The sequence below is a fragment of the Pseudonaja textilis genome, chromosome Z (assembly GCF_049901715.1).
Source record: "Pseudonaja textilis isolate UNSWEBS1 chromosome Z, rPseTex1.2, whole genome shotgun sequence".
In the NCBI taxonomy this organism is placed as follows: Eukaryota; Metazoa; Chordata; class Lepidosauria; order Squamata; family Elapidae; genus Pseudonaja; species Pseudonaja textilis.
In genome coordinates this window covers 104,224,955-104,297,043 of record NC_142008.1, presented here as the reverse complement: position 1 = coordinate 104,297,043, position 72,089 = coordinate 104,224,955, and the positions used below count along the sequence as shown (strand labels likewise).

The following is a 72,089-nucleotide window of genomic DNA, read 5'->3' as shown; positions in this document are numbered from 1 at the left end:
TGCCAAGGCCTCCTCGATGGCTTGCGCTAGGTTGAGGTCCTTTTTAGCGAGAAGGCGCCTCCGAAGGTGGAGGTCCTTGACCCCGCAGACTAGTTGATCGAGGAGCATGTCCTCCAGGTAGGTTCCAAACCCACAATGCAGTGCTGCTGTTCTGAGGCGGCCATGTACTGATTGATGGTCTCTTTGTCCGATTGCTTCCTCATACAGAAGGTGAATCTCCTGGCAATCTGTGAGGGCCTGGGAGAATAGTGGTTAGTGAGGATTTCAAGTAGTTCAGACCAAGGGACATTTTTCAACTCACGTGGAGCCACAAGGGCTGTGGCAGTATCAAAAATGATGGCTCCACAGTAGATCAGGAAATACGATTTTTTCCGATGCTCCCCAGCATCAGCCAGCCCGATTGCATCGATATAATGGTTGAAGCGGTTCTTGTATGATTCCCACTTCTCCTCATCCGGTTTGAACGCTGGGAAGACTGGATTGGAATTCATGGTGATGGGACCAGTGGAACAACCTGTGGACAAAATCTCTCTGGGGCAGCGGCAAAAGTTTCTAGTGCCTGTGGTAGGCAAGTGATTTCAGCTCTGGAGAGGCTTTTCGCAATCCTCTCTCTCTCTCTGGGTTAGCACACGGTTTGGCTATCAGCCGTTGGCAGCATTTGAATTCGTGCCTGTGTGGGCGTCAGTGACTTGACTACAGCACCGCGCTGTACCTTTTAGGTTTGAAATTCAAATGACAGCCGTTTGAATTTCGCGCCTAAACAAACGAGCGGCTGCGGCTCGCAGCGCTTCACTTTCCCTGTAGCTGGGCTAACAAGCGGCTACAGACGCTTCTAACTTTCGATTCTGACCGCTCTCTCTGGCTGCGGATCAGCGTTCGCTTCTCAGTGCTTGCTGATCGCTTTCTCTCTCAGGGGATCAGCGTTCGCTCTTTTTGCTTGCTGACCGCTCTATCTGGCTGCGGATCAGCGTTTGCTCTTATCGCCGGCCGATCGCTCTCTCTCTGGCAGCGAATTGGCAGCTAGTGACTCAGCGGTTGCATGGTGCTTCTGGTAGCCATCCCACCCTCGTCGCCAGTGTTAAGTTTGGGAAAAGAGAGGCTGAACCAGAGCATGAGTACAACAATACTTTATTATAACAATAAAGGGCTGACCGTGCTTGCCAAGCTGGGAACTGGCTCGCAACGATCAGCAACCGGTTGGACCCCGCAGCCTGCTTTTATAGCTGGCTGCTGGGGAGAACCAACCAATGAGTGAAGGGGAAGAACGCCCCCGCAAAGTGAATGGACCTGAGTGAGAACTCCTAGGGTTCTCAGAACATAACAGTAACAACAGCAACAATAGCAGGAGGCGTATAGAATCATTTATGTTCATTTATTTAAGAATTATCTAGAAAAAATGCCATGGGGTATAGAGCCCCCAACAAATTATCACAGCCTGGGTGCTCTCTAGGACTGATTTATTATGTGACAAACAATTATTTTAAGTGGCAATAATACTAGTCAGAAAAAAATCTACCATATTTTCTATTTCTGTTCCTGCAGTCTTCAGCTTCTCCAGCTTTTCATATTTCACCTGAATGGCAAGCAACTAGTCCTATATCATTTTTCTATTTGGGAGACATGATAAAAGGTAAGCAATGAAAAGTAACAACACCAACAATGTTGGCATTAATGTGGCCACTTTCATTATACAGCAAACTCAAAAATACCCCAACACTTTAAAAGAGATTATGAAGCACTGTGAAAATAGTGATAGAAAAATGGAAAATAGTTTTTTTGAATGTTTTGAAAAATTGTCAGATAGATTTTGCTCTAACATTAGGTGTCAAGGCAAAACATGGTGTTAAGTTATCCAAATCTAGCAGGCCAGCTTGTTTGTCCTGCAAACCTAATCAGATTTGAATTTTTTTGCTTTTCTGTTTCTCATAACACTGGAAGATGCAATCTCATAAAAAAGGCTTTTTTTTCCTTTCCAGTCTTTATAGCTTTGGTATGTGAGACATACCAAAGGGTTGGGGGTGGGTGGGGGGGAGGTGCTCCTTTCTTCTGACATCCTAGACCAGAATGGTGTGTTCATCCCACAAGTCGGAAGGAAATAGAAATGTGATATTCTTTGGCCATAAAGTAAGAATTGGTGATTTGAAGGGATTTTGTTCACCTAAATACTAAACTGTGTACATCAAGAAAGAAAGGTAACTACAAATCACTCATTTCCAGCTGCATAGATAAGAATTGTTTTTCCATCTCCACAAAATCTGCTATCTGCAGAAAATTCATTCTACTGGAACTAAAATTGTTACATTTTCATTTATTTTATTACCCCTTTTGTTTTTGCTGACCCTAATTCCCTAATTATTTCCGGCTCTCATATAAAAGAATATGGCTATCCTAATTCTGGAAGATTTATATCATCATATCACTATGAAAGAATGGTGTGAGTGAAGAAAAAAAAATAGTGCAGTATTTTTTCTATGTCAGTGAAGTAGACTTTTCAGAAGCTTTGAGGACCTTGATATATTTTAATAAAACATTATTTGAATTCCTCTTAACATTGAGATCACACTCTCTAATTAAAGTAAAAGCACTTTCAAAAATTAAATATTTAGAGATTTGGAATCAGTCATCTAATCTTAATTAAATTTGTGCTTTCATGAATCTGATATATGTGGATATGAATTCCTCGAATATCAGAGATTATGAATAGGATCCAGATTCAGAATTTATCAGTTATTCATGTTTTAAACATCAAAGCAAACTGAACTATCATCACATTTAGCAGTTTAGGCATAAGGAATTAGATTAGAAATGAGAAAGTGAGTAGCATTAATATTTTGCAAACTACAACATAATTTTTATTACTTTACTCACTGGCCTTGCACTACATTTTCAAACTGCCTTTTCCCATTTTTAACTCATCAATCTTCATTTTTGTACATAACAGCCATATATGTTTTGAAAAGTACTTGGAGAAAGGGGAATAGTGTGTTTTTCACCCACAAAGTGTTGGAAATACATCCAGTGTACTTTTAGGGCTTGGAAATGAGAAATAAAATTCAGTGTGGTTACTTATAAGCAGCTAAAAGAGTGGAGTGGGAGGTTAATCCAACAAACCTCATTAAAATGATTACAAGAGAATTGTTAGTATATGTAGTGTATTTTTTTCCTGTTTCAAATTATGTTTTATGCAAGCAATAAAACCCTTGGATCTCCAAAATGTGATGACATAATAAACATATCAATTCCCTCACATTTCTTTGTTGGCTTATATTTGCATTTTCCATGCAAAACTTGAATTCTTCAGATTCAGGGTTATTGCAGTATAACGGAGATCTGTGTCGAAAATCATAAATCTAATTTTAGAGTTGCAAATCCAGCTCTAACATATCCTTAACTTTCTACCATGCTACTAAAGAACTGAATGAAGTCCAAAACACATAAGGTAACAGACTGGGAAATTTAGCAAACCTTTATAATTTTCACTTCTTCTGTAAGTATCTTGTCTCTGAAACTACTTGTGTTTTGGGGAATAAGAATACTAAGGAAATTTTGACATAATGTACTGTGCCAGACTTACTGAGACTTTTCATTAAAAATGCTTTTCTGTATCTTTATTAAGTTAAAAGGTAAGATATGAAAATGAAACAAACAAAATGTTAAAAAGTTATGGTATTTATGTAGTTATTTACCAGGCACTTCTAAATTATATTAAGGTAACCAAAGCATCTTTACAAAGTAGATACAATTCAGAAAAACAAAAACAAAAACAAGTAGGTTGGTGGTGGAGAGCAAAGGAGACAGAGAGAAGAGGATAATTCTTTATTTCCCCCACACATGCACATTAGAGACAACTCATTTAGGCTGTCCATGAGCAGCCCAACTCCTCTAAAAGAAGAAGCACTAACACTGAACAATTAAATTTAAAAAACTGTCAAAAATTTCTTGGTAACAAAGAATGAAAACATACATTTCTGATTCATATGGCTCTGCAGACTTAATTAGTTATACTTCTAAAGTAAAATAAAAATTTAAAAACAGAAAACTTCTATTCTACTAGAATATCTCCATTATTTAGATGCATATTTGCACAGACATGTATAAAAACATGTTGAGAAATAATATGGTCATCAATGAAGGATAGATGTGGATCAGATTATTTTATTTAGAAAGCAAAAAAAAAAAAATTCAGAATATCCTGATCAGAAGAACCGCTTCTGGATTTCTGTGGTGGATTATAAATATTCCTGGCTGATGGATGGAAAACAGTGGTGGGATTCAAAAAACTTTACTACCAGTTCTGTAGGCATGGCTTGGTGGTCATGACTTAGAGGTCCTGTGACTGGGTGGGTATAGCATGAGAAGGATACTGCAAAATCCCCATTCCCTCCCCACTCCTGGGGGAAAGATACTGCAAAATATCCACTCTCGCCCCACTCCAGGGGAAGGATACTGCAAAATCTCCATTCCCTCCCCATCAGTGGTAGGATTCAAAAAATTTTTACTACTGGTTCTGTGGCTGTGGCTTGTTTGGTGGCGATGGCTTGGTGGTAATGTGACTTGGTGGGCATGGCCAACTCAGCAAGATGGTGTGGCACCTTGCTGCAAATGACGTCGAGTTGGCCACGCCCAATCAGTCACATGGCTGATGTTGCAGAGACAGGGTGATTTCTGATTTACCTTCCCCCCCTTCCTCCGTCCTTGGTCTGACAAAAAAAAGCCCAACTAAAGACCCTAACTACCTGCAGAGCCAGCCTGACAAATGGGTTTTGTTTTGGGGTGGTTTTTGTTTTGTTTTTTGCCAGAAGCCCCTCGGAGGTAAGTGTGCACCACCAAATTGTACCTCATTGTTGCGGCACTGCCTGTTGCTGCTGCAGGTGCTGCTGTGGCTGTCTGCGAAAGCAAAAGTAGCAGTGGTGGGGAAACAGGGGCTTGTGATGGGTCTCTCCACAGTCCCCTCCGGGGTGATAGCCAGGGCTTCGGCACCTCCTCTTTTCCTCAGAGGCACAGTGTCTGCCTCCCTTCACACTTCTTGTGGAGGGACACACATGCCCGTCACCCCCACCCCCACTATGTTTGCTCTTGGTTCTTGGCTTTATCCATGGGGCAATCTTAAAGTCAACCTTTAAGTGGTCCTAAGGCATCCACACGCCTGCCTGGCACCCACCCTCCCAGAGCATGCTTTCTTCCTTCTCCTGGTAGATGCGCCTCTTCCAGCCCAGCCCAGCCAGCCAGCAGATGACCACATGTCCTAGAGCTTCTTGCTCCCCTTGTTGTGAGATGCCTGCAGCTGCTGCATGCTTTTTCGGTGTGGCTGCATTCCAGCAGCCGCACCAAAAAAAGCCATGCTCTGTTCTATGTGCTGGGCCCAGCAAGGTCTGAGCAGCTGGCACATAGAAGAGGGCAGCACTGGACCATTGGAGAAGCAGAAAGAAGCTGGAGATCAGTAGCCACCTCTTTTGCAGCACAAAAATCCTCTTTGAATCGGCCGGCAGGTCTCCTCTTTCTCTGCCTGTTTGTTTTGTATGGCTGAGTGGACGGAGACAAGCCAGCCAAAAGGGCCGCTGCTGGAGGCAACTCTTTTTCATTCTCCAGCTGCCTCTTTCAGGCATAAATCCTCCCCAAATTATCTCCTCTTTCTCTGCCTGTTTGTTTTGTATGGCTGAGCAGAAGGAGACCAGCTGGCCAAAGGAACCGCTGCTGGAGGTGACTCTTTTGATGTCTCCAGCTACCTCTTTCAGGCAGCAATCCTCCCCCAGCTGGCCAGCTGGTCTCCTCCTCCTTGATCATAGGCAGCGAAGGAGGAAACTAGCCAGCCAATTCGAGGAGGATTTCTGCACTGTGAAAGAGACAGCTACAGATCTCCAGCTTTGCTCCACTTCTCCAATGGTCCGATGCCACCCTGTTCTATGCGCCATCTGTTCAGACCTTGCTGGACTGCAGTTGCACCAAAAAAAGCACGCAGGCAGGCATGTCGCAACAAGGGGGGTGAGAAGCCCTGGGACAGGTAGTCACCTGCTGGCTGGCCAGGCCGGTCTGGAAGAGGCACGTCTGCCAGGAGAAGGAAGATGCTCCAGGAGGGCAGGAAGGTAGGCAGATGTCCCAGGGCTGCTGCACATGCACACTGCATGTGTAGTGGCTGCATATGCAATGTGCATATGCAGCAGCCCTGGGACATCTTCCCAAGCTGTGCCATAGCTACCATGTGGTAGGGAAAGCTAGGATAGCGACTGGGGCAAGTGAATGTTTGGGCAACTAGGCGACTGGGTCAGGGGCATGGCCAGCCAGGGGTCAGCACCAGTTCAGTGACCCATGCCAAATCACCACTACTGGTTCTCCCAAACCAGTGCGAACTGGTTGAATACCATCCCTACTCCCCATTCTCGGGGAAGGTTATTGCAAAATCCCCAATCCCTCCCCACCCCAGTAACCCGCTTTCCAGCTCCATTCTCCTGTGCAGGGCAAGAAAAAAAAACCCAGCCAATCAGCTGGGATTTGATCAGGTGGGACGCAGGAGCAAATAGATGAGGGCAGGCTCAGCCAGTTCTCCAAACTTCTCAAAATTTCATCTACCAGTTTGCAAGAACCAGTCAGAACTGCCTGAATACCACCTCTGAAGGAAAAGACAAATACTTATTTGCAGGCATGAGAAGATAACTTTGGGTTCAGCTTGATTACCTCTTTTCTTTTTCTTCTTTTTTCTTTTTGAACATTGGACCATTAAGGACTACAGCAGGACTTGTTGATTATAAATATTATTTGATAGAATATAAAATACATTTCCAAGGACAAATAATTTTTTCTGCCCCTTTTTACTTTCTGATTTTTTTTCTTTTTCTTTTCCTTTTTTTTTTCTTGTGGACTGACTTTGTAAATTATTGGAATATTAAAAGCCAAGACTAGGATTACAGTGGGCTTTATGGATTACAAATTCAATTGATTTTGATTTTGGTATTGAAATAATGAAACACTGAGATATTGAAAATACTGGATAGAACATAAAAGACATTTCCCAGGACAAATAATCTTTTTCTGCCCCTTTTTACTTTCTGATTTTTTTTATTTGTTTTATTTTTTTCTCTTTGTAAACTATTGGAATGAAAGCAGTAAAATAAATAAAAAAACGAAAAGGACTTTACCCAGAACTTTTGTTAAATGATAGAAGAACTATTGAAGGTGTGTAGAGAGAAATGAACCCAGGGAAAAACCAGTATACATTTTATTCCAATATACATCAATCTTGGTCCAGAATAGATATGATTTGGATGACTGTGAAACTGAATGCAAATGTGTGAGATGGAAATAGAAATAGAAACAAATAGAAACAAATTTATGGGCCGTTCATAATCCAATCAAAATTAGTTGGAAGGGATAAAGGGGAAGAGTAAGATGATCTTTAAATCAATCCATAATAAAAGACAAAATATTCATACAGGTGATACAGAGAACAGAACAGAGGAAACCTCATTATAGAACATGTGGGATATAGCAAAAGCCTATATCAGAGGAGCAGCTATAACCAGGGGTGGGATTCTAGCAGTTTGGACTAATTTGGGTGAACCAGTTGTTAAATTTACATCTGGTTTGTGAACCAGTAGTTGAATCGACTGGCTGACCCCACCCATCCCACCCCACCCCTCCCAGGAGTCTCCATGCGGCCCATTTTGGATGCAGGCTCCATGTGAAGGCCCTGAGAAGGTGAAAAATGGGCCTTATGGAAGTCTGGAAACAGGCCTGTTTCTGGCTTTTGGAGGGTCTTTGGACCCTGGGGGAGACCATTTTTGCCCTCCCAGAGGCCCAAGGGAAGCCTCCAAACCCTGGGGAAGATGAAAAACGGCTTTCTTGGAAGTTCTGGAAGTCCAGAAATGGGCCTGTTACCAGCTTTTGGAGGGCCTCTGGCAGTAATTAGATAAAGATTATTGCTATGTAGGAAATAAATATAAAGATGATTTATAATTATGAATGTTAATATAATTAACAGAATTACAAAAAGCTAATATAAAGAGAAACCAGAGACCCAGTTGATTGTTTGTTTTCTTTTTATTTTCTCTCTTGAACTGAACAACCGTGGAACCTTGGCAGCCTTCTTTATAGCAGGCTGCTCGCAGCTCGCGGCCAATGACGGCTCTTTGAATTTCCCACGTCCGGACTGACCAATCACAGGTGATTATGTAAATATACAACAGGAAGTGTTCTTTTTTATGTTATTTCTTGGACAGAAACACATAAATGTGTGTGTACAGTATTTTGTCGTACAATTTATAAAACTTTAAGCAGAAACTTCTTAAGTGCAAACACTTCACTTCTTAAGTGCAAACACTTTATTTTAAAAGTTTACTATGTTTAATCAGATCTGTTTGGATAAATAAATCAAACTTTTATTTTCATAGTGCTAACATTCTTCACTTTTGTTGTAAATATTGTGTAGTCTTTTGCTAATTATTTATTAATTGTACATCACCATATAGTTTGTCTTTGTCTAATTCCATATAATTTAAAGTTGTGACTCATAGGCTCATTAGAACAGATGGAAGGGGTATATGTACCACACAAAAACATAATGTTCATCATTTAAGAACTCAAAAATAATATCCAAAACCCCAATTTATATAGGATAACTATAGGAAAGCTAAAACAATCAATGAGAATTCATTGGCACTGGAAATTTGAAAATAAATAAATTCCTTCATTTTTATCTAATCTTTTTTTTTTTTTTTTTTTTTTGAACTTTCAAGAAATCTGTAACATCACATAACACTATTGATAGTATTGTCAAAGTTATTCCAGGTTAATATTTACCGATGAACTTCAAGAAAACTTCTGTTTTAATTTGTCTTTCTTAAAACTTTTGTTTTAATTTGTCTTTCTTAAAGCTTCAGATAATACCCCTGAGTCTCCACATTTTCTGTTTTGCTTTATTCTACAGATCAACCTGTCATATTCCTGTAAAGTAGATTTAAAAAATTGATTCTCCCATCTTCTCAGTTAAAAAATACTGCAGAAATTGAAAGGAAGTTTTCTGAACTTCTGGTCCTACCCACTCTACAAGAACTAAATGAGGAATTCTAATAGGATCCCTGGAACTCCTGAGTCAATCCATTTGCAATTCTGAAGAGCTATGTTAGATTTAGAATGTCAGTTACTTTGACAATTCTTTGACAAACAAAATACTATTATTTCTATGTGAAATAGTCTAATGTCTATGTTTGAAGCAAAGTGGTCCATGAGAAATAATAAATTAGCAGATCCTTGAGGTTTACAAGTCTAACTGCATCATACTTTCCCCCCCAAAGAGCAAATCAGCAAATCCCTTGGCTTATGCAAACTAATATAATTGTTTGAAACATTTATAGTGTGCTGAACATCTAGTTTTGCCATTCAAATTTAAAACAGTTCTTAGTTATTGATCAAAATCCCCTGAACAGAGAGTGATTGCAGGTAAGTGCTAATCTATTGTTAATTTTCTTTATCTGAAAAATGTGAACTGTTAAAACCTCACCTAAATGAGAAACCATTGTTTCAACAAATCAAAACCTTGCGTGAGCATAATTCATATTTCCAAAGCAATTTCTCATCTTGTTCTGTTTCTATAATATCCAAATGTTCTCTTGTCCTTTATATTTAAAAAGAGCAAAACATAGAGCTTAATTGCACAAGTTATTCTTTGCAGTCTTTCAACAATTAACCTTACATCGTATTCCATTATTCAGAATTACATGTCTCTCATCTAGAGAAATTGAAAATTGTCATTATAAGAACAAACCTAAATTAAATTGAAAGGTTAAAATACTGCTTGTAACTTTGTGAAAGTGAATTCAGCAAAAATTTATTGAACATTCTTTGGCAAAAGTAGAATTTCATATTCCTAAATATAAATTTCTAATTAGAATTAAATCACAAAATATTATTTCTTCCATGAAATGGCACAAAGCTATTTTTGAAACAGAAGATGTCATAAATATTGCTGTGGCTTCACAGTGACTTCAGCAATTCTTCTGCAACCTAAGAGGATAGGGGTAGGGGAAAGTGTTGGATAATATAACACAAAATTATATGTGCATTTACATTTTTAAATCCATTTCATTTTTTTTTATTCTGCAATTCAACAGACCTGCCATGGGTTCCATCAATGAGAGTTATAAAAAAGGAAAATATGAGAATTTCCACGTGGAAGAAATGTTCAACATAAAAACAGGAAACCAGACTACAATCTCAGAATTCATTCTTGTGGGATTTGCAACTCTCCCTGAGTTGCAGCCTCTTCTTTCCCTTTTCTTCTTAATGATATATCTTGCAACTGGGAACCTCCTCATTATATTTCTAGTTATAGTTGACCGCCATCTTCATACCCCCATGTACTTTTTCCTAGGGAATCTGTCCTACCTGGAGACTTGCTATAGTTCAATCATTTTACCAAAAATGTTTGGCAATTTGTTTACTGGTCAACAGTCTATTTCTTTTACTGGATGCCTGGTCCAATTTTATTTGTTTGGTTCTTGTGTTTGCATAGAAACATACCTCTTAGCAGCCATGTCCTATGACCGATATATGGCAATATGTAGATCTCTACATTACACTTCCATCATGCATGTTATGTTGGTGTTCAGATTATGATTGGATTGTGGATTGGTTCTTTCTTAGCAAATTGCCTAACAATAGCACTGCTGGCTCAGTTATCATTCTGTGGCCCTAATATTATAAATCATTATTTTTGTGACTTGATTCCACTTGAAAAACTTTCATGTAGTGACACAACAATAGTTCAGCTTGTTACCTTCCTTCTCACTGTCATTTTCACTATCACTCCATTTCTACTTACACTAATGTCTTATATTGCTATTATTGCCACAATTCTAAAGATACCTTCTGCTACCAGAAGGCAAAAAGCCTTTTCAACTTGTTCGTCTCATCTCATGGTGGTTTGTATTTTTTATGGTACACTAATAATTGTCTACATTTTGCCAGATACACCCAGTCTGAGGGAACTGAATAAAGTTTTTTCCATTTTCTACACTGTCTTGACTCCTCTGATCAACCCTTTGATTTATAGTTTAAGAAATCAAGAAGTCCACAAGGCCTTGAGGAGAGTTAGAGGTAACATTTATTATTTTGCAAGAATGCAAGCCAATACATTATCATAGATTTCTAAAATCATTTGTTTCTTCTTATTTTTATTTCTATATTTATTATATATTTAACAATATTATTATATTTATTGCCACTCATCTTGTCAAAGGAGACTCTAGGCAATTTATAAACAGTTGACTGAAAACCATTTTAAAACATCAAACAATAAATAGTCTCATTAAATTTGAATTCAAATTGACAAGGATGGGGAGGAAGGGATCAAGATGTACACAGGGAGGTGGTAGGTCTAATCTTAATCCAATAAGATATTGTAGTTATTATGTATTATAATTTGAATATTATAATATATATTATATGTTTTAATTGTACAAATTTTAAAAAGGCTGATAGATAGATGACAGACAGACAGACAGACAGACAGATAGATAGTACTTACTTATATGCTGCTTCACAGTGCTTTATAGCCTTCTCTAAGCGGTTTATAGAGTCAGCATATAGTCCCCAACAATCTGGGTCCTCATTTTACCAATCTCAGAAGGATGGAAGGCTGAGTCAACCTTGAGCCTGGTGAGCTTCAAACCATCAAATTGCAGGCAGCCGGCAGGCAGCAGAAGTAGTCTGCAGTACTGCAGTCTAACCACTGTGCCACCTTGGCTCTTACATATAGCTCCCTTTTTAAAATTTGTAATTAAACTATCATATCAAAATTAATGCCCTCTATAGGATCTCACCTGAAATATGTTTTTCTAAAGGCAACTTGTTTCTTTTGTTCCATTTTTATATTTAGAAAATGTACAAATAGTAGTGCATCTTTGTGTTGTGGGCCTCATGAATATAATTAACTGATCTTTCTTAGTTACATGTTTAAAATGTTATTATTAAATTACTTGGAAATCTGTATTATGAATTGGAAGACTCAACTGCTGGTATTGTATTCAACCAATTATTATAATAAATTGTTCAAACTTCATTGTTGTTTCCTGCAGCCTTTCCAACTAAGATACAGTGAAACCTGTAGGATACTTCTTAAAGTGGTGATATATTAATCTAGCAACCCCACTAGATTCAGTGGGAAGAACAGTTTAATTTTATTTGTTTTTATTTTTCTTTGTTTCTAAACTAACTAAATAGAAAAGGTTAGTTTAATTATTTTTAGTATAATTGTGCTCTATTTTCATATAATTAAAATAAATAAAGATAAATTTATAGTTTATCAAAAACTATAGAAAAGAAAGAAAGAAAGAAAAAACAGCTATATAGGTATAGACTAGGTGTCAATTGGCTTAATGCCAAAAGGGATCTTGGAGTCCTAGTGGGCAATCACTTAAATGTGAGCCAACAGTGTGCAGTAGCAGTCAAATATCCTAGACTGCATTAATAGAGGGATAGAATCAAGATCACATGAAATTATTTACAAAGCCTTAGTAAGACGACACTTAGAATATTCCATCCAGTTCTGGTTACTACAATATAAAAAATGTTGATACTTTGGAAAGAGGGCAGAAAAGAGCAACAAGGATGATTAGGCAGCTGGAGGAATTGTCTCCTCTAATGAAAAGATGGACTGGGGAGACATGATAGTAGCATTCCAATATTTGAAGGGCTCCCTCAAAGATGAGGTGGTCAAACTATTTTCCAAAAGATCAGAAGGCAAGACAATAAACTATGGATGGAAACTAACCAAGGAGAGAAACAACTCAGAACTGATGAGAAATTTCCTGATGGTGAGAATAATAAAGCAATGGAGTCATTTCCCTTCAGAAGTTGTGAGTATTCCATCGCTAAAGATTTTTAAAAAGAGACTGGACAGCCATTTGTCTGAGATGGTATAGGGTCTTCTGTTTGAGCAGTGGGTAGGACTAGAAGACCTCCAAGATCCCTTCCAATTATAATGTTGGCTAGTTTATTTATCTATCATAAATTGATATCACTTATCTTTTGTTTATGTAATTATAAACATAGACAACTTAGGTTATTAAACATTGTTCTCACAGTTATTAGTGTTCAGTAGAATCTCTTTCAGACTAAACATGTACATATTTGTCTTAAGCATATTACAATTACAAAAAAAAATCTTATTTATTTAGTCTTCCAGACTGATGAGCTGTATTCAAGTATTAGTCTAGCAAATGTTTTGTATGCTCTAGTTAGTAGTGTGATAATATCAGAGAAAAAGCTATGCAGGATTAGGTTAACAACTCTTAAAGCCTTTTTGGCTATGAAGTTTCAAGAGTTTCTTTTATCGGGACTTGAGTGAATAGTGAAACCACGTCAAAACTTACAAGCAGATCTTTTTGTTCCATGTGTAGATCTTTGATCATTTCCAAAAGGTGGTATGAGTTTTGCACATGTGAAGTGACTGCTACAGCCTTCACTCACAAACAAAAAAATCTCCACACCACAAGCCAGGCAAACACCTGGGCACAAACAGAACCCCCCGATACCTCCAGCTCAAACACACCCCAACCAGGCACCCAGATGAAACCTAGCTTCCTAATAAATGATAGCCGTCTGTTTACTCAGAGCCAAGCTGCACTAAAAGCCTCCAATACAGGAAACACAATGTTGCCAGCCAATCAAGACAAAAAATAAAGCTACAAAACATACAGAAGATATTAGAAACACCAATCAAGCAGAACACAGCAAACTCCAAGACCAATAAACACAGACCAAGACTCCCAACCAATCAGGATGAAGAAAAACCCATTCTGGCACAGCAGTAGGCTAGCACCAAATTTAAAACAGAAATGGCTGTGAGTGTCTGACTCACAGACAAACACAATACAGAAGCCTGATGATGGCAGATGAGATTCTGCCGAAACGTTGCTACAACTTTAAAAGCACAACTATAATGACGTGGGAAAATATTTGAACAAAGCTGAATACCATACATATAGATACCCATGAAAACTTAAGAATGAATACACACACACACACACACACACACACACACACACACACACACATATATATGGATCTTTGGTTATTTGGGTTTTCTCCCGCGTAAGATTGGAAGTATCTAGGCAATGTTTCGATGAAGTCTCATTCATCATCTTCAGGCTTGTGTCTTCGGCTCTGTGCTTCTCAGAGTGAGAATTTGTTTGTTTTCTGAGGTTCTCACGGGTATTTGTATGTGGATCTTTGGTTATACATATATATATGCTATGTCTCATCTGTATTCACAGGTGAGCAATCAAAATTGTAAAGTTCCAAAAATATAAGCAACCAAAAATAAACCCCAACAAAGATAACTGCTGAGGTTTTTCCAGTCCTCAGCAGTAATTCTGAAATCTGTTTGGCAATCCTGAAGTGCCTATAAATCACAATGCCTCAGAGAATCTTCACAGTACTTTCATTCCAACAATACACTTTATCCCCTAAAGGGGGCGTGTTAGTCTCATTAATTAATCACTGGCTTGATGCCTCCTTCCCAATTGAGATTGATGTCTCAATCTCCGTCTATTTCTCACGTCAAGCCAAGATTCCTCAAAGTCCTCCTCCTCACTTGAAACCTCTCACACGTTTTCCTGATTATCTGTTCCCGGCTGCTGTGTAATCAGAGAGAGAGATTCGGGGGAGGACTCTGACACCTTCAATAAATTAGGCTCATCTCTCATAGCTAAGTCCACTTCCTCATCCTAGCTACCTTCCAAATCACTCAACAATGCAGGCTCAAATCTCAGTGCCAGATCCTCTTCACTCGAGCTCGCATCGGCTGACGGACGATACACACACACACACACACACACACACACACACACACACACACACATATATATATATATATATATATATATATATATATATATATATATATATATATATATATATATCACATGTATTTCCTGCTTAATCTTGTACAGTTTGTTTCCATACCCATTTTTTTTATTGTTCATTCCCCTTTACTTATTTCTTCTACTGTTATTTTTGTCATGGATAATTTGCTGTCTTTTATTTAGTCAGAATTTTTAGTTGCAGTTTCTTTAAGGATTCCATATCAATAATTTTTAGACACAATTTTAGGCATAAATTTGGGGAAGATATTGATATATCTCTCTTTCTCCTGTCTTTTTATTTACAATAATAAAGAGAATAAAAATTCTCTACTCTACTTGGGTCTCAATTATATCAGAATGTTTATTACTAGTAGAGCAAACAAATCTATTAATCTCATTAGAATTATATATTATATATATTATATGTTGACTTTTGTGTGGACGTATGTTGAGACAAAAGTAAATCATGTTGTGGTCACTGTTGGAAAAGGGTTCTTTAATTTGTATTCCATAAATTGAATTCAAACTATCATAGAAGATGAGATTGAAGCAGTTGTTAAGTCTAGTGTTGTTGGTTACTCGTTGTTCTAGTCCCAGATTTGTTACTGCATTGTAGAACGTTGTATTTGTGAGTTCAGTTTTACATTCATTAAGGGTCCAATTAATATGAGGTAGATTGAAGTCACCAAAAAATATAAAAGTGTGTGGGCAGGATGCTGCCCATGTTAGTAGTATATTTAGCTTGTTTGCATGTTCGATGTCATAATTGGGGACTCTGTAATATAGTAAGAACCGAAATGTGATATTTAAGGACAGTTCACAGACTATGGTCTCAGGAATAGCAAGTTTCTGGGTAACTTGATGTTTTTTAGATGTAGGGAGTTTTTATAGAAGATAGCAACACCACCTCCTCTACAGATTTCACGATCTGATAGGTAAACATGATAGTTTCTTACTGTGGTAATGGAGCAAGGAGAGATGCATTGAGACATGTCAAAATTAGCTGTATTTAGTAAGAGGAGAAATTCAGGTATTTTATTTACAAGGCTTCTTGCATTGAGTAGTTTACATTTAAGGCCAGTTGTGGTTGGAATAGAGGTAGTTAGGGGTGTGCGTACCTAGTTTTGAGTGATGTTGGATTGGATGGGTGGGGTTGGATGTGGAGTTGTGGGTTGTGTGACTTTCTTTTGATGCAATCAGTGTAGTCAATGTATAGGTCTTTTTCTCCATTGTCTAGATGGTTTTTTATTTCTGCGTGGAGTTCACAGGAGTGGATTCTTTGCAGTATAGATAAGTCTGGTCTTGAGCAAAGATTTTTATGGGTGGGATTGGATTTTGCAATGACGTTAATTTTATGAATGAATATATATTTGCTCGACTCATTTTTGCAAACAACTCTACAAAATCTTGGGACCACAGAGCCATCATTGTATTTGTACTCAGGGCCATCTTTGGTTATTTCAATGATATCTTCAGGAGAGATGTTTGTTGTATTTGAGTTTCTTATGATATTGCGAACTTTGGTGATGTCGTCTGGTTCATTGCTGTCTTCAAGACCAAATAAGATGGCATTTGGATGTTTCTGTTCATGTTCCATGATGTCTCTGATGAGTAACAAGATATTATTTCTGGAATTATTTGATGGGATAGTAATTATTTGTGGCTGTGGTTTGGTGGTTATTTTTGGTTGTAGTTGTGATTGTAGTTGAGGTAGTGGTTGTGATAGTTGTGGGATTTGATTTTGAGCTGATAGGAAAGCACTTATCTGTGCCGTATTTTTTTTTCAAGAGAGATTAGGCTTGCTTGTATAGTTGTTTCAAAACATGTTGCTAAGCATTCTTCTATTGAGTGAATGAGTGATTCTATGCTTTCAACTCTGTTAGGCAGGCTACTCAGTTTGTTTAGCTTAGGAAAACATAATGGACATAGACAAAAGAATGTATCTAAATTTTTAATGATATCAGCTAGGTTTTGTTTGCATTTAAGCAGGCAGGGTGGGCTTGATTGTCATATAAGCAGCATTTGATGTTAATTTCGCTTTCATTGATGCTTTCAGGACATCTGTAACATGTCTAGGAGGTCATTGGTAGAGATATTTTTCTTTTGTTTTGGTTTGGAGTTTCTGGCTGGCATGGTCAATGGCAATAGTACACTAAACAATTACAATAGCCAGGTGGTGAGAGAGAAAACACTAAAATATAAAAATAAATAAATTGTGGTGCTGAAACAGATACCAAGAAGAGTAAGAGGGATGACAAGAGAATATTTATTCTTGACTAAAGAGCTACTTAAAAGAGGAGTAAACTACAGATGGTTAATGCCAGAAGGCCTTTTGTTCACTTGGCAGGAACAAAGACACAGAATTGACAGTTCGAAAAGCTGAGCTATTCCACTTAGAATACTTTAGAGAAAAGGAGGAAGAAGAAAGAAAGGAAGAGTCACTAATTGAATTCCAAGAGAAGTGTATAGTGGTAACTGAAAAAGAAAAAGAGGAAGGTGCAGTAGGTGGTGAACCCAGAGAACAATGAGAATTGAGATCTACTAGAGCAATAAAACCCTCTTATAAAGCTTAACATGGATGAAAGAAAATTGATTACAATTAACATAAATGGACTTAATTTGGCTACTAAAAGAAGGAAAACATTTCACAAATTAGAAAAATTGAAATTTGACATAATCTGCTTACAAGAGGTACATATTAAAAAGCAACATGAATATATACTAAAACAAGGAAAATTAGGGAAATTATTTACATCGCTTGCACAATTTAAAAAAGAGGTGTGGCATTATTTATTAAAGAAACAATTTTGGCAAAATTAATTTATACAGAAGATGATGGAAGGATTTTGATGGTGGAGATGGTGGATAACAGCGTTAAAACACTTTTAATTGCAATTTATGCCCCAAATGATAAACAAGAAGAATTCTATAGGAAATTACATACAAAAATAATTGATTTGGACTATGTTAATATCTGTATGTTGGGTGATTTTAATGGAATAATTAATTACCAGTTGGACTATAAAACACAAAAAACAACAAAGAAAGTTAGAAAGATACTACCAAAATCCTTCCTTCGAAAAACAGAAGAATTTAATGTAAAATATGCATGGAGAGAGAGAAATGCAGAAAGTAAGCAATATACTTTCTATTCAAATAGACACACATCCTGGTCTAGAATAGATATGATATTGATGTCAGCAGAATTATTGACTAATGTATGACAGATTGAAATAGAAACAAGCACATGGGCAGATCATAACCCAGTATCAGTTATTTGGAAAGGATACAAGAGAGATCTACATGGACTCTAAATAATATGATTCTGAAAGAAAAAGATTTTAAACAGAAAATAGAGAAGGAACTTGTTTCTTCTTCAAAGAAAATAGAAAAGAGGATACATCTTTACAGAATCTCTGGGACATGATGAAGGCCTACACAAGAGGCTTGATAAAAGATTATACTTGGATATTTTCTTTGCACGCCGCCGATTTCGTAATCTTGATGTTTCTATTCCAGATCTTTTCCCATTCTGTTAATGTAATGCTTCTTCCAATATTCCTACTCCATGTTATCATGTTCCCTTTCACTATCTCTTGCTCTAATTCTACCTCTAATAAATATTTATAAAATTTGGAGATATTCTTTTTATTTGATCCTAATAAAATTTTATCTAAATATTGTAATTTGCTATAGATTCCAAACTCTTTGATATCTTGTTTGTATCTGCTATGGATTTGTATATATAACCACTGGTTAATTTTAAATCCCTGTTCCTGTAAGTCCTGTCGAGTTCTTAATTTTCCTAGAGGGTCTAATAAATCTTTATATTTAGTCATTTTTGTTATATCCAAATTGTTGGGATGAACCATTGCCTCCATTGTTGAAAGCCAAATCGGAATTTTTAAATAATGTTTTTTGCATATTTTTTTCCAATTAGTTAATAATGAATCTCTAATAAGGTGTCTATGAAAATACGACTGTTTAGTTTTCCCCACATCCCATAGAAATGCGTGCCACCCTCTCTGAAGATTGTGCCCTTCCAAGGCTAAAGTTCTTTTATTGAGTAAATTGACCCAGTCTTTTAACCATAATAAGTTGGCTGCCCAATAATATAATTCCCAATTTGGGAGCGCTAGCCCCCCTCTACTTTTTGCATCTTGTAAAGCCTTAATATTGATTCTAGCTTTTTTTCCCTTGCCAAATAAATTTAAGTGTTACCTTATTTATATCTTCAAAAAAAATTAAAGCTGCAGCTTATTCCAAGATTCTAGGTCTTTCTTAATTTGCTGTAATAGTTCATCATAATTATTCTCTTTGAGAGATTTACTATGTGGTGTTAACCATATGCCTAAATATTTGACCTTTTTTGTTGCCTGTATCCCCATGGTTTTTTCTAATTCTTTCCTCTGATTCTCTGTTAGATTTTTAGTCAGTAATTTTGTCTTATTTCTATTAATCTTTAATCCTGCTACTGAACCAAATTGTTCTAGTTCTTTTATTAGGTTATGTCCTTTTTCCATAGGTTCCTCTAGGAAGAAAACCATATCGTCTGCAAACGCCTGTAGTTTATATTCCTCTGCTTTGACCCTAACTCCTTGGATTTCAGAGTTTTGTCTTATCCGTGTTAACAGTGATTCTAAAGCTAGTATAAATAGGAGGGGTAAGAGGGGGCAACCCTGTCTAACGCTCTTTTCAATGTTTAATGGGCCTGTTTGTTCACCATTAATTAGTATATTGGCCTGTTGGGTATTGTAAATTGTTGTGATAATGTTCTCGAATTTAGTGCCCAGACTCATGTTATAGATTTTTTGTATTAAAAAGTGCCAATGTAGATTATCAAATGCTTTCTCCGCATCTAAAAACATGAGTGCAAATTGTTTCTCTGGATGAACTTCATAATATTCTAAGATGTCAATAACGGTTCTTAGATTATTTTTGATTTGGCGGGATGGAAGGAAACCATTTTGGTCTTCATGAATGTATAAATTTAAAACTTGTTTTACTCTATTCTCTATAATTGAGGTAAATAATTTATAATCAGCGTTTAAAAGTGAGATTGGTCTATAATTGTTGATATATCTGGCATCTACATCCTCCTTCGAATTAACGAAATCAACGCCCCCTCCATGAGTCTGGCATTTTGGCTGCCAAAAGTACTTCGTTAAACACTTCCAGCATCAGTGGCCCTACTAACTCTATTGTGGCTTTGTACAATTCTACTGGAATCCCGTCTGGACCAGGGGATTTATTATTACTTTGATTCTCCATTGCAGATTTCAACTCAGACCATGTAATATCCTTATTTAATAATTCTTTCTCTCCTTCCCCTATTGTTTTATCATTCGTATTCTCCAGATAAGTTCTTATTTTGTCTTCATTGATTTCTTCTTTTTTATATAATCTTTGAAAATAGTTTAATATAATATCTTTTTTCTTCTCAATCTCATGTTGTGGTATGCCTTTCTCGTCTATTAGTTGGTGTATCAGTCTCTTTTCTTTTTCTTTTTTAAGTTTATAAGATAGCCATCTTCCTGGTTTATTGGCGTGTTCAAAATAATTTTGTTTGGACCTTCTCAAGCTAACTTCTATTTTATCTTGTTCAATTAAATTCAGCTTATGTTTGGCTAATATTAACTGGTTTTGTATTCCTTGGATCTTAGGGGTTTTTTGTAATTGTATTTCTAAATCTTGGATTTGTTGTTGTAATACATTTTGTTGGGCATAAGTTCTCTTGTTTCTCATAGCATTATAGGAAATTGTTGTACCTCTTATAATTGCTTTCATAGTATCCCAAATATTCTGTTTTGAAGTTGTTTCATTATTATAATCTTTTAGAAAATAGTTTAGCTCCTCTTTCAGCTTATTAATATACTCTTCTTCATTTACTATTTTTTTTTTATTCCTCTCCTATCTCTCCAAATTAGCTGTATTGGGTTGTGGTCAGCCCATTCATTCGGTAGGATTTTAATTTCTTTTATTTCATTAGCCAAATCCAAATCCATCCAAGCCATATCTATTCTAGTCCAAGTCTTATGTGGATTAGAATAGTATGTAAATTGTTTCTCTTCAAGATTCCGTTCCCTCCATAAATCTTTTAAATTTAACTCTTTCATCATTTCCTTACATGCCACAGAAAGTTCCCTTTTCCCCTTCTTGTTTTTTCCCATATTACTATGGTCTTTTTGGTAGTCTGCAATGGAGTTAAAATCGCCAATCAAGCAAATGTTCCTTTTTCAAAGCCTACTATTTTTGGTGGAGGTGTTTAAAAATTTCCCTTGGTCTTCATTTGGGGCATAGATTGCTACAAGTAAAAATGTGATGTGGTTTATCCAAACTTGTATAACCAGAGTTCTTCCTTCGGGATCCGACCAGGTTAATTCTGCCCTTACATCTTGTTTTATGTAAATTGCAATTCCTTTTTTCTTTTGTTTATCGGCCGGTGCAGTAAAAAGTTTCCTAATTTTGGACAAATTAGATGTCTTTCATCATTTTTCGAAATATGTGTTTCTTGAAGACATATTATATCTGCGTTATGTTGAATAAGTTTTGAAAATATCCTTTTTCTTTTTGATATTGAATTTAATCCATTTATATTGATGGAGAGCAACTTCTTCCCCTCCACCATTTATCTACGTCTGCTTAGATTTTTGCCTAGTAATGATTCGATTCTCTTGTTGTTGTTGTGGGATTTGCTCTTCTCTCCCAGGTTGTGGTTTATCACTTCCTGAAATTGGAGAAAGTGGTTCCTTGTGGGTTCTGTGATGATATCGGTCCTCCTGTGGTCTCCTTTTAAGTTCTTCTTTAGTGGATTGACCATTCGTATCCGTGAGCTGTTGATAAAAATCTTGGGCCTGTTCTATCAGTTCTATTTTGATTTTCCTCTCTTTCCACGTAATTAACATCCCTTCCCATTTAAATTGGATTCCTTTTTTATTTAAATCATTAGCTAGAAATTTATAATCTTGTCTTATCATCCTCACTTTCTTTGGAATTTTTTTTAAAATCATAATTTCTCTGCCTTTATATGATATTGTTTCCTCCCTAGACATTTTCAAAATTAAATCCCTCAGACATCTCTTAGAGAAGCGGATATGGATTTCTCTTGGACAGTTGTTGCGTCTGGCGTAGCTTGTGCTAACCCTATATACCTCATCAAACTCTTTAATTAGATCATCTTTTTCCTTTCCTAACCATTCAGCCAATATTTCTGCCATCAAATGTTCCAATTCTTCATTTTTTGCTTCAGCCACATTCTGGAACCTTAAATACGCCATTGCTTTGTCCATCTCGAGGTGGACCAGTGAGTCTTCCATTTCTCTAAGTACATTTTTAAATTCCTCATCCAACCTTTCAAAGTTAGTCTCCATGCATATTGTTCTACTCTCTATATCTTTTATTTTCACTTCGTTTTTCTCCATGGCCTGCTGTAGAGACCCTATCTTACCCTCCACCTTCGATATATCCGCTTTCATTTCAGCCTTCAGTTTCCTCATCTCATCTTTCAATTCGCTTATATCTGCTCTAGTTTCATTGTGATTTTTAATCATCATTTCTTGCATTTTAGATATAGCTTCCTGCAAGGATAATAGGGAAGTTTGTATATTAATGTTGGGGACATTAGGCTGCTTTTCCCCTGTTAAGGACTCCTCAATAGTTTTTTGAGTTGTTGGTGGGGTGGGTGTCAACGTAGTCGATAGGGTCGGGATAGCCTTCCTTCCTGTTTTTAAGGCCATAGTTGTCGTGGATGTCATCTCTCTAAGTATTTGTTTTTGTTGATGCACAATTTTAGATATATTATCCCAAATCACCATTCAGTGTTTGGGTCTTGTATTTGAAAGTCTATTCGCGTATTTCAATTTAATATCTCACTCCACAGTCTTTTCCCCTATATCATAAATAGATATCTACTACAGTATTCTAGTCTATGTAATAAGAAAATTGGTCAGCAATAGTACATCAATTAACACTTTAAGGAATTAATCTTAAATGCCTTAAACAGTCTAAATAATTTATAAATAGTTTATATCAACAGAGTTTATCCCTCTTTGCTATTAATACTTACAACAGTAATAATAATAGTATACCCCCCTCTTTTTTCCCCCCCAAATAAGTAGAATTATGTAAGGTATTTAGGAGATACAATAGGGAGGCAGGGGGAAAAACAATAAGAGAAAGGGTAGGAGAGAGATTACCACAGCTTCAGAGAATCAACAAACAAAAAGCAAGGAAGTCATCTTAAGGAGAAAGTAGTGCCAAACTAGTAATATTAAGTAGTACCACGTAAAAGAAAGCAAGTTGGGTGAGCTAAAAGTCCATCTTCCAGCTAGAGAATTCTTTTCAGCCTTCCAATCAGCAAATGGTGTAATGTGCTGACTAATCTACAGTCCCAAAAGCGTCTTTCCCAGCCTTCTGTTCGCCTCTGCCTTCTTCCTCTTGCTGCTTCTTCTTTCTTTGCTTTCCAACTTTTAAATCAACATACAAATCTTCCAAAGTCCAATATAATGCTCAGTTTGTCTTCTCCACAGTATTAAATAGATGTAATAGTCATGTTGTGCTCAGATCTGAGGATTCATAAGACTCAATCAATGTCAGTATTCTTTCACCTCTGTCACCTCCCTTTTCTCAAGTAAAGTCAAAAAGAAAGGTCCAAAAATCAGATGAAGCCCCTCACCAATTCCGGACCTCCGATCTCCTGGTTTTAGCAATCTCCCTCTTTCCCCAGCACTTCCCTTTCACAGGGTAAATCTGTGCTTTCCTTTTGTGCTTAGGCTATTCTGCTCTCCATTATAATCCTTTCATTTTCCCAACTGCTTTTCTGGCTGCTTTCCGCCCGACTTCTGAGAGGTGCTAATCACAACCAGGAGAGAAGAATTTATGCTGTCATTCTTCTGTCATTCTGCTCTCTTCAGTCTTCAGAGGATCCAAGTTATAAACCGTTTCTCTGTTCCTGTTACTCTCGGCCTCGCAGGCTGTCACTGCTTTGCTTATTCACTCAAGTGGCAGACCGGACTTGAAGCCACCATAGAATGACAGCTTACTCTTTTGCGCCGGGCTCGGGAGCTTCCCTCTTCACTGTCGGGGAGTTGCCTTCCCCCCTCTGAAGCTCGAGGTTCTCCACATTGACACGAACCTCTCCGGGGTTCGTGTATCCCTGGGGGATCGCTCCTGGTGCCAGAAAAGGTGTTCAAAGACTGCGACAGCCTTCTTCACCTCCGTTCTCCCTGTCCTGCCACCGCTATATAGATGGCACTTACCCCCTTCGAGGTTGGCGAAGATGAACCCTAACATGAGCTCAAGGTGTTGGAAATGCAAAAGCATTGAAGGAACATTTTTCCACACGTGGTGGTCTTGTAAAACTACCCAAAAATTTTGGCAAAAAATTAGAAAATGGTTGGAGGAGATAACTAAAGAACAAATAGACTATAAACCAGAGTTCTTCCTGTTAGGGATCTCTGATAGATATTTATCCAAAAAGACAAAATATGTAATAATCCATATTCTAACCGCAGCTAGATTAGCATTTGCTCAATGTTGGAAATTACTTCATACACCTTCAGAGCAAATGGTTATTCAGAAAATTTGTGAGTGTGCTGAAATGGATAATTTAACGATAGCATTAAAAAACAAAGAGTCCTCAACATTTTACAACAACTGGGACTCATGGTATAATTGGCTTACACAGAGACAAATTATGTAAATGATAAAAAGTAACTTAAACATAATGGAAAAGAGGAGTAGATTGGATATGATGAAGAGAAATGATCCTTACAGACTGTCACAAAAAGATATCATTCGTTTTTAATTGTATTTCTACCCTATTCTCCCTCCCTCCCCTTCCCTTCTCTCCCTCTATATCCTTTCTCTTTCCCCCAACCAGCCTTTATCCGATGTGCTAGGCCGGGTGTTTTTCTTCTTTCCCCCTACCCGTCTTTCTTTCTACTTTGTAAATGTATTGTCGATGTGTTTTTAAATTGTAAATTTAATAAAATCTATTTTAAAAAAAAAAGATTACACTTGGAGAAGAAACATAAATCAAAAAAAGACATTTAAGACATTAGAGGATGACTATAAAAGACTGGAAAAAGACTTACAGAAGTCCCCACAAAAAAAGACATTAAAAATAAAATGGATATAATTAAACAAAATGAGATTAATGGAAAAAGAGGAATTAGCACAAAAAATTAAAAGTACGAAACAGAATTACTTTGAAGATGCAAATAAACCAGGCAGATGGCTAGCTTATAAACTGAGAAAGGAAAGAGAAGCAAGAAGAATTAGCCAATTGATAAATAAAGAAGGTCAGGTTTGTTATGGAAATGAGCAGAAGAAAAAAAATTATAAAAGATTACTAGGGAAAACTATACTTTCAAGAGAATATTCAAGAAGAAAAAATCGAGCAATATCTTCAGAAAGCGAATCTACCTCAGATACCCAAAAATATTAAAACAATGTTAGAAGGAAGTATAACAATGATGGAACTAACAGAAGCCTTATAAAAACACAATGCTGGGAAAGCTCCAGGTCCAGATGGGTTGTCAGCGGAATTCTATAAGACTTTTCAGAAAATATTGAATTTTCATCTTCTAGAAGTTATAAATGAAGTTATGTCAAAGAAAAGAATACCAAAAACATGGTCAGAAGCGTACATTACACTTATACCGAAGGAAGGTATAGACCTGCAGCCAGTTAAAAATTATAGACCTATATCTTTATTGAACTCAGACTATAAAATCTTTGCTTCAATTTTGGCAGAAAGTTTAAAAAGATACTTAAATAATTTTATTCATACTGATCAAAATGGATTTCTGCCAAAGAGACAAATCAAAGATAATGTGAGAATCATTTTGGGTTCTCTGGAATATTATGAAGCACAACCTGAGAAGCAAATGGCCTTGATGTTTCTACATGCTCAAAAAGCCCTTGACAATGTGAGTTGGTGATTTATTTTACTGCAACTGATACAAATGGGCTTTGGTAAGAAATTTATCCAAGCCATTGAAACAGTATATCATGAACAAATTGCAAAGGTGATGGTGAATGGAGAATTAACAGAATCCATAGATATAAGAAAAGGGACAAGGCAAGGCTATCCATTGTCGCCTCTGCTGTTTGTGTTAACATTGGAAGTGTTAAACAGGAATATCAGAGAAGAAAAAGAAATAAAAGGAATGAAAATTAAAAAGGAGGAGTATAAACTGCAGATTACCTGGTATTTATATTAGAAGACCCAATGGAAACAGCACCCAAATTAATAGAAAAAAATAGAAGAATATGGAAAAGTAGCAGGTTTGAGAATAAATAAAGACAAAACAAAGATATTAACAAAGAACATGTTAACAAGACAAAAGAAAGAGTTGGAAGAAACTTTAAAAATACAGGTCACGAACAAGGTTAAATACTTAGGGATTTATAATACACCAAGATGCAGTACCCTGAAGGAAGATAACTATGTTAAACTCAAACAGCAGATTGCGACAGACTTGATGAAATTGGAAAAATTGCAACTATCATTGATTGGGACAATATCCACAATTAAGATCAATATATTGCCTAGAGTTTTATATTTATTCCAGACAATTCCTATTCGATTAGGGAAAGAGTTTTTTGAAGATTTAAATAGAATTGTGTTGAAATATATTTGGCAGGGTAAAAAAGCAAGAAAAAAATTAAAGCTGTTAAAAGATGGAAGAATAAGAAGAGGGTTTTTTGTTGCCCAGTTGGGAGCTGTATTACCAAATGACAAGTTTGATGAGGGTAAAGCAATGGATAACACTAAGGAACAGTAGATTATTGATTTTAGAAGGCCATGACTCGCTGCTGGGATGGCATGCCTTTCTCTGGTATAAGGGAACTAGAACACAAGGGTATTTTAGAAGACGTTATATTCACGAGGCATTGTTTTAGAGCTGGGAGAAGATAAAAAGACAATATTATTTAAAAATTCCAACATGGATATCAACTATTGAAGCTTTGTCTTATCCAATAATATATAAAAAGGAACAAACAGTTAGATATTTAAAAATTCCAACATGGATATCAACTATTGAAGCTTTGTCTTATCCAATAATATATAAAAAGGAACAAACAGTTAGATATGGTGAGATATTGAATGAAAAGGGTGAACTTAAATTTATGCAAGCGTTGGAAAAACAAGGTGTAAAAACCAATTGGTTTTCATATTTGCAAATACAATCTAGGTTTGATAAAGACTCTAAAGCAGAAAGTATTTATGATAAGTTGACTGACAGATAAAATTTTGATGGGTACTGATGAAAAGATAATTTAAAAGCTTTATGGACATCTATTAGAATTTAAATTGAAGGAGAAGCAAGTTAAAGAAACAATGATTGCTTGAGGAAAAATTTTTGGATATGGGATTGATTTGGAAGAATGGCAAAAATTGTGGTCTCAAAATTATAAAATGACAATGTGAACTGCATATAAAGAAAGTTTGTATAAGATGTTTTACAGGTGGAACATACCCCTGACGAGACTTGCGAGAATGTTTAAGAATAAATCAGATAAATGCTGGAAATATCATTAAATACCTTGTTCATATTACCATATGCGGTGGACATGTTCAGATGCAAAGAAATATTGGTCTAAAATCCACACATGGTTGGAAAAAATGATAAAACAACATATAGATTTTAAACCAGAGATCTTTTTGTTGGGAGTCATACCAGACATATACAATAAAGAATTGAAATATTTGATTGTAAATGTTTTAATAGTGGCTAGAATTGTATTTGTGAAGAACTGGAAAAAATGACAAAATACCTATGCAGGAAGAAGTTATCAAAAAAATTATAGACTGTGCTGAAATGAGTAAACTGACATTTGAAATTAGAGAACAAGAAGATAAGCAATTTTGTATGATATGGGATTTGTTTTATCAATGATTGGATAAAAAGGCATGGTAATATAATAGATTAGATAATTTTGTGATAGAAATGTAATTGATTGATATAAAACATAGTATAGATATATATAACCACTGGTTGAAAGTACAACATGAATTTTAAAATAAAACTTGGAACATCTCATATAAAATGATGGAATAAATAGTTTAGTCATGGATGATTAATAACTGATAAATATATAAACTTATGTTAGTTTGATAATGGGAAGACTGATATAAATTGTGAGTAAATGACTACAAAAGTATAGCACAAAAGATACATAACCAACTGACACACTGTTTGTATATAAAATGCAAGAGGATTTTATGTTTTTATGTTTTTGTATGTGTATGTGTTTAAAAATAAAAAACTTTATTTAAAAAAAACAACTACAATAGCCAGTTAATTTGATAGGTAGACAGTTATTTAATGAATGTTGGTAGTTAATAAATGTTAATTGATATGTTAGAGAACAAATCAAAAGTAAGGTTACTTATTACTAAAAATTAATCAATAAATCAATCAATTATTCAAATCACTCTAATCAAATAATTTTGCTAAGCAACAGCCTAATTAATTACATTAATCACTAATCACACTAGTCAATTAAATTCACTAAATTATTGATTTTACTAATCAGATATTCAGTAATTACACTATGTGCACTAAACACTCTAATCATACTAATCAATAAAACAATTAATCAATTAATCTGATAAAAAATAATTATTTAAAAGAAGTTGATTTGGAGACATCATTATCTAATCTTTGATATAGATCTTGTGGTAGAAAGTTATAAATTTTGAGATAATGAAAGTAATGAAGTAGTATTGAGAGTCAGCAAGTAAAGGGTTATTGCTTTGCTAGTTGTTGTTGATATCTGAGAAAAGGTTTATAACCCCTAATAATCTGGCTGGAGATCTCTTTTCCTGGGCTGGAGAAACAGTAGTTTCTTTGTGTCAAACAGGTTTTAAAACATGAACAGAGGAAACGTTTCCAAGTCCTACTCAAACTGTTTTCCTCTTTCCTCTTGAAAACAATCAGTGAGCAAGGGTTTACACTCTCCTTCTTGTTTTTTAGTTTGAGTTTTTGAGATAGCAAAGATGCGAAGATGCTGAAGGGGGAGGATCTCTGGCCCCTTCTCTTTGAATTTTAAAAAAATTGTGGCTCAGAGAGAGAAAATAATTCAGGGAGAGAATTCGGGCAATCTGATTACGTATAACCTTGCTTTGATTTATTGCTGCTGTTATCTGATCTGCTGGGGACACTCGTAAAAACTGTAGGTTTTGAAGATGCTGAAATAAGAGCAAAATACGCAGCTGACTCTGATCTAGAAAGGACTGAAAAACTCCTTAAGGACTTGGTCTCTCTATCCTCCCTCCTTGTTTCTCCCTGCCAGCTATCCAATGTGGCTCCTGGAAAATTGTGTGGAGGATATTAATGGAAACACATTGTCTAGCGTGGAAGATACTTCGATCAGCTGTGTGGGAGATTTAAATGAAGGTGCGTTTTTTGCACTCCGCTGGCTCCAAGTGATCCAGTTCAAGAGGTCCACCAGTGTGATTAATAGAGCTCAATGGAAAGAGCTTCGCTTCTCTGGGGAAAGAGAGGAGGGCTCCGGATCAGTTAGCAGGAGCTCTGCCGGCATGATTAGGGCTCCGGGGCTTCGGAATCCAGCATTTGGGGGGCTTGTTTTTTGGGCTACATTTTACTCATGGTTACTGGCTCAGGCGGTAGCTTTAAAGGTGATTTCTGGTGCAGGCAGTGGCTTTATAGGGAGATAGTGCTTCAGGAGCGAGAACCTCACCTTCCTAGTTGGGTGCCACCATCTTTGTTGTTCAGCCAACTGCTGAATAATAAGAACTAAGGAAGAAGAAGAACAGACAAATACTTTTATAGGCAACATGTTCCATAGCATACTTGTATATTAACATTGGGAGAGATATATGGAATGCATCTATCACACAGCAACAGACTGTTTATCATTGGGCCTCATTATATTCAAATGTTAACTTTTATAGACTTGTCTGAAAATTACACTAATTGCCCAAAATCAGAAGAAAGAAGACTAATACAATTAATGAGAAGATATTGACATTAGAAATATATAAAGTATTCAAAATTTTAAATGAGGATATCTATCTATCTATCTATCTATCTATCTATCTATCTATCTATCTATCATCTAACTGACTACCTACTTACCTTTCATTCCAGGCCAAATAGTTTTTAAACATTAAAGGAATCTGGAATACTGCACAGTGCTATTAATGTATTATAAATATCATTTGAAGCTAATTTTATTAGTGAACTTGAAGGAATCTCATGACTTCCTTTGACTTCTTGGAAGCTTCAGTTAAGTTCCTCGAGCTTTAGTCTTTAGTGTTTCCTTTAAATAAGCGATTTTCCACATTCTCAATCAAATAAAAATATTCTGGTCATTGTGTAAAGCATGTGGCCCATCACACTATGAAGTTCTTTGAAGTGGGTACACAAGATATTGTACTGAGTTATTTTGACACACACCCCCACTCCCAAACCACTGTTTTGTCCCTTTTTTTTCACTTGTTTAGAATCTCAATTATTTTTGTAAGAATTTGGCAGCAAAAAAATTGCTCCTGTTTCTGTGAAACCTTCTGACCTCATAACAAAGAGCTATGGGTTTTTTTTTTAAGGCAGATTGCAAGAAGTCACATGAGAAAGAATAAATTAGCAGATCCTTGAGGATTATGAGGCTGATTACATCATACATGTTTTTTTTTCAAAGACCAAATCAGCAAGTCTCCTGGCACATGTGGAACATTACAATTCTCCAAAACTTTTTCAGTGTGCTGAGTACCCATTGTTTTAATTTCACAAATTTAGCGCAATGGTAATCTTGCAACATCACATGATGATGAGAATGGTACATGATAGAATAGAGAATGGTTGCAGGTAAGACCTAATCTAGTTGCTAGGTCTGTTTTCTTCATCTGCAAAATAGCCTTATTTCTAAACCAAGAAAAAATGTTTAAGTATGCCAAACTTTGGTATGGATATAATTAATTAGTATATATTCAAACTCCCTAGAATATCTTTTTTTAAATAAATATTATAACGTATACTTAATTGTAGTATTTATTCCTTGTAGTGTAGTAATAACTGGTGTTCACTATATCTACATTATTTATGTTCAGTTTCACTAATTTTGTGTCATAGCTAGCCACTTTTCCTCTTTACAATTTGTGTTCTAGTGAAGGACTTAGACATTATGAAGGTTGTATATAATATGCATATTATTTTTTATACTTGACTTATTAATAAATTGTCCCAAATTTAGCAGATCAAGAATTTCAGTGCCCATAATTGTCAATAAAGATGTGTGTCTGTGTGTAATGTGTGTTTACTCTCACATGATCCTGAGTTAATTTTAAATCTACTTTTTCTATTTTTTCATTTCAATCTTTTCTCTTTGTACATTACACATAGATTCCTATTTTTTCTTTAATGCCTGGTTATTTTTAATTGCATTATTCCTTAGTCATTCCATCCATTGCAAATCATTAATTTAATTTTTGCATGCATAAATATGAGGATAAAGTTGATGAATTTGCTTTCTTCATTTGTCTCTCTAAACAGAATTCCTTCATTCACTCCATTTTAGTCCAGCAGGCAAGTATGTATGAATGTTAACAAACATCAATTCACCTCACTTCATTAGCCCCACCTCAGATTTAGTATTTTTAGGGATTCAAATATTCACAAGTGCTCTGACTAGAGAAATAATGAAAGGGACACATCTTAGTTGTGCGATAAGTAAAAATGTTTGTTAATCATTAGCATACATTAAATAAAAGTGATCTTGGTAAGCCTACAGAGAAAATCATCTGACAAGAATGGGGCTTGAATTTCCTCAACCAATGCTTATAGATCAACCAAATCAGACTATCTTCTTCACAAAATGACATAAATCAACTTCTGTAGCACAGTTTTTGGCCATGGAATGGCTTTAACAAAACTGCTTCAATTCAAATGCTAGCCTGAATATATGGGTGTTAGAGTAGCCATGTTCTAATTGGACAGCATAATTCAAAACTATATATCTGTAATTCATTTATGCAATCTTTTTAATTCTTGTTATGTTTCAGGACCTATTTTGCCTTCAATGAATCTGGGTAATGTAATGTCTATGCCAATTATGGTAATGAAGAAATGTTCACTATCAAGAAAGGAAACCAGATAATAATGTCAGAATTCATCCTTGTAGGATTGGCAATTCTCCCTGAGTTGCAACCTCTTTTTTTCCTTTTCTTCTTGATAATATATCTTGCAACAATAACTGGAAATCTCCTCATTATATTCTTAGTGATATCTGACCACCATCTTCACTCCCCTATGTACTTTTTCCTGGGGAATCTGTCCTGCCTGGAGACCTGTTATAGTTCAATCATTTTACCAAAAATGTTTACTGGTCAACATTCTATTTCTTTTACTGGATGCATGATCCAATTCTATTTCTTTAGTTCTTGTGCTGGTACAGAGACTTACCTCCTGGCTGTCATGTCCTATGACCGATATCTGGCAATATGTAGACCTCTGCATTATGCTTCCATCATTCATGGAAATATAGGTGTCCAGATCATGATGGGATTGTGGATTGCTTCTTTTCTAGCTGGTTGCCTAACAGTGTCTCTTTTGGCTCAGTTATCATTCTGTAGCTCCAATGTCATAAATCACTACTTTTGTGATTTGATTCCACTTGAAAAACTTTCATGTAGTGACACAAACCTGATTGAATTTGTAACCCTTTGCATTAGTTTCATTTTCATTATCATCCCATTTTTACTAACACTAATATCCTATATTTGCATCATTGTCACAATTCTAAAAATATCTTCAGTTACTGGAAAGCAAAAGGCCTTCTTCTCATCTTTTGGCAGTTTGTCTTTTTTATGGAACATTAATAATTGTCTACCTTTTGCCAGATACGCCCAGACTGGGGGAACTGAATAAAGTTTTTTCCATTTTCTACACTGTCTTGACTCCTTTGATCAACCCTTTGATTTATAGTTTAAGAAATCAAGAAGTCCACAAGGCCCTAATGAGAATTAAAATCAAAGCAATACATATTGCAACAATGCAAATTAACATATGATCATAACATAACATTAAACAATTATTTCCTCCTTTTATTCTGCCTATATGCTGAACTGTGGCACTTTTTCTTCATCAACAGAAAAATATTGTGCCTGAATGACCTAACATTCAATTATGCAAGATTTTCTCTCAAATCCCATTTTACATTAAAAACCTTTAATAACTGATGTACTAAGTATCATATTAAAGAGTATATCTTCTGTAATACTTCATCTGATTTACATAACATGCTTTTCCTTCTGTATTGCTATTGACAAAAATATTGTAAAAACAATATTGTAAAATATTTGGTTGTAGACATCAGTATTATAGTTAATTGATATTTTATATTATATTTCTTAAAATCTATTGTACTACTTGAGAAAATCCATGTCATCCAATTAAACTCCATGACCCAATCAAATTGCTTTCTTTGTTGTTCCCTGAAGTTTTTGTGATTAGTGCAGAGAAGACAATAAAGATGATTAGGGGACTGGAGGGTAAAATATATGAAGAACAGTTGCAAGAATTGGGCATGGCTAGTCTAGTGAAGAGAAGGATCAGAGGTGACATGATACCAGTGTTCCAATATTTGTGGGGCTGCCACAAAGAGGAGGGGGACTCAACCTATTTTCAAAAGCATCTGAAGGACAGACAAGGAATAATGGATGGTAAGTTGATACAGAAGAGATTCAACTTAAAAATAAGCAAAAAATTTCTGACAGTGAGAATAAGCAACCAATGGAACAGTTTGTCTTGAGAGATTGTGGGTGCTTCATCACTGGAAGGTTTCAAGAAGAGACTGAACAGCCATCTGTCAGAAATGGTATAAGGTCTCCTGCTTAAGCAAGGGGTTGGAGTAGATCAGTGGGTGCCAACTGGTGGTCACAGATCACTGGTGGTCCGTGGATCACTGCTGGTCCATGAGAAAATTTTGGTGGTCTGCAGCACACCCTTGTCTGCAACAGGGGTGATATTGATGGTGGATGGACTGATGCACGTGGAGAGGGAGGCTAGTGCACAGAAGATCATGGCATCAGAGTCCTTTCCGGGTGTTGCCTGGCTTGTGAGGGGGTGGGGGGGAAGGAACCTCTGAACTGGTGTTGCATCCTACCTCCACACATCAAGGAGGCCGAGTGGTTGCAGCAATGCCTTCAGGTGAAGATGTTGCCAGGGGGAGGCTCAACCCCTCCCCTCAGGAGCTGCAAAGTGCTCACTACCCTTCTGGCAGCTGCCAAGCCCCCTCCCATCAAGTTTCTCTTCTTCCTCGCAAGAAGCACTCACACAGCCAATGGGAAGGAAGAGGTTTGGTGGCTGCCAGAGAGGCAGTGACCACTTTACGGCTCCTGAGGGGAGGGGTAGAGTCTCCCCCTTGCAACATCTTCACCTGAGGGCATTGCTGTCAGCTACTCAGTGACCTCGATGTGTGAAGGCAGGAAGCAACTCCAGTTCAGAGGTTCCTTTCTCCCCACCCCCACCCCCTCACAGGCCAGAGAACACCTGGGAAGGGCTCCAATGCCACAATCTCCCATGTGCATCAGTCCATTCATCGCCAGTATCACCCCTGTTGCCCCACCTCCCCACGACCATCTGGTCTTCAGCATGTGACTTGTTGGCCTCTGAAAATCAGATTCCCATCACCCAGCACCAGTTCAGAGGTTCCTTCCCCACACTTCCACACAGGGACAGAGGGGAGAGGGAAGGGAGAAATCCCAGTGTTTTGTTTTCTGTGGGAAACACGTCCAAATAACTCTGAGTATTTAAGGTTGCAGAAACAGGCAGCCAAGCTAAGTGCCTGAAGGACCTCATCCCATCAGTGGGAGACGAGGCGCTTCAGTAAGCAGCATGCTGAATTTATATTAATGGTCTGCGGGATTTAAATTATGAGTTTGGTGGTCCCCGAGGTCCAATAGCCTGGCGACCCCTGGATTAGATTAGACCTACAAGGTCCCTTCCAAGTCTGTTATTCTATTCTATTCTATTCTATTCTATTCTATTCTATTCCATTCCATTCCATTCCATTCCATTCCATTCCATTCCGTACCATATAGATGGAGTGGATCTTTCCTAGAATAGTGATGCTGCAACCTGGTAACCTTTCAGGCCCACGATTCAGTGTATTTTTTCCTCAATAAAACTATATATTATCACTGAATTTACAAACTAAAATGTTCCCATTTAAAAGTTTCCTTTGGTTGGCAGATTGTAATTAGTTTTATCAAGTGAATAAAGTTTATACTTTGTATGATTCTTCCAACAAATATTAGTATTTAATAAAATCTCAGACTAAACATCACTATATATTTGGTATAGATAGTGAATGCAAAAATTTGGAGAGCAGTTACCAAACATAACCTGTAATTACCAGTAATATGTTGTCTTTATTTTGAGAATGAAGAATTGATCTAGATTTATTTTTCAAATAGGGAAGAATGAGTGAGTCAACAGGATGGAGAACACAATGGAGCTGTTGAAATTCTCCAAAAGAGAAAATGAAGAAGTTATATAAAGATTTTTATACTATCCTATACAAAGTTTATGTAATGTAATGAAGATAGAAACCCCAGCCTTGTTGAAAATTACAGACCAATCTCTTTATGCTGCATCACCTGTAAAGTCATGGAATCAATTATTAACCAATCCATTATCCTCCACTTAAAGACAAATAACCTACTCTTTAACAAACAATTTGGTTTCAGAAAAGAACTATCCTGTAATCTAAAACTCTTACACTGCAAAAACACATGGACTACACAACTTGATCAGGGCAAAGCAATTGATGCAATTTACATAGACTTCTGTAAAGCCTTTGATTCAGTGGTACATGACAAACTACTCCTAAAATTAAAATCTTATGGTATCTCTGGACACCTGCATAACTGGATAGAAGCATTCCTGTCAAACAGGCAACAAATGGTCAACATTGGGAGCGTCCTATCAAATCCTGTACCTGTCAACAGTGGTGTCCCCCAAGGCAGTGTTCTAGGTCCAACTCTCTTCATACTCTAGATTAATGACCTCTGTGATCATATTAAGAGCAACTTCATTCTTTTCACTGATGATGGTAAACTGTTCAACACCACACACAATACTGCTACCCTTCAGAAAGACCTCGACTATGTATCAGAATGATCAAACAAATGGCAACTTCAAATCTCAACAAATAAATGCTCTGTCTTACATAATGGCAAAAAAAAAATCAGAAAATAAAATACAAGCTGAATAGCTTGTTGATGACACAGACTTGTCAAGGACCTTGGAGTACTCATCTCAAATGATCCAAGTGTTAGAGCCCACTGTAACTACATAGCCAAAAAGATATTAAGAGTTGTAAACCTAATCCTGCATAGCTTTTTCTCTGATAATATCACTCTACTAACTAGAGCATACAAAACATTTGCTAGACCAATATTTGAATACAGCTCATCAGTCTGGAATCTGCATTATGTATCTGATATTAATACAATTGAGAAAGTCCAGAAATATTTTACGAGAAGAGTTCTCCACTACTCTATTCATAGCAGAATACCTTATGCTACCAGACTTGAAATTTTAGACCTAGACAACCTAGAACTATCTCAGTTCAATCTAAGTATAGAATAAAATTATATATTGCAATGTCCTACCTGTCAATGAATACTTCAGCTTCAGCCATAACAATACAGGAGCACACAATAGATACAAACTCAAGGTAAACCGCACCAAACTTAATTGCAGGAAATACGATTTCAGCAACAGAGAGATTGATGTCTGGAATACTCTACCTGATTCTGTGGTTTCTTCCCCAAACCCCCAAAACTTTAACCTCAGACTGTCTACTATTGACCTCAGCCCTTTCCTAAGAGGTCTGTAGGAGGCGTGCATAAGCCCACCAATGTGCCTACCATTCCTAACCTATTGTTTCTTTTTTTTTTTATTCATATCCATTTCATGTATTCATTTTATTTATTTTATTTTATTTGGTTTGTCAATTGCTTATAAGATAATGGGTATAAGTAAAAACATAGTTATGAATACATGGATACATATAAGAAAAATAAAAGAAACAATAGGACAGGGACAACAGGCTCGTTGGTGCACTTATGCATGCCCCCTACAGATCTCTTAGGAAAAGGTTGAGGTCAATAGTAGAAAGTCTAAGGCAGGCTTGTCCAACCCACAGCCCACGGGCCGCATGTGGCCCAGGTTGCCTCGTAAAGCGGCCCAGTGCCCACCCCAACCTTCGTGCCAGAGCCAGCGAGGAGGAGGAGGAGAGACAGGCGCGAGGTGGGGCGAGGGCCAGGCCAAGCAGCAAGAGAAAAGGCGGGCACTGTCAGAGAGCCACCTCCTGCTCTTGCTGCCACTGCCACTGCCACCGCCGCCGCTGCTGCCCCCACTGCCGCCGCTGCTGCCCCCGCCGCCGCCACTTCTGCCCCCGCTGCCGCTTCTGCCCCCACCATCGCTGCCGCTTCTGCCCCTGCTGCCGCTTCTGCCCCTACCGCCACTTCTGCCACCGCTGCCACTTCTGCCCCCACCATCACTGCCACTTCTGCCCCTGCCACTGCTTCTGCCCCCGCCGCCGCTGCTGCTTCTGCCTTCCAGTCCTGCCTCATCCAGCCGGGCCATTTGCAGGAGAGGTAGGCGCGCAGGTGGGTGAGCTTTCTCTCCCCCGCAAAATATGGCCGGAAAATCAACCATGATAAAAAACTGTGATAAAAACGTGATAAAACATAAATAATTTTTAATAAATAATTAATAATAAATAATAAAAACATCTCACTAACTTCATTTCCAAATAAATTTAATATGTTAACTATGTTTTCTATGGTTTTTTTTTTGGATGATCAGGTATAGTTACTGTTATTTTATTTTATGTGTGGCCCAAACCAAATTTTCATCTTCTAATGTGGCCCAGGGAAGGTGAAAGGTTGGACACTCCTGGTCTAAGGTTAAAGTTTTTCGGGTTTGGGGAAGAAACCACTGAGTCAGGTAGAGTATTCCAGACATTGATCACTCTGTTGCTGAAGTCATATTTCCTGCTATCAAGTTTGGTGTGATTACCCTTGAGTTTATATCTATTGTTTGCTCTTGTATTGTTATGGTTGAAGCAGAAGTATTCATTGACAGGTAGGACATGATTTTATATACTATACTTCAGGGGTGTCCAACCTTTCACCTCACCTGGATGGGGCAGGACTGGAAGGCAGAAGCAGCAGCGGCGGCGGGGGCAGAAGCCTTCCCCCACCACCGCTGCTGCTTCTGCCCCCGCCGCCACTGCCCCCGCCGCCGCTTCCCCCGCCGCCACCCCTACTGCCACTGCAGCTTCTGCCCCCACTGCCGCTTCTGCCCCCACCGTCGCTGCCGCTTCTTCCCCCACCACCACTTCTGGCCCCGCCGCCGCCGCTTCTTCCCCCACCGCTGCTGCTGCTTCTGCCCCCGCCGCCACTGCCCCCACTGTCATTTCTTCCCCCGCCACCACCCCCACCGCCGCTTCTTCCCCCGCCACCACCACTGCTTCTGCCCCCACCGCGGGGGTAGTGGCGGTGGGGGTGGTGGTGGTGGGGGTGGCAGTGGGAGCAGAAGCAGTGGCAGTGGTGGGGCAGAAGCAGCGGCAGGGGCAGAAGCGGCAGCGATGGTGGGGGCAGAAGCGGCAGCAGGGGCAGAAGCGGTGGTGGGGGCAGCAGCAGCAGCAACGGCAGGGGCAGAAGTGGCGGCGGTGGCGGTGGCAGTGGCAGCAAGAGCAGGAGGTGGCTCTCTGACGGCGCCCGCCTTTTCTCTTGCTGCTTGGCCTGGCCCTCGCCCCACCTCGCACCTGTCTCTCCTCCTCCTCCTCACTGGCTCTGGCACGAAGGTTGGGGTGGGCACTGGGCCGCATTACGAGGCGACCTGGGCCACATGCGGCCCGTGGGCCGCGGGTTGGACAAGCCTGACTTAGATCATTAGAGATGAGTACTCCAAGGTCCTTGACAGAGTTTGGATCATCAACAAGGTTGTGACTATTCAGCCTCTATTTTATTTTCGGATTTTTTTTTTTTTTGCCAATATGTAAGACAGAACATTTGTTTGTTGAGATTTGAAGTTGCCATTTGTTTGACCATTCTGATACATAATTGAGGTCTTTTTGAAGGATAGCAGCATTGTCTGTGGTGTTGAATAGCCTTACATCATCAGCGAAGAGAACGCAGTTGCTCTTGATATGATCACAGAGGTCATTTATGTAGAGTATGAAAAGAGTTGGTCCTAGAACACTGCCTTGGGGGACACCACTGTTGGCATGTTTAAATTTATACCTGTTATCTAATAATCACTTGACAAAATAAAATAAATAAAAAAAATAAAAAAATAGTATAAAAATCTTTATGGACATTATTATGGATGTGATGAAGATTTGGATGATTTGCAAAGATAACTAGATAGATGATAGATATATGATAGAAGATAGATAGATAGATAGATAGATAGATAGATAGATAGATAGATAGATAGATAGATAGATAGATAGACAGACAGACAGACAGACAGACAGACAGACAGACAGATAGATAGACAGACAGACAGACAGACAGACACATACTCTATATACACATATGTATATGTGTCTATATAAAATATACATACACACACTAGATTTAGTTATATTTTTTTTCTTTTTATGTTTTCCTTTCTTTGGCTTACTGTTTATTTCTTATTGTTTTGGGATCTGAATAATATTTTGTTCATAGAAGGGAATAGTAGTATGTAGAAAAATCAACATGGCAAAAATCTATGCTAGGTTTTATCTAAAAAATAAAGTAATCCCACATAGAAAGAATGAATTTTAGCATGTTCTTGAAGATTAAGAGTGCATTATATCAGAACAGTTTGTCCAAGATCCAATCAGCAACAAATCCCTTGGCTCATGTAATATATTTTAATTATCCAATAATTTAAAAAATAATATAGCATACTGCACATGCCAGCTGAAATATTATTACCCTGCATCACCAATTAGTGTAAAAGGGATGATGTAACAGCACTTGGACACAACATTCTGAGAATGGCTTACTACTATATTCCACTCCTGGCTTACTACTATATTCCACTCCTTTTGTTGTTAATAGCACACTTTAGAACAATTCTGATATAGCATGGAACAACTACAGGTAAGACCTAATCTCATATATTGGCTTTCACTGTCTCCAAGACAATCATCCTATGCTAACTAGAAACAATTGTTTCAACAATGTAATAATTTTGGCCTGGGCTGGAAATGGTGTCTGTCTTAGTACCACATATTCACCACTCTATTTCCATTAAAAAACAAAAGTCACATTTTCACCTTTTTCCCAAATTTCAACACTTATCTTTATCTTTGAGAAACTATACATCTATATTTGATTGCCATACTTCATATTTATTTTGTGCCACTTTTATATATGGTGCTCAGTAATAGCTGGAGTCATTTCTTCAAAGTACAATGGTAATTATTCAGCATTTTTTACAAGCTATAATATTAAATTTCAAAAAGCTCAAGTTTTCATGAGTTGCAGCTTTCTTCATTAAATGCATCATAAATTTGTTTGTTGAAAAAAAATGCTACAAGATTCATGTTTTTTTTTGCAACCACTGTTATTCCCCCCCTCCCCCCATAATTATAGATTTAGAAAAGATGGACATATAATTTAAATTGTAATTTTAAAGGTATATTATGTGTATACCTTTTAAGTTTACAATTCCATTGAATTCCGTGGCATTAATATTTCAGTAATTACAAGTCATGGGACTGATTGCAGAATTAATTTTTAAGAACTTGAAGCCTTTCTTTTAGTGCATTTCTTTTTACTTAGGGCAACAATTAAAAGAAAGAAATAACAGATGAAATAATTCTAAATTTAATTTCAGTAAATAAAATATTCACTACCATAAACTTAATTATATAGGAACAAAAAAAAAGCAAAGAATAGCACAATAACAAAGAAAGCCTTTCAAAGGGAAAGATGTACATTCTTAATATGTGACCATCAAAAAGTTTTCTCTTTCTCTGCAGCACAAACAGTTTTTCTTAGGAACAGGCAACATAGAGAGAATATACTGTATTTTTAAAAAAATCTTTTAAAAAGAGTTAGTAGGTGATGATCCATAGGTTATTTAGCAGGCTATTTATCTGTAGGCTATTTAGCACCTTCAGGGTATCACTGAATTGTTTCCAGAGGTATATTGACTAACACGGTTGCTGTTTCAGATCAGAAATATTTTTCTACAAACACATATAAGTCAGGAAATATAAGAAATAGCATGATCTTTTCCAGAGCAGGACTTTGTAGAATATTAGTATATTACTAGAAAGAAATTATCTTTATATCCAATTGATTGATTGATTCACTTACACATTCTCCTTGTCACGCATTTGTGTGTGTGTGTGTGTGTGTGTGTGTGTGTGTGTGTGTGTGTGTGTACATACATACATACATACATACATGGCATTCAGCTTTGTTCGGGTATTTTCCCACGTCATTGTAGTTGTGCTTTTAAAGTTGTAGCAATGTTTCGGCAGAATCTCATCTGCCATCATCAGGCTTCTGTACTGTGTTCGTCTGTGAGTCAGACTTTCACAGCCATTTCTGTTTTAAATTTGGTGCTAGCCTACACTGTGCCAGAATGGTTTTTACTTCATCCTAATCGGTTGGGAGGCTTGTCTGTGTTTATTGGTCTTGGAGTTTGCCGTGTTCTGCTTGATTGATGTTTCTAATATCTTCTGTCTGTTTTGTACCTTTTTTTTTTTTTGCCTTGATTGGCTGGCAACATTGTGTTTCCTGTAATGGAGACTCACAGACAAACACAGTACAGAAGCCTGATGATGGCAGATGAGATTCTGCCGAAACGTTGCTACAATTTTAAGCACAACTATAATGACATGGGAAAATACTTGAACAATGCTGAATACCATACATATAGATACCTGTAAAAACTTAATATATATATATATATATATATATATTTTCTTGCTTAATTTTGTACAGTTTGTTTCCATACCCATTTTTTTTATTGTTCATTCCCTTTTACTTATTTCTTCTACTGTTATTTTTTGTCATGGATAATTTGCTGTCTTTTATTTAGTCAGAATTTTTAGTTGCAGTTTCTTTAAGGATTCCTTATCAATAATTTTTAGACACAATTTTAGGCATAAATTTGGGGAAGATATTGATATATATCTCTTTCTCCTGTCTTTTTTATTTACAATAAAAATTATGTCCTCTACTCTACTTGTCTCTAAATTATATCAGAATGTTTATTACTAGTAGAGCAACATCTATTAATCTCATTAGATCATCTTATTCAATGATTTTTGTATTAGATATTCATAAATATGCTATCTGGAGAGACAGGAATAATCACCTGTTGGACACATATCAATTGTATTGTAGCAGAAAAGATTGCTTGAATCTTGGTGATGCAGAGAAAGTGATCTCACCAAGTTTACATGGAAAATCCTTTGGACTCTAGATTGCTTCACTAAAAGCTTCTGGTCAAGATTTTGTATCCCCTCCACAGAATAATTTTGCATCTCAAACTTTATTAAGGAAATGACTGCACAGGATAAAATTCCATAGGATGATATTGGGGAGACTGGATTTTTAATTAGTAATTTGACCCCAAACTATTAGGGCATTTCATATTTGCCAAACATTTGATTCTTATTATGTTGCAGGACTGATTTGGCATGCCATTAATTTGATTAATGAGGAATGCACACAAAGTGAAAAAGAATCATTAAACTTTGCAAAACATGTTATTTTAAACGCAATTTTACTTTTGATAGCTGTGGCCAAGTATAGTTTTTTAAAACAAAATGTGATAGATACAATTCTCCCAAATATGTGCAGTTTGGGTTTTTTTCCCTGTGGAATATATGATCATGTATAAAGAATGATATTTACAAGTGTTTATTGCTACCCATTTTGCCAGGTTTTTTAGGCAAGAGGGGTTCTTTTTGTCAGGACATTTGATTCTCATCAAAATTATTTATTTTTATTTATTTTGTTTTCTCAAGCGATTATAAGAGAACTGATATAAGTATAAACATAGTTATGAATACATGAAATGGATACATATAAGAAAAATAAAAAGAAACAATAGGTCAGGAACAGTAGGCACATTGGTACGCTTATGCATGCCCCCTACAGGCCTCTTAGGAAAGGGGTGAGGTCAATAGTAGAAAGTTTAAGGTTAAAGTTTTTGAGGTTTGGGGAAGAAACCACAGAGTCAGGTTGAGTATTCCAGACATTGACCATTCTGTTGCTGAAGTCGTATTTTCTGCAATCAAGGTGTGTGTGGGGGGGTAACTTTGAGTTTATTTTGACACATAGTCAAGGTCTTTTTGAAGGGTAGCAGTATTGTCAGTGGGGTTGAATAGCTTTACATCATCAGCGAAGAGAATGCAATTGCTCTTACTGTGACCACAGAGGTTATTTATGTAGAGTATTCTGGGTCCTAGAACACTGCCTTGGGGGACACCATTGTTGACAGGTGCAGGATTTGATAGGATGCTTCCAAATTTGACCATTTGTTGTCTGTTTGACAGGAATGCTTCTACCCAGTTATGCAGATGTCCAGAGGTACCATAAGATTTTAGTTTTAGTAGTAGTTTGTAATGTACCACTGAATCAAAGGATTTACAGAAGTCTATGTAGATGGCATCTATTGCTTTGCCCTGATCAAGTTGCGAAGTCCATATATTTTTGCAGTGTAAGAGTTGCAGATTACAGGATAGACTTTTTTTCTGAAACCAATTTTTTTTTATTAGAGAGTAGTTGTTTGTCTCTAAGTGGAGGATAATGGATTGGTTAATAATTGATTCCATGACTTTACAGGTGACGCAGCATAAAGAGATTGATCTGTAATTTTCAACTAGGCTGGGTTCCAATAGATAGAGATGGTTTTAGATTATGTAGTGCTTTTTCAATATTATCTTCTGTAAAATCGATATGTATTAGATCATTGTAGTTCTCTGTGGTTTGACTAGGAAATACTGGGCATGATCCATAACATAACATGACATAATTTTTTGTATAGGCTTTTGAAGCTGGCAATGTGACCAGTTTTAGTTTTCCACCAAAGTGATTTCTGTTTGGATTGAAGCTTCCTTATTGTTATGGGTAATTTGTTTTTTTCTGGTTTTGTGAGTTGTTATTGGTACATATAGTTTGATGACTCTTTTGACTTCAAGTAAAAATATGTTGTAATGATCTTCAACAGTATTGCATCCAGTGAATAGAAATTGCCAATCATGGGATCAGAGATAGTTGTTTATAAGATCACAGTTGCCTTTTTCGAAGTTATAATTGGGGATTTTGTCATTATGATGATTTCTGTGTGGACATATTGAGACAAAAGTCAATCATGTTGTGATCATGGTTGGAAGAGGGTTCTTTAATTTGTACTCTATAAATTGAATTCAAACTATTGTAGAAGATGAGATCGAGGCAGTTGTTAAGTCTAGTATTGTTGGTTATTGGTTGTTCCAGTCCTAGTGTGGTAACGGCATTGTACAGGGTTGTATGAATAGGTTCAGATGTACATTCATTTAGTGTCCAATTTATAAGAGGTAAGTTGAGGACACCAAGAAAAATAAGAGGGTGTGGGCAGGAGGCAGCCCATGTCAGTGGTGAAGTTAGCTTGTTTGCATGAATTATATCATAGTCAGGGGCTTGATAGCAAAGTGAGAAGCAGACTAATTTAAGGACAGTTCACAGACGATGGTCTCAGGAAGAGCAAGCTCTTGTATAATTTGGATCTTTTTTAGATTTAGAGACTTTTTATAGAATATAGCAACTCTACCACCTCTACGGATTTCGTGATCTGCCTGAAAAACTTGATATTCTCTTATAGTGGTAATGGAGTCTGGGAAAGATGCATTTAACTATGTCTCACAGACAAATATGATGTCAAATGTAGCTGAGTTTAGAAGGATGAGGAATTCATGCATTTTATTTGCGAGGCTTCTTGCATTGAGTAGTTTGCATTTAAGATATGAAGTAGTGGGTGTGGAGGAAGTAAGGGGTGTGCATCCCTAACATTGGTTATTTGGGTGATGGATATTGTGATGTGGATTGTGTCTCTTGCTTTTGATATAGTCAGCATTGTAATCAATGGATAGATTTGTATTACCTAATTCATGCAATCTTTTGAGTTCAGAACATAGCTCCTGGGATTATACATGTTGCTGTAAGGTTAGATCAGGGTGAGAATGAAGGTTCTTATGGTTGTTGTTGCGCTTTGTGAGTGAATTTATTGTGAAAATGAATTTGTGTTTGCTTTTTTCATTTTTGCAAACAACCCTGTAGAGGTGTGGGATGATCAATCCATCTTTGTTTTTAAGCTCAGGACCAACATGGGTAATATCAAGTATTTCTTCATGGGAGATGGTTGATGCTTGATTTTCTCTGATGATGTTTTGAATGTTATACGTGTCATCATTGTCATTGACCTCTAGACCAAATAAGATGGCATTTGGTCGCTTCCATTCATGCTCAATGACTTCTTTGATGAGGATGGGGATATCAATATTTGTAGGATTTGTTGTTTTTTGTGGATTGGGTTTTGGTTGCAGTTGTTGAGTAGAGATGTGGTTTGTCGATGTTTGATGTTCATTTTTTAGTGCTGTCTCTTTTTTTCAAGGTTTGCCAATCTAGTTTGTATAGTGTCAAGGGATGCTACAATGGTGTCAAGGAATGTTATATATGTTTCAATGGTATCGATTCTTTCAAACATGGTAGTGTATTTTTCTAGTTTGGGTCTGCATGGTGGACAGAAATATGGAAAAGCATTGGCAGATGGTTTTAGGAATAGAGCCATTTGCTTGGGTAATCCTAAGCAATTATAGTAAGCATAGTTGTTACAAAGAGAACAGTTGATGTAATCTTCATTCTCCTTTAAAGATTCTTTACAAATAAGGCAAGAGCAAAAGGCTTGTGGTTCTTTAGTAGGGGTTTCTTACTGTTTAGGCTGAGGTTTGACATTGAATTGTTTTCCTGGCATGGTGAGTTTGTTGAGGGGGTTTGTTGATTAGGTTGTTCAATCAAACAAGGTATTATGGTAATCAATAAAGTAATATCGTGCCAAACAGTCTATTATATTAATCACACCAGTCAATTAATTTAACTAATCAATAATCAACCTAATAATTAATTACACTAATCAATAAACACACTTTTCAATTAATTGTCCTAATCATTAATTTGCACTAAACATACTAATCATACTAACATTCAAAATAGTTAACCAAACTAATTAATAACCACTAGTCTATGATAATCTATAATAATATAATATATTAATTGCTATAATATAGCAATTTATATATTAATATGTTATGACTCCCCTTCAAAATTCAAACGAACAAAACAGAAAGCAGCCGTTTCAAACTTAAATCAAACAGAAAGTAGTCTTACAAGAGAACGGCTGACAGAAATCTCAATCCACACCATAAATCTTTACTCTGTCCGGCAAACCAGTCCTGGCAATAAATCTCCAGTCTCAGAGCTTCTTGCTGTAACGTCCTCACTCAATAAGTCACTTTGTTCCTGGCAAATTTTACCAGCCCAGCTGTGTCATACTCATTAAGTCAACATGCTAATTTACTGACTCGCCCTCCTCCTTCATTCCAGCTGAGTTTGCCTTCTCAAACGTCTTCTGTTCCTAACATTTAACCACAAATTTTCCAAGTTCTCATCTCCACTAGAAGACTCTCTCAAAACTTCCCTGTCAGCCATTCCCAGCTGTTGATCAGATAAGGAACCAGAGGAGGTCGAAGGTCCTGACAATTCTAATACATCAGGTCTGTCTTCCTTTGTCGCGTCCATCTCCTCATCCTGGTTACTAGTCCAATCACTGAGCCATGCCGGCTCATATTTTTCTACCATGTCCTCCTCACTTGAACTCATATCAGTCTCAGGAGCTGAATCCAAGCCCGGAGCCACAACACTATCCCTCACCGCAGGGCCCTTCCCCCAGGTCTGATGATCTGGATGCGGTTTCGAAGGGAAACGTTCATGAAAGTCCCGTATGATGTCTGGAGCATGAACTGCAGACACATCCATCCATGAGCAAATTTCTGAGCCATCCACTCTCCTCCTGACTAAATACTGGAAACGACCCTTGAGCCAACGCGAATCAGTAACACTGACCACCGTGTCATCAACCTCCGCCTCCTCACGGGACGTTGATGGGGAAGGTGTACCAGCTGGAGCACGCAGAGGACATTCCGGGGAGTCAGGAACCAAAAGAGAGTGATGGAATACAGGGTGAATATGCATGGAGCATGGTAAGGTGAGTCAGTATGCCACAGGGTTGATAACTGCCTCAATCGGGAATGGACCGATGAAAACGATGGTCCAATTTCCTAATTTGGCAATCGATCTGAAGGTGTTTCGTGGATAACCACACCTTGTCACCCACAGCTAATGGAGGCAGTGCTCGACGTGACCGGTCCGCAAACCATTTATAGTCCTTTTTCGCTCTTTCAAGTTGTTGCCTTACTAAATGGTGGACCGCTTGTAGTTCCTCCAGAAAATCTTGGGTAAGAATGCCAATCACCTTCTCAGTCCCACCATCAGTTTCCGGATGGTGCGCTGACGCTAAGCACACCTGAACTTGTAGCGCTGCCATTAACTGTTTCCAAAACTGCGCAGTAAACTGAATCCCACGATCAGAAACCACTCTATCTGGCAGTCCATACAGATGAAAGATATGCTGTAAAAATAGCTGAGCCATAGTGCGGGACGAAGGTAATCTCCGACAGGGAATGAAATGAGCCATTTTAGTCAGCATATCAACTACCACGAGCACCGTCGTGAAGCCCGACAAGGATGGTAAATGCATGAGAAAGTCCATGGATATCACTCCCCATGGTCTGCCTGGAGTCAGCAATGGTTGGAGGAGTCCAGAGGGCACACCCAATGCCGCTTTCGCTTGCCTACACTGGACGCAAGAAGTGATGTAAGAGAACACATCGTGAGGAACCCGAGGCCACCCAAAAGTCCAGGTGACCAAATGCAAGGTTTTATAAAATCCAAAATGGCCAGCAGAGGGGTTATCATGACATTGTGTCATGATGAGAGCTCTCAATGACCTGGTGGGTACGTATAATAAACCCCGATGTCGGAGCAAGCCCTCTTCAAAGGACCATGGAGAATCAGGTCCGATGTCCCCCCGTCTCTGCTGCGTCCATGCATCCAATCGTTGCGCCTCTCGTATGCGAGCCCGCAAGTCTACTGGATCTTGCAATACGGCCAAGGATTCTGGTGGTAACACTGTTTGTAGAGGAAGAGGATCCTCAGGACCGATATACTTGGGCTTCCGAGACAACGCTTCTGCCCTCCGATTCTGTCCACTTGGAACATAAGTAATGGAGAAATTGAACCTGGCAAAAAACAATGACCACCAAATCTGGCGTTGGTTCAATTTCTTAGCTGTGGTCAAATGTTCCAAGTTTCGGTGATCTGTCCGAACCTCTACCTTGTGCCGAGCCCCCTCTAAATGATGTCTCCAGGTCTCAAAAGCAGCCTTAATGGCCAACAACTCCTTTTCCCAGATGGTGTAGTTGCGCTTTGAAGCTGTGAGCTTCCTAGAATAGTATGCGCATGGGAAAAGAGGCGCACCATCCTTCGAAGCTTGTAACAGTACCGCTCCGATAGCTACATTAGAGGCATCTGTCTCGACCACAAATGGACGATTCGGATCAGGATGCCTCAATATCGGCTCGGCCACAAACGCTTTCTTTAAAGTTTCAAAAGCCTGTTGTTGTGGAGGCCCCCACCGGAATGGGACCTTCTTATGGAGGAGCTGAGTTATGGGGTCCATTACTTTAGCAAAGTCTGGGATAAAAGTCCGATAGTAGTTGGCGAATCCCAAAAGACATTGGATGTCCTTGACTCGATGAGGGGCTTCCCAACTACACAATGCCTCAACCTTTTTAGGGTCCATAGCAACGCCCTCGGGAGAAATGATGTGCCCTAAAAACTCTATCAATGACTGAAAAAAGAAACACTTCTCCAGTTTCGAGTAGAGTTTATGCTCCCAAAGACGCTGAAGCACTTGATGAACCTGCTGAAGGTGATGATCTCTGGACCGAGAGTAGATTAAAATATCACCAGATACACCACGAAAAACCTATCCAGCATGTCCCGAAAAATGTCGTTCATCAAATGCTGGAATACAGCGGGAGCGTTGGTTAGACCAAATGGCATGACAGTGTACTCGAAATGACCATAACGAGTGCCAGACGCCATCTTCCACTCTTCCCCCTTGTGCATCCGAACCAGGTTGTAGGCCCCACGCAGATCAAGTTTAGTGAAGATAGTAGCCTCCCGCAACCGCTCCATCAATTCCGGAATGAGAAGCAAGGGATAGCTATTCCTCACGGTGATAGAGTTTAGTCATCGCTAATCACAGCAGAGATGAAGTTCTCCCGATTTCTTCTTAACAAAAAGAACGGGAGCCAAAAGAGGGGACAACGAGGGTTGAATAAATCCCCGAGCTAAGTTTTTATCCCAAAACTCTCGGAGTGCAATCAACTCAGGCTCCGACATGGAGTATAATCTCCCCTTTGGCAATGGAGCGTCCGGTATCAGGTCCACGGGACAATCATAAGCACGACGTGGGGGTAATCGGTCTGCTTCCTGTTTGCTGAAAACATCAGAGAAGTCCGACAGCTCTGTAGGAATTGAGACAGCAGGAGCGGTGATATCTTGGCCAGTGCAAACATGCTTCAGGTGGTCCACACATTGTAGGCTTGGAAAATAAATGGTGTTCTGCGACCAAGCCACCAACGGATCGTGCAAACGCAACCAGGACATTCCGAGCACCAAAGGGAGATGGAGGTTCGAGGTGACATAAAAACTTATCGCCTCCTCATGATCCCCAATAAGCATACGCACTGGCTGAGTAGCGTAGCGAATGGGTCCTGACTTGAGTTCACGCCCATCTACGGTTTCCACCTTAATGGGTGGATTCACAGGAATCAAAGGAATTCCAAAATGTTTAACAAAAGCACAGTCCATAAAGCTGGTTGTAGCCTCTGAATCCACCAGCGCAATGGCGGGAATTCCTTCCTTCTGGGACTGTAAAAAGATACGAGTGTCCAAAAGTAAATGGAGGACCAGGATTTACTTCAGCAATTTGGGATGGAGGTGTAGAATGTGCCCGACCTAGGGTTTCCCTGAGGTCGGGCCTACCCCATTTCCCGATGGGCCAGGAGTGGTTTCAGGCACAGGTCTGCAAGTCCTTCTCCGAGTGCAGGAATTTGCAAAATGTCCCGGACCCCCGCAATAACGGCACAAGCCTTCCTGGAACCTTCTCGAACGTTCTCGCACCATTAAGCAAGGGTGGAGTGCGCCTAACTCCATCGGCTCCTCAGCATTAACCATGGGTTGGAAAACTCTCGGTGGCACGTGTTGTGCACGAGAAAATGAAGATGGTTCCATAACGAGCCGTTTGCGTCCATGTTGCTGTAAACGAGCTTCAATTCGTAAGCACTGAACTATCAATGCATCCAAAGTTAAAGCCCACTCTGCATGGACCAGCTCATCCTTGATGGCATCAGACAAGCTTTCCTGGAATGCAGCCAGATGAGCCGGTTCGTTCCAGTTAGAGTCCATACACAGCAAACGCAATTCTGCAACGTATTCCTGCTGGGAACGTTTCCCCTGATTAATGTCCCATTACCGTCTGTCCACAGTTTGTATCTTAATTGGGTTCTCAAACATCACTCTCATTTGTGGGAGAAAACCCTGGAAATTGTTCAACAATGGGCTATCTTGAACTAACAAGGGAGTAGCCCAATTAGCAGCCTGCCCGGTTAATAAACTGATCATAAATCCTACTTTAGACCGGTCGGTTGGGAAGTCTTCAGGCCTCAGAGAGATAAACAATTGGGCCATAAATGCCGGGAACCTGTCCATTTGCCCAGAAAATTTCTCTGGCATGGATACCGGGCTTTTCCTCACAGGAGGGGCAGGGGGAACAGCAGCAGGGCTTGGTAAGCTGGAAACATAATTCAGCAATTGTGTTACCTGATTCTGAAGCGTCACATTGCTTTGCAGTAGCTGGTTAATTTGTTGTTGTTGCTGCTCTACCAAATGCTGCAGTTGATTTGAATCCATCTTGCTTTAAAGATGGTTTGTTTGTGGCCAGGAACAATAATGTTATGACTCCCCTTCAAAATTCAAACGAACAAAACAGAAAGCAGCCGTTTCAAACTTAAATCAAACAGAAAGCAGTCTTACAAGATAACGGCTGACAGAAATCTCAATCCACAGCTTAAATCTTTACTCTGTCCGGCAAACCAGTCCTGGCATAAATCTCAAGTCTCAGAGCTTCTTGCTGTAACGTCCTCACTCAATAAGTCACTTTGTTCCTGGCAAATTTTACCAGCCCACCTGTGTCCTTTTATACTCATTGAGGCAACGTGCTAATTTACTGACTCGCCCTCCTCCTTCGTTCCAGCTGAGTTTGCCTTCTCAAACGTCTTCTGTTCCTTACATTTAACCACAACTTTTCCAAGTTCTCATCTCCACTAGAAGACTCTCTCAAAACTTCCCTGTCAGCCATTCCCAGCTGTTGATCAGATAAGGAACCAGAGGAGCTCAAAGGTCCTGACAATTCTAATACATCAGGTCTGTCTTCCTTTGTCACATCCATCTCCTCATCCTGGTTACTAGTCCAATCACTGAGCCATGCCGGCTCATATTTTTCTACCATGTCCTCCTCACTTGAAATCATATCAGTCTCAGGAGCTGAATCCAAGCCCGGAGCCACAGCACTAATATATATACATTGATATCCCTCCCCACCCCCTGTGGTGGGATTCAATTTTTTTTACTACTGGTTCTGTGGGTGTGGCTTTCTGGGCATGGCAGGTTTGGGATACTGTAAAATCTCCAGTCAGAAGTGGTAATTGCCGGTTCACCAAATTACTCAAAATTTTTGCTATCAGTTCTCCAGAACTGCCTCCCCCTCCGACACACATTCTGAGATGAAAACAATGAACATTATCAGGTGTAGGAGGAGCAGTAGAGCCAGATGGCAGAGTCAAAATAACCACAAACCTCTATGTAGCCAAAGTGGACTCTACTTCTCCCCTAGGCCATTCTCTAACTCCAAGTACTAATGATTAGTTGAGAATATTCCTGTGCATAGGATATTTTGCAACAAATTGGTTTAATTGGGTCTTCACATGTTGACGTGGTCTATAGCACCTAACATCAGATTATTGTTTATTTCCTTTAATGTCATAGATTAGTGATATTGTCTATCATGATGTGTTTAATATGCCTAGAAATACAACATCTGTTCTTTCTGCTGTTTAGATATGACCAAGCAGGTATTCAAGAAATGTATTTCAACATTTGCCACAATCAGCAGATGGAAGAAATTAAGTGAAAATGAGACTACTAAAGTTCTTCAAAACTATTTTTCAGAACCATCTTAATAATCATTAACAGGACAGAATGGAAATAAATCAGTCAAGTGTTACAACATTCATTCTTTTGGGATTCAATCTTCCCCAAATGGGAATACTGCTCTTTACACTGTTTTTTATTATATACAGTTTGTCTATTGTGGGAAACCTACTTATCATTCTACTTGTTGTAGCTAATCAACATCTTCATACCCCCATGTACTTCTTCCTTGTGAATTTGTCTTGTTTGGAGACATGTTACATTTCAACCATCTTGCCCAGAATGCTGGCTAGTTATGTAAGTGGGGATAAAACTATATCTATTTACGGGTGTATGACACAATACTACTTCTTTGGTTTTTTAGCATCCACTGAATGTTATCTTCTGGCAATGATGTCTTATGATCGATATTTAGCAATCTGCAAACCTCTGAATTATGCATCTGTCATGAATGGTAAACTCTGTCTCCAGTTAGCTGTCACATCTTGGATGAGTGGTTTGTTGACTAATGCTATCATAACTTTTTTTCTAGTACAGTTAACTTTTTGTGGACCCAATGAAATTGACCATTTCTTTTGTGATGTTTATTCAGTGGCAAATCTTTCCTGTAGCAATACACACTTAGTGAAACTTGCTACTTTTATTCTTGGATCCATGGTTATAGGGACTCCATTTATCCTAACAATGACCTCCTACATTTATATACTTTACACTGTGTTGCAAATGAAATCTAAAAAAGTGCAACAGAAGGCCTTCTCTACCTGTTCATCTCATCTCACTGTAGTTTCATTTTTCTTTGTTACACTATTGCTTGTGTATGTTGTTCCTGAAACAGAAAAACTGAAGGAGCTACATAAGGTCTTTTCTCTATTCTACACTATCCTAACACCAATGGTGAATCCCATCATCTACAGTTTGAGAAACAAAGAAGTGAAAGAAGCCTTCTTTAAAACTTTTAGAAAATACAGCAGTAGAGTTTTATAGTATCATAATTTTTCAATGACTATGGTAAAGCAAAATGAAAGATGGGGTATATTTAAAAGCTTTGGTGCTACAGAGAGTAATGTGGCCAAAGTATCTCATGTCATGTATGATAGATTCTTTACCTTATTTTACCTTAGATATTGTTTTAATATTTAAAATAATGTTTCTGCTTCTGATATCACTTTGTTTCAAACTGGGCCCTAACCTGCATAGTTTTAATATAAATGTCATAATTTATATTTCAAAAGTGTCCATTACTACCCATTCTTATCAAAGTGCCATTATGTGGCCCATCATGGGAGGGCTAAATATATTTGGGCACAAGCTATTGAAGTTTATATGACTGTTATTACTACTGTCCTATTGCTTTATTATTTTCTGTATGATTTTATATTGTATGTTCCTTTTGTAATATGTTTAGACTTGGTCTTTGTTGGAAACGACACAAAACACTTGTGAATAAAGAACATTTTGGTTCATTCATTTTGGAACATTTTTAAAAAAAGGATAAATGATATTATTTTAGGACTGTGTTATTTTACTTCATTTATACATTGTATAAAGCCCTATACTTTCTATCGCACCTATCTATTGTCCATGATTCCCAAATCTCGTCATTGATTGGATAAAAGCAACAGAAATTTGCTCGCTGGATATTTTCAATCATTGTAGTTTTTTTTTCCTTTTCCATGACTGAGTCATTGGGTATTTTTCATCCTAGATTCAATCATCTCTGGGAATGATTGGCACTGTTTCATCCACTATCTTTGCCTGCCCCCGAAATAACTTTGAAATTTTGTTTTAAAAGCTTTGGAAGAACTTTAAGCAGATGTTCTTTTAAGAATCATAATACCTGCTTTGTAGTGCAATCATTTTTATATAACAAGTCAGACTACATTGCCTGAATAGCTTTAGGCAATTTCTCCTACAATATGACTAACCTGGGGAGAAAAGAATCATTTCAACCCCCCAATCCCATTCTGAGAAATGTTTTCAAACTTGCCAAACAACCTCCCATGGGAAGTAAAAACCTCAATTGACTCTTCATAAGTGGAGTCTGTCAGACCCAAGAGGAGGTGCATTAGCTCTGATTGTCATGAGAGTACAATACACTCTTTAGAAGGACATATGAAAAAGAACTCTATGTTTGAGCAAATACATACTCGATCTTCAAATGAGAGGTGGAGTATCAATCAGCTATCCCCTTAGTAAGGAGTACATTATATGAGATGACTTTTCTATGTAGGAATATAGAAATTTATAAAAGTAATTGAAGAGCTTCCAAGGAGAGAGAGCAATTCATGTGTAAGTGAGATGGGAAAGTTTGGCTATGCCTACCTAAATGTCTAAGTTTCATATATTTTGCTTACATATTACCAAGATCTACTGACAGTCCTTACTGTCTTTGATTTAGATTTATTTACTCAAGGTATACTGAATATATCTGGTAATGGCATGGATTCTTTACAATGATAAAGAATCATTGAAATTTGGTGTAGTGCTTAAGGTTCAGACTAGAAACTGGGAGACTGTGGTCCTACCTTTGGGATGAAATAGGTGACTTTGGGCTAGTCACTTTTTCTAAATCCATCTCATAAGGTTGTTATTGTGGAGAAAGTAGGAGGAGGGAACAGTATTAGGTATATTCACCACTTTGAGTTATTTATAGGACAATTTTCTATGTTGAAATAAGTTCCATTCTCAAAAAAATGAATCGTGCATATGATAAGGAACTGGTGTTTGTCATAGCTGCTAATTTCACAAATACAATCTTTTTTTTTTAATCTTTCATAATGACTGTACAAGAGTGGTTATAATTCTTTCTTTCAGAAAAAGAGTATTACTATGAAGTTCTCATAAGTAGTATATAGTATTTTTTCATCCATTAAATTATGAAATATTCAAGAGGAGTGTATTTCGTGAATTTTGGGCAAGTTGAAAAAAATGTTTATTTAGAATAGAATAGAATACCTTTATTGTCATTGCATTCCACAAATATAATGAAATTTGAAAGCTACTCCAGCACAGTGCCCCAAACACCACATCACAATCACACAACAGAGTATTTAAAAAATAAAATAATAATAATAATAATAATAATAATAATAATAATAATAATAATAATAATAATAATAATAAATCACAAATGCCCTGTTTGATTCAAGACAATTACTGCCTTGGAAAAGAAACTGTTTCTCAATCTATTAGTCCTCATTTTAAGATACCTATAATGCCTCCCTGATGGTAACAGTTTGAAATAGGAATGTCCAGGATGAGAATGGTCTGTGGAGATTTTTAGAGTTCTAGAGAGGAGTCTGGTCTTCGCAATCTCTTCCAGAGAAGAAAGAGAGCAACCGATGATTTTTGTGTTGTGTTTATAACTTTCTGGAGCATCTTCTTATCCACTGCAGAGCACCCAGCATACCACACCATTACACAGTATGCCAAAATGCTCTCGATGGTAGAACAGTAAAAAGAAACCAGCAACTTCTCACCCAGACCACTCTTTTTCAGCAACCTCAGAAAGTGCAGGCGCTGCAGTGGCCATAGTGTGAACCAACCAAGTAAGTTTGTCAAAAACATGAGTTCCTAGAAATTTAAAACTATGAACTCTTTCCACACAACCTCACTTAAAGATTAGTGATCATCTTTAAGGCAGATATTATGAACTTTCTATCTATCCAATACTTATTTTGTTGTTTTTTTAAAGTTCTACCTCTTGATTAGCAATATAAATTTAACATAAGGAGATGCCTAAGACATCCACTGATACATTCTTTTATTATTCTATAGAAAAAAAATGACCAAAACAACCATAATTGACAGGTCTCTAGAAAATTATAATGCAGTGTTCCTTGTCAAAATTTATAATTAGAATACTGTTTCTAAATATTTCCTTGAAAAATATTTACTCAATCTGTTTTATTGTGTTCATTTTAGAAAAAAGACAAGCTGAAATCATTTTTTAAAAAACCTAAAAAAAACTCCCGCATATGACATCTGTAATCATAAAATAATCTCAAAGGTTACAGCTTTTCTGCTTTCTTCCTATCCACCCCATTTCTCTCCTTGACTGGCCCTAGTATGAAAAGGTCATATTTTTTTTCAACTAATTGTTTTACTTGTAACCAATAAGGAAAGCAAAAACAGATGAATTGATTAATATAGATTCAAACCAATTTGAATATACAAGGATAAAGATCATCTTCATATATATTTTGGAGTACATCTCAAATTATTAAAGACGATTCTGCCTTAATTAACTCAGTTAATTGTATTAGGAAATTGCAATAACAGGAGATATGCTTATTGCAGGCTAGCATTAAAGAAAGAGTCTACACTGTAATGGTTATGGGTACTGCCCTAGGAGTGTAGTGACTGGGTGTTCTATTTTTCAACAACTTGGTGATTATGGTCCAATCATTGTCCTACAGTCCTTAGAAGAACATATTGACAATCTACTTACAACATGTAACTAAAAAAATGCATGGACCTATCTTGTAGTCCAGGGGTGGCAAGCTTGCATTATCACATTGTTGTCACATGATGTAGTGTGACTTTTTCCCTCTTCACTAAAACAGGTGTGGGCATCATCAGCACACAATACTTCCAGCCCATGGGCTATGAGTTTGGCACCCCTGTTGTAGTCTTTAAAAATCCGGATTCATCTGAAAGTTTAAAAGCTTCTGTCTGGACTCCTTTGCCAATGGACCAAAATCCGCAATAGTCCATGGTTTCAGTTCATACTCTCCCATCAGAGGGCCCCAATCTTCCTGATTTGGGACCAGAACCACCCCGCAGAAGTGGTGAAGAATGGGGAGACTGCCAGCTGGGTCTAGGGGAGCCGCATCTCCCCTCCTTGGCTTGGTAATACTCCCCTGCAAAGATGGCTGTAGTGGTGGCCAATATGGCCACCCTGAAGAGGTGAGCTGACTGGGATAAAATCATGAAGAAGAGGACAGCACAGATACCAGGAGAATTGGATGCAATTTTTAAATAAATGGTACCCCAGAATTAAATCAAAAATTTTTTAAGAGAGTTAATTGAAGTGACTAGTAAAGAAGTGAAAAAAGGAATTTTTGACAGCTTAAAGTGGTTTTGAACCTTAAAAGGAAGAAGCCGGAAGAAGATTCTTGCTTATATAGGATAAATATATAACTCTGACACTAAACAGGCCTACTTGAATGTGTCAGGGGGAAAAAATAAATAAAAGTAATTGATACTTGGAAATATTAGAACTTTTGAACTTTAAAGGCCTGAACTAAAGAGAAAAAATGAGAAAAAAAAGAAATGATTTTAGACATAACACATAGGGGAAGAAACCACAGAGTCAGGTAGAGTATTCCAGACATTGACTATTGCTGAAGTCGTATTTCCTGCAATCAAGGTTGGTGCAATTAACCTGGAGTTTGTAAGTATTGACAGAATTTAGATCATCAACAAGGTCTTGACTATTCAGCTTGTATTTTATTTTCTGATATTTTTTTTTTGCCAATAGCAAAAGAGCATATATTTGTTGAGATTTGAAGTTGCCATTTGTTTGACCATTCTGACACATAGTCAAGGTCTTTTTGAAGGGTAGCAGTATTGTCAGTGGGGTTGAATAGTTTTACATCATCAGCGAAGAGAATGCAATTACTCTTACTGTGACCACAGAGGTTATTTATGTGGAGTATGATGGGAGTTGGTCCTAGTCAAGTTGTGTAGTCCATATGTTTTTGCAGTGTAAGAGTTGCAGATTACAGGATAGTTTTTTTTCTGAAACCAATTATTTTTATTAGAGAGTAGGTTGTTTGTCTCTAAGTGGAGGATAATGGATTGGTTAATAATTGATTCCATGACTTTACAGGTGACGCAGCATAAAGAGATTGGTCTGTAACTTTCAACTAGGTTGGGGTCTCCTTTTGAAGATGGGGATGACAATGGCTAGTGACCATAGGTTTGGCAAGGAGCTGGTCCTGAAAGATTTTTCAAAGATTATGCTTAGAGGTTCAGCTATGGTAGTGGATAGCTTTTTTAAAAAGTAGGCACATATTCCATCCGGTCCAATAGGTAGAGATGGTTTTAGATTGTGTAGTACTTTTTCAACATTGTCTTCTGTAAAATCGATATGTATTAGATCATTGTAGTTCTCTGTGGTTTGACTAGGAAATACTGGGCATGATCCATTGCTGTTTATAAATACTGAGTCAAAGAATGTGTTAAAGATGTTGGCTTTAATGGTGTCATCGTTGCAGTCTTTACCATTCAGTCCTCTCTGGGGTGGGATGGACCTTGAGTCTTTTAGTTTGTTGTTTACAAAATTGTAGAAAGCACAGGTGGAATTGTTGCATAGAAGGATTTCCTCTTGTTTAATGTGATAATTGGTACATTCAGTCTTTATCTGGTGACATGATTTTTTGTATTTTGAAATTGTAATTTTTTTGGCTTTTGAAGTTGGCAATGTGACCAGTTTTATTTTTCCACCAAAGTGATTTCTCTTTGGATTGAAGCTTCCTTATTGTTATGGGTAATCTCTTTTTCCTGTTTTGGGGAGCTGTTATTGGTACATATAGTTTGATGACTCTTTTGACTTCAAGTAAAAATATGTTGTAATGATCTTCAACAGTATTGCATCCAGTGAATAGCAATTGCCAATCAAGGGATCAGAGATAGTTGTTTATAAGGTCCTAGTTGCCTTTTTTGAAGTTATATTTGGGGATTCTGTGATTACGATGATTTCTGTGTGGAAATATGTTGAGACAAAAGTCAATCATGTTGTGATCATGGTTGGAAAAAGGTTCTTTAATTTGTATTCCATAAATTGAATTCAAACTATTGTAGAACATGAGATCGAGGCAGTTGTTAAGTCTAGTATTGTTGGTTATTAGTTGTTCCAGTCCTAGTGTGGTAACGGCCTTGTACAGGGTTGTATGAATGGGTTCAGATGTACATTCATTTAGTGTCCAATTTATAAGAGGTAAGTTGAGGACTCCAAGAAAAATGAGAGGGTGTGGGCAGGAGGCAGCCCATGTCAGTGGTGAAGTTAGCTTGTTTGCATGAATTATATTAGTCAGGGGCTTGATAGCAAAGAAAGAAGCAGACTGATTAAAGGACAGTTCACAGACGATGGTCTCGGGAAGAGCAAGCTCTTGTATAATTTGAATCTTTTTTTAGATTTAGAGACTTTTTATAGAATATAGCAACTCCACCACCTCTATGGATTTCGTGATCTGACCGAAAAACGTGATATTCTCTTGTAGTGGTAATGGAGTCTTAGAAAGATGCATTTAACTATGTCTCACAGACAAATATGATGTCAAATGTACCTGAGCTTAGAAGAATGAGGAATTCATGCATTTTATTTGCGAGGCTTCTTGCACTGAGTAGTTTGCATTTAAGATATGAAGTAGTGGGTCTGGAGAAAGTAAGGGGTATGCATCTTTGTTTTTAAGCTCAGGACCAACATGGGTAATATCAAGTATTTTTTCATGGGAGATGTTTGATGCTTGATTTTCTCTGATGATGTTTTGAATGTTATAGATGTCATCATTGTCATTGACCTCTAGACCAAATAAGATGGCATTTGGTCGCTTCCGTTCACGCTCAATGGCTTCTTTGATGAGGATGGGGATATCAATATTTGTAGGAGTTGGGTTTTTTTGTGGATTGGGTTTTGGTTGCAGTTGTTGAGTAGAGATGTGGTTTGTCGATGTTTGATGTTCATTTTTTAGTGCTGTCTCTTTTTTTCAAGGTTTGCCAATCTAGTTTGTATAGTGTCAAGGGATGCTACAGTGGTGTCAAGGAATGTTATATATGTTTCAATGGTATTGACTCTTTCAAACATGGTAGTGTATTTTTCTAGTTTGGGTCTGCATGGTGGACAGAAATATGGAAAAGCATTGGCAGATGTCTTTAGGAATAGAGTCATTTGCTTGGATAATCCTAAGCAATTAGAGTAAGCATAGTTGTTACAAAGAGAACATGTAATCTTCATTCTCCTTTAAAGATTCTTTACAAATAAGGCAAGAGCAAGAGTCTTGTGGTTCTTTAGTAGGGATTTCTTACCTTTTAGGTTGAGGTTTGACACTGAATTGTTTTCCTGGCATGGTGAGTTTGTTGAGATGGTTTGTTGATTAGGTTGTTCAATCAAACAAGGTATTATGGTAATCAATAAAGTAATATCGTGCCAAACAGTCTATTATACTAATCACACCAGTCAATTAATTTAACTAATCAATAATCACTCTAATAATTAATTACACTAATCAATAAACACACTAGTCAATTAATTGTCCTAATCATTAATTTGCACTAAACATACTAATCATACTAATATTCAAAATAGTTAATCAAACTAAATAATAACCACTAGTCTATGATAATCTATAATAATATATTATATTAATTGATATAATATATCAATTTATATATTAATATATATACATTGATATCCCTCCCCACCCCCTGTGGTGGGATTCAATTTTTTTTACTACTGGCTCTGTGGGTGTGGCTTTCTGGGCATGGCAGGATTGGGATACTATAAAATCTCCAGTCAGAGGTGGTATTTGCCAGTTCACCAAACTACTCAAAATTTTCGCTATCAGTTCTCCAGAACTGCCTCCCCCTCCGACAAACATTCTGAGATGAAAACAATGAACATTATCAGGTGTAGGAGGAGCAGTAGAGCCAGATGGCAGAGTCAAAATAACCTCGAACCTTTATGTAGCCAAAGTGGACTCTACTTCTCCCCTAGGCCATTCTCTAACTCCAAGTACTAATGATTAGTTGAGAATATTCCTGTGCATAGGATATTTTGCAACAAATTGGTTTAATTGGGTCTTCACATGTTGACGTGGTCTATAGCACCTAACATCAGATTATTGTTTATTTCCTTTAATGTCATAGATTAATGATATTGTCTATCATGATGTGATTAATATGCTTAGAAATACAACTTCTGTTCTTTCTGCTGTTTAGATATGACCAAGCAGGTATTCAAGAAATATATTTAAAGATTTGCCACAATCAGCAAATAGAAGAAATGAAGCAAAAATGAGACTACTAAAGTTCTTCAAAACTATTTTTCAGAACCATCTTAATAATCATTAACAGGACAGAATGGAAATAAATCAGTCAAGTGTTACAACATTCATTCTTTTGGGATTCAATCTTCCCCAAATGGGAATACTGCTCTTTATACTGTTTTTTATTATATACAGTTTGTCTATTGTGGGAAACCTACTTATTGTTCTACTTGTTGTAGCTAATCAACATCTTCATACCCCCATGTACTTCTTCCTTGTGAATTTGTCTTGTTTGGAGACATGTTACATTTCAACCATCTTGCCCAGAATGCTGGCTAGTTATGTAACTGGGGATAAAACTATATCTATTTACGGGTGTATGACACAATACTACTTCTTTGGTTTTTTAGCATCCACTGAATGTTATCTTCTGGCAATGATGTCTTATGATCGATATTTAGCAATCTGCAAACCTCTGCATTATGCATCTGTCATGAATGGTAAACTCTGTCTCCAGTTAGCTGTCACATCTTGGATGAGTGGTTTGTTGACTAATGCTATCATAACTTTTTTTCTAGTACAGTTAACTTTTTGTGGACCCAATGAAATTGACCATTTCTTTTGTGATGTTTATTCAGTGGCAAATCTTTCTTGTAGCAATACACACTTAGTGAAACTTGCTACTTTTATTCTGGGATCCATGGGTATAGGGACCCCATTTATCCTAACAATGACCTCCTATATTTATATACTTTACACTGTGTTGCAAATGAAATCTAAAAAAACACAACAGAAGGCCTTTTCTACCTGTTCATCTCATCTCACTGTAGTTTCATTTTTCTTTGTAACACTATTGCTTGTGTATGTTGTTCCTGAAACAGAAAAACTGAAGGAGCTACATAAGGTCTTTTCTCTATTCTACACTATCCTAACACCAATGGTGAATCCCATCATCTACAGTTTGAGAAACAAAGAAGTGAAAGAAGCCTTCTTTAAAACTTTTAGAAAATACAGCAATAGAGTTTTATAGTATCATAATTTTTCAATGATTATGGTAAACCAAAATGAAAGATTAACAGCATTGGTGCTACAGAGAGTAATGTGGCCAAAGTATCTCATGTCATGTATGATAGATTCTTTACCTTATTTTACCTTAGATATTGTTTTAATATTTAAAATAATGTTTCTGCTTCTGATATCACTTTGTTTCAAACTGGGTCCTAACCTGCATAGTTTTATTATAAATGTCATAATTTATATTTCAAAAGTGTCCATTACTACCCATTCTTATCAAAGTACCATTATGTGGCCCATCATGGGAGGGCTAAATATATTTGGGCACAAGCTATTGAAGTTTATATGACTGTTATTACTACTGTCCTATTGCTTTATTATTTTCTGTATGATTTTATATTGTACGTTCCTTTTGTAATAAGTTTAGATTTGGTCTTTGTTGGAAACGACACAAAACACTTGTGAATAAAGAACATTTTGGTTCCTGGTAAATTGGTTGGCTCCATTTGATCCTAGCCACCCTGAAAGCCATTTAATGAACCACCATATTCCCTCATTGCAATAATTTCATGATGTACTTAAAATATTTTCACATAATTACTAATATCTTTTCTAGTTCAAATCTGTGTATATTTGTATTATACTATTTTCATTTCTAAAAAGATGTGTAATGTTTGGGATCAATAAGCCCATTTTAAATGTAACTTTATTACAGTCATGCATTTAAAATGGAGACCTATTGAATTTAATAAATAAATAATTATAAAAATTATTTTTATTTCTATGTATTCGTTTATTTACAGTTCATACTAAATCAAAATAATTAAAGTATAGCATACCTATATCACTTACCTATGTAAAAATACATATATAAGAGAAAGAAACCCTATAAAATTAACGAGTCATGGGATGTACAAAATAGTTGTTATAAATTAAGACTATAGATTAAAAAATCTATTGGTTTCAAAATACCTGTATATTAGTCATTGACTTAGGAAATTTTGGAGCTAAAACAGTAGAAAACTAAATGAATGAAATATATTATTCTAATATAAAGATTAAATAGTTTATTTAACTATCCTTCTGTTTATTATCATATGGTAGGTTAGTATTCAGCACATTCTGACCAGTTCTGGAGAACCAGTAGCAGAAATTTTGAGTAGTTAGGAGAACCAGTAAATACCACCTCTGACTGGAGATTTTACAGAATCTTTCCCCTGCCATGCCCACCAAGCCATGCCCACAGAATCAGTAGTAAAAAAAATTGAATCCCACCACTGGTTAGCATCCATCTGAGTTCATTGCTGATGATTGCTTCTAGTATAGGAATATTTTAGAATATTGTATTTATGTATTAAATCATTATCATATGACTGGCCATTTTTTAAAAAGGATAAATGATATTATTTTAGGACTGTATTATTTTACTTCTTTTATGAATTGTATAAAGCCCTATACTTTCTATCGCACCTATCTATTGTCCAGGATTCCCAAATCATTGATGGGATAGAAGCAACAGAAATTTGCTTGCTGGATGTTTTCAATCATTGTAGTTTTTTTTTCCTTTTCCATGACTGAGTCATTGGGTATTTTTCATCCTAGATTCAATCATCTCTGGGAACGATTGCCACTGTTTCATCCACTAACTTTGCCTGCCCCCAAATAACTTTGAAATTTTGTTTTAAAAGCTTTGGAAGAACTTTAAGCTGGTGTTCTTTTAAGAATCATAATACCTGCTTTGTAGTGCAATCATTTTTATATAACAAGTCAGACTACGTTGCCTGAATAGCTTTAGGCAATTTCTCCTACAATATGACTAACCTGGGGAGAAAAGAATCATTTCAACCCCCCAATCCCATTCTGAGAAATGTTTTCAAACTTGCCAAACAACCTCCCATGGGAAGTAAAAACCTCAATTGACTCTTCATAAGTGGAGTCTGTCAGACCCAAGAGGAGGTGCATTAGCTCTGATGGCCATGAGAGTACAACACACTCTTTAGAAGGACATATGAAAAAGAACTCTATGTTTGAGTAAATACATACTTGATCTTCAAATGAGAGGTGGAGTATCAATCAGCTATCCCCGTAGTAAGGAATACATTATATGAGAAGATTTTTTTATGTAGGCATATAGAAATTTATAAAAGTAATTGAAGAGCTTCCAAGGAGAGAGAGTAATTCATCTGTAAGTGAAATGGGAAAGTTTGGTTATGCCTACCTAAATGTCTAAGTTTCATATATATTGCTTACATTTTATCAAGATCTACTGACAGTCCTTACTGTCTGTGATTTATAATTAATTACGCAAAGTATACTGAGTATACCTGGTGATGGCATGGATTCTTTACAGTGATAAAGAATCATTGAAATTTGGAGTAGTGCTTAAGGTTCAGACTAGAAACTGGGAGACTGTAGTCCTACCTTTGGGATGAAATAGGTGACTTTGGGTTAGTCACTTCTTTTAAATCCATCTCATAGGGTTGTTATTGTGGAGAAAATAGGAGGAGGGAATAGTATTAGGTATATTCACCTCTTTGAGTTATCTATAGGACACTTTTCTATGTTGAAATAAGTTCCATTCTCAAAAAAATGAATCATGCATTTGATAAGGGACTGGTGTTTTCATAGCTGCTAATTTCATAAATATGATGTTTTGTTTTTATCCTTAATAATGACTGTACAAGAGTGGTTATAATTCTTTCTTTCAGAAAAAGAGTGTTACTATGAAGTTCTCATAAGTAGTATATAGTATTTTTTCATCCATTAAATTATGAAATATTCAAGAGGAGTGTATTTCGTGAATTTTGGGCAAGTTGAAAAAATGTTTATTTAGAATAGAATAGAATACCTTTATTGTCATTGCATTCCACAAATATAATGAAATTTGAAAGCTACTCCAGCACAGTGCCCCAAATACCACATCACAATCACACCACAGAGTATTTAAAAAATAAAATAATTATAATAATAATAAGAGAACTAAATCACAAATGCCCTGTTTGATTCAAGACAATTACTGCCTTGGAAAAGAAACTGTTTCTCAATCTATTAGTCCTCATTTTAAGATACCTATAATGCCTCCCTGATGGTAACAGTTTGAAATAGGAATGTCCAGGATGAGAATGGTCTGTGGAGATTTTTAGAGTTCTAGAGAGGAGTCTGGTCTTCGCAATCTCTTCCAGAGAAGAAAGAGAGCAACCGATGATTTTTGTGTTGTGTTTATAACTCTCTGGAGCATCTTCTTATCCACTGAAGAGCATCCAGCATACCACACCATTACACAGTATGCCAAAATGCTCTTGATGGTAGAACAGTAAAAAGAAACCAGCAACTTCTCACTCAGACCACTCTTTTTCAGCAACCTCAGAAAGTGCAGGCGCTGTTGGGCCATCTTTGCAGTGGCCATAGTGTGAACTGACCAAATAAGTTTGTCAAAAACATGAGTTCCTAGAAATTTAAAACTATGAACTCTTTCCACACAATCTTATTTAAAGATTAGTGATCATCTTTAAGGCAGATATTATGAACTTTCTATCTATCCAATACTTATTTTGTTGTTTTTTTAAAGTTCTACCTCTTGATTAGCAATATAAATTTAACATAAGGAGATGCCTAAGACATCCACTGATACATTCTTTTATTATTCTATAGAAAAAAAATGACCAAAACAATCATAATTGACAAGTCTCTAGAAAATCATAATGCAGTATCCCTTGTCAAAATTTATAATTAGAATACTGTTTCTAAATGTTTCCTTGAAATATATTTACTCAATCTGTTTGATTGTGTTCATTTTAGAAAAAAGTCAAGCTGAAATCATTATTTAAAAAACCTTTAAAACGTCCCACGTATGACATCTGTAATCATAATATAATCTCAAAGGTTACAGCTTTTCTGCTTTCTTCCTATCCACCCCATTTCTCTCCTTGACTGGCCCTAGTATGAAAAGGTTATATTTTTTTCCCAACTAATTATTTTACTTGTTACCAATAAGGAGAGCAAAAACAGATGAATTGATTAATATAGATTCAAACCAATTTGAATATACAAAGATAAAGATATCATCTTCATATATATTTTGGAGTACATATAAACCTTGCAGATTGTTTTTTGCTAAGGGACTGCATGATTAAAGAAGACTCCTCAATACTCTCATAGCTTGGGGAAGATAGAGAAAATAAACAGCTATTCCATGGACAAAAATGAAAGAGCTGTTGACTAGGACCATCATAATTTTTGAGGTAAGTATTTATGCATGAATCATTCAGATTTTTATTTTATATTTGGTACTCAGAAAGACATATTGAATGTTTATTTCATCAAAAATGTATTACCATTAGCTTAATATATTATGGGGACTAGATACTGAAAAATGAGGTACAGGTTACATAAATCTGATGGATTCTTTTTGGATAAATCATCGCTATGAAAGTGAGAGAATCAATCTAACTGAAAATCAGTTGCAAGTTTTAGGAAGAAACTAGTAGGTTTTGGAGAGATTTACCTATCTTTATAATGATGGAGCTGAAAATAACCCTGTTATGTGAATTTATCCATATTACTGATGAGGATTTAAAACTAAAAAATACTGCAATTATGGGAAATTTCAGAAATAGTAAATAGATCAACAATGCTAAAGTCATTTTAAAATGAATTAAGATTTAAATTACCAAAATATCCTCTTTCAGAAAATACATACTTATGGAATCTAAAAGATAGTTTAGAAAATAATTTAATGTAATCTATATTATGTAGATATTAATCGTCAAATAGAATATTCTTATGTAAAACAGAAGGCATTCTTTATGTGTAAGTTAATAATCAGAGGTCCACAGCTCAGGTCACAACTCAGACGTACAATTTTATTGTCTGTCCTGATAGTTGTTAAGAAATGTTTGCCAATGCAATAAATGAATCTATTAAAAATGAAAAATGACAGATTATGATCATGTCCTTTAAGAGAAGAAGTCAGGCCAGCTATTAATGAAAAAGAGAAAAACTTTAGCTGTTTTGGGCAAGACATCCTCAAGTTTTTTCAGCTAAGAAATGAAAGAAAAAAAAATAGTGATCATGAACATTCCATTTCCTGAAATCTGAAAATGCAAGGTAACATAAAATTATAACATGAACTTTCTAGATGTTTTATTTCAAAAAATTAGCAGCACTGCCTGGATTTCTTATTTGAAACATTAATCACTTTAGTAGTCTTTCTTTTATCTAAGAAGATAAAGAAGAGAAGAGCTATTAATTTTGAAGCGATAAACACATTTTAGTTTTCTCCATTCACCTGCACACAAGGAAACCTAAAATTTAGTGTGAGTTTTAAAAACTGAATAGTCTTAAAACTTTTATCCTACACACGGAGGACACTGGAAGCATTGAAGTGGTATGGTATGGTCTCTGATGCAGACATAAGTAGCCAGGTAGTCAGTTGAAGTTTTCACTAAACTTTCTGCATGTTTGAAAGCTGATGGGGTAATAATACTTTTACTTTTAGGTTCATTTACTTTAGCAAGTTTAGCCTCAAATTTCAGTGTTGTTTTGTCTTCTGCTAACAGAATAATATACTTCTGCATGGGTATTGCCAACACATGAGAGAGATCACCTCTGTTCAACATTTGCCTTAATCCCCAGAGAGGAAAAGGGGAAATGAAACTACTAAAATTCTTTTCAGAATCACCTTGATAATCTTTCATAGAAAGGAATGGAAATAAATCAGTCAAGTGTTACAATATTCATTCTTTTGGGATTTAATCTTCCCCAAATGGAAATACTACTCTTTACACTGTTTTTTATTATATACAGTTTGTCTATTGTGGGAAACCTACTTATTGTTCTACTTGTTGTAGCTAACCAACATCTTAATACGCCCATGTACTTCTTTCTTGTGAATTTGTCTTGTTTAGAGACATGTTACATTTCAACCATCTTGCCCAGAATGCTGGCTAGTTATGTAACTGGGGATAGATCTATATCTATCTACGGGTGTATGACACAATACTACTTCTTTGGTTTTTTAGTATCCACTGAATGTTATCTTCTGGCAATGATGTCTTATGATCGATATTTAGCAATCTGCAAACCTCTGCATTATGTATTTGTCATGAATGGTAAACTCTGTCTCCAGTTAGCTGTCACATCTTGGATGAGTGGTTTGCTGACCAGCACTATCATAATAGCTTTTCTTGTACAGTTAACTTTTTGTGGACCAAGTGAAATTGACCATTTCTTTTGTGATGTAAATCCAGTGGCAAATATTTCCTGCAGCAATACACACTTTGTAAAGCTTGCTACATTTGTTATAGGATCCATGGGTATAGGGACCACATTTATCCTAACAATGACCTCTTACATCTGTATAATTTATACTGTGCTCCAAATGAAATCTAAAAAAGCACAACAGAAGGCCTTCTCTACCTGTTCATCTCATCTCACTGTAGTTTCATTTTTCTTCCTTTCACTATTGCTTGTGTATGTTGTCCCTGAAACAGAAAGACTGAAGGAGCTACATAAGATCTTTTCCCTGTTCTACACTGTCCTGCCTCCAATGGTCAACCCCATCATCTACAGTTTAAGAAACAGGGAAGTGAAGGAAGCCTTCTTTAAAACTTTTACAAAATATATCAGTAGTTTTTTATAACATAATAACTTTTCAATTACTGTGGTAAAGTAGAATTAAAGATGGGGTATATATAACAGCTTTGGTGCTACAGAGATTAATGCCGTCAAACTACCCTTATTTCATACATGTTTTACTGTAGATATTATTTGAATATTTAATATATCTGACATCACTTGTTTTCAAAACAGTTCCCAGACCTTCATAGTCCTAATATAAATGTGATAATTAGTTTCAAAAATGTCCATTCTAGCCATCCTTACAAAAGGGCCCTCATAAGGGCCCCTCATTATGAGAGTGTTAAAAATATTTGGCCACATGTTATTTTTTTTTAAGTAAAATTTTATTAATTTTCAAGAAAAGTACACAAACAAAACATGACATAAGAACATAAAACATCTTTTCAAACAGCTACTTAACAAGACAAATAAGACATCTCATTTAAGTACAATATAGTTCTAAATTATCACATTTCCACACATAACTTAATATGCATCTTATATATTCAATTTCACATCTTATTACTGTTTTCCACCTTCTTACTGTTTCTTCCTTTATTTCTATTCAATTTTATTCATTCATATATTTCATATTACTATATTTCATATTGTTACTATTTCATATGTTCTTATCCAACATTACTCCTCAATAAACAAATGTAAACTGACAAAACACATAACATAAAAAATATAAAACTTCTTTTTAGAAAGCGGCTTAACCCCGGGTTATAACTTTTGGTACAGACTTAAATTAAATTCATGCTCAGCTTATATACTATTTCATATCTTATTAAAACTTCTACATTTTACATATATCTTCTCCCCTCTTTTCACTCTCTTAATTCTACTTTGTTTATTTAATCTCAATTTAAATCATTTCACTTGTATTTTTTGTCCGTTCTTTTTCAATCATCCATTTATCTTTCTCTTAAACACAAACTTTTTCCTGTAATGACTGGTTGAAGTATGACACCTTTCTATTTCCCCCCCAAATTCAACACTTAAAATTAAATGTTATTTCTATTCTGATTCTGCTTAGTACATTCTACATGACATTTTAAAATAAAGAAACATAATATTCTTATAGTATATTAAAAATAGTATTCCCTAACAAATTAGTTAATTAAACATCAATTACACAATCCCTACAATATTCTATGAACACATATTTCAAATACAAATATAAAATACAGTCTTGTGTACCTTTGCAGAATCTCTATTTAAATTATATTTTACCCTTTATCTCTAAAAAAAGTTGTTTATTAACATCTTGTTTAAAGTCTTTATAACTTCCCTTCGCTTTGTCCCTTCCTTCCTTATCAAATCTAACCTTTTTACCCCCCCTCTCAATCTCCAACTTTTTAATCTCCCCTCTCTGTTGTATTCCTCTTTTCCGTTGCTTTCTATCATTATATCGATTTTTCACCTTACTTTTCCCTTTCTTAATTGTTTTTTTAGAGCTTAAATTCTTGATTTTCTTCTCCTTTTTACCCTTTTTTGAAATCATATGTCCATTAGAGATGGCTTCTTCTTCATCGCCCCAGCCTCTTTCTTGTTGCATTTCCTGGTAAGCAGAAATCGTCATTTCTAAAAAGCAAAAGATAGATCCAAAAGAGCCATCTTCCTCTTCTCTTAGTTTTCCAAACTGCATTTTCAATTCTTCAAAAGATACCATTGTAAACAGAAAAGGTTTTTTTTTTTTAAGCAGTCCAAATGTTTTCTTAGTCTTTCAAAAGATAGTTAAACTCCCAAAGTCATAAAGCAATCAAAGTCAGTACAGTCAACGCATTCTGTTTCACTTTCTTACTTGCTCTTCCTGGGGGAGAATTCAATTACATGATTCCAAGACATTTTTTGGAAGTTTTATTGCGATTTAATCTCTAATCTTATAAAACTCCAAGCAGTCTCCTTCAACAAACATTAGTATAAATCATTTGCCTCTCTTCCTTCCCCCTTAAAGCAAAAAGATTTGAGTTTTAAAGTATCAGTATTTAAGAATGTAATTTCCCCTTGGCTTCAATTTTAAAAGTTAGTACCTTCTGCTTCCAATACGGGTGTTTCCGATTTCCATCTGCTGTCTCCGTGGGAAGGAAAGTGAGGAGAAAAAAAGTTTTCCCTTTACTCTCCACCGCAGCTTGACGATCCTCTGGGAAACAATATATCACTTGAAAAGCCAAAGTTCCAGGGTATTCAGATGTTAATTGTTATCCCAGTTCAGCCAAAAGCTTTCTCTGTTTTCTCTTCCTTCAGCACCCCTCCTGCGCAATCTTTTCCAGATGCCAGCCTCTTCATGGCGGCCATAAGACCACCGCTGCATCGTCTTGAGAGAAGGAGGTTAAAACTGGGTGGGGAGGGGGTCTGTGACACTCCCAAACCCCTTCCCAGATCCTCCCTATCTTCGGCTGCCTCTACAGGGCAGCCTTATCCTCCAAATCCATCTGGATCGAAGGCACCAAGACGGCGAGCACAGCAGGGATCGCGAAGAAACACAAATCCCTGCTGTCACCGAAGCCTGGCAACCCGGAAGCCGGCCACATGTTATTGTAGTAACAGTTTCAGTGGTGGGATTCAATTTTTTTTTACTGCCGGTTCTGTGGGTGTGGCTTGGTGGGCGTGGCAGTGGAAGGATACTGTAAAATCTGCAGTCAGAGGTGGTATTTGCCGGTTCTCCAAACTACTCAAAATTTCCACTAGCAGTTCTCCAGAACTGGTCAGACCCTGCTGAATACCACCTCTGAAAAGGTTATATTTTTATTACTACTATTGTGATATTGCTTTGTTATTTTCTGTGTTATTTTATGTTGTATGTTCCTTTTATAATGTTTAAATTTGGTTTTGGATGGAAATGAAACAGAACACTTGTAAATAAATGAAGAAAATATCAAGGAAGATTTCAGTTTCTGTTATATTGGTTGACTCTCTCTGATCCGAGCCACTCTGGCAGCCATTTTATGAACTACCACATTCTCTCATTGCAATACTTTCATGAAGTAATTAAAATATTTTCACAGAATTACTAATATGCGTGCTGGTTTAAGTCTGTGTATATTTCTACTGTACAATTTACACTTTTAAAAAGGCATGTAAGGTTTGGGATCAATAAGCCCATTTTAAATGTAACTTTATTACAGTCATGCATTTAAGATGGAAACCTGTGTGAATTTAATAAAT

General features: G+C 36.8%; 4 protein-coding genes and 1 pseudogene across 4 annotated transcripts; all 5 read left to right on the top strand.

Moving 5' to 3' along the window:
• Positions 1-10,188: 10,188 nt before the first annotated feature.
• Positions 10,189-11,135, top strand: LOC113452188 (olfactory receptor 11A1-like; annotated as a pseudogene).
• Positions 11,136-28,713: 17,578 nt separating this feature from the next.
• On the top strand, positions 28,714-62,320 carry LOC148124193 (olfactory receptor 10A7-like). Its single transcript, XM_087918355.1, has 3 exons — positions 28,714-29,266; positions 52,204-52,230; positions 61,299-62,320. Exon 3 carries the CDS (start codon positions 61,381-61,383, stop codon positions 62,314-62,316), a length of 936 nt encoding a protein of 311 aa, XP_087774481.1. The 5' UTR covers positions 28,714-29,266; positions 52,204-52,230; positions 61,299-61,380; the 3' UTR covers positions 62,317-62,320.
• Positions 29,249-32,897, top strand: LOC113452189 (olfactory receptor 1f45-like). Its single transcript, XM_087917215.1, is given in 3 exon segments — positions 29,249-29,266; positions 31,891-32,664; positions 32,666-32,897. Coding segments are annotated over 2 exon segments (942 nt in total). The 5' UTR covers positions 29,249-29,266; positions 31,891-31,954.
• LOC148124194 (olfactory receptor 11L1-like) lies at positions 52,262-53,748 on the top strand. The gene has a single exon (XM_087918356.1). It carries the CDS (start codon positions 52,345-52,347, stop codon positions 53,278-53,280), a length of 936 nt encoding a protein of 311 aa, XP_087774482.1. The 5' UTR covers positions 52,262-52,344; the 3' UTR covers positions 53,281-53,748.
• A 5,487-nt stretch (positions 62,321-67,807) lies between the features above and the next one.
• On the top strand, positions 67,808-68,940 carry LOC113454855 (olfactory receptor 10A7-like). Its single transcript, XM_087917214.1, has one exon. The coding sequence runs from the start codon at positions 68,005-68,007 to the stop codon at positions 68,938-68,940; it is 936 nt and encodes a 311-aa protein (XP_087773340.1). The 5' UTR covers positions 67,808-68,004.
• The last annotated feature ends 3,149 nt before the right edge of the window (positions 68,941-72,089 follow it).

Excerpts from the sequence above, each read along its gene's own strand:
- LOC148124193 (XM_087918355.1), top strand. The coding sequence starts at position 61,381 with ATGGAAATAAATCAGTCAAGTGTTACAACATTCATTCTTTTGGGATTC.
- LOC148124194 (XM_087918356.1), top strand. The coding sequence starts at position 52,345 with ATGGAAATAAATCAGTCAAGTGTTACAACATTCATTCTTTTGGGATTC.
- LOC113454855 (XM_087917214.1), top strand. The coding sequence starts at position 68,005 with ATGGAAATAAATCAGTCAAGTGTTACAATATTCATTCTTTTGGGATTT.